This window comes from Lissotriton helveticus, chromosome 3_1 (assembly GCF_964261635.1).
Source record: "Lissotriton helveticus chromosome 3_1, aLisHel1.1, whole genome shotgun sequence".
NCBI lineage: Eukaryota > Metazoa > Chordata > Amphibia > Caudata > Salamandridae > Lissotriton > Lissotriton helveticus.
Genome location: NC_136061.1, coordinates 1,601,515,972 through 1,601,588,060, shown reverse-complemented (window position 1 = coordinate 1,601,588,060; position 72,089 = coordinate 1,601,515,972).

The following is a 72,089-nucleotide window of genomic DNA, read 5'->3' as shown; positions in this document are numbered from 1 at the left end:
GTGAGAGAGAGAAAGATAGAGAAAACAACATTAAAACTGTGAGAGAGAGAAAGTTATAGATGGAGCAGATTTACAAACCCAGCCTCCACCACCCACGGACCTTCCTCCCCGTTGTTGCCACCTCCTTTGCTATGCCTTATCAATCAAATCTCGTCACTTGACCTTGGGTGTACCCGTTCTCAAAAGGGTTCCACTGGTCAGTGTACATGCAGACTTGGGTCCATCCTTTTTATCCATTTTTGCACTTTGAGATATAACATCCTACCTCTGTTCTTGATCTCCTACTTTCTCCTCTCAAATTCTCTTGGAAAGGTCTTATCAAGCCTTCTAGAGAAAAAGTAAGAAGGCTGGGAAACCATTTTATATGTGAGTTCTGTATGCCATCCTAATACCCAATCATCTAATTTCATGCTTGCTACCTTTCTGTAATGCACTTAAGTTGCAGTTTTCATTCTTGTCCGGCTGTGTGCGTTACGACAATATTGAATGTTTTGAAATTCATTTCCACAGTCTTAAAAAAGGTGAATGCAAGAAAAGTTACTTGCCGCATATGCAAGACTGCTTTCAAGAGGACACCCCAATAAAAAGTACTGGTGTGGAACTGCAAGTATGCGGAAGCACTTGCAGATCAAGCATGCAGTCAACTTTGCAAGGGAAGATTTAAGGAGATTGAGAGAGGCTCCTCCTGCTTCATGAGAAAGCCCAAGTACCAGTGAAGCAACACCGTCAACCTCTACTGCACAGCCTAATATTCATCCCCAATTTGGAACCCTTTAAGAGAAAAAAGTAAGAAGGTTGGGAGCTCTGTATGCCATCCTAATACCTAATCATCCATTAGTTATACAGAACTCCACCCTGTATCAGACCCATCCATACAAGTATGAATTGGAGATTATCTGCCACCAAAAACCCCTCAAGTACTTATATCCTTTTTATCTTCGTCGACTAGTCATATTGAGAGTATTTACCTTAACGTTATCCGTTAAAAAATGTTGAATCTTTTTGGCTCCATACAGTAGAGAAAGACTCTAAATGTAAAAAAGAAGTACAATTGCGCCTCATAACAGCAATGGTAAAAATTGTAGTACCTAATTTGCATTATTTTCGACATGTTTTCAGGGGTTTACCGGTCGAGTACATAGGCCAGTCACAACTGTTGAAAACAAGTTGTAATGGCAGGATAAGAAATATAATTTTAAATTCACATATATAATGGAAATATCTTACTATACTATGTTTAAATTTTAAGCTGTGCCTTTTTATAAAAGAAAAATTGAAAGGCAAAAGAAAGTACAGAGTAATCTGAAGTCTATGACACCACTATGGTATTATACATTTTCTATCATAAAATGTTAAAGTCAAACCTGATGACTCCATTAGGTCCATTGCAATTTTCATTGAGCTTCTCGCAACTAGTACGTTCCATGTTTGAGACATCGGTGTAATGAGCTAGAATAGGAGGATATACTTTCTTCAATCTCGGAAATTGGCTGCTGACTGAAAAGCAATCATCAGAGGTTTCAAACCAACTGCGTTAGGACCATACTAGTGGTTAGACAAAATCATATGCGAATGCCAATATGCTTTCGATGGGCACTATGGACGCTCTCGGTAGGCGTTCATAAGTGTCATCCCAAAAAGCCCTCTTTCCTATTTACAACTATTCTAACGAAAACAACATTTTCACGGTGTATCTCAAGTGCAGGCTGAAAACGTGTAATGAGCATTTAAATGAGAAACATATGGGTTTCAGAAACAAACGTCTACAAGACTATCACAATGGAGATTTACATTTTATAAAAATATTTATAGAAGCAAGAAAAATTATAACTCACACATTGTTCAATTTCAAATGTCATATTTGGCCAATAAAATCATGAGGACATGCTTTTTTTTCATGTTGATGATACTAGAATGCCGACTAATTCTACCAAAACATGACAACAGCACAGTTATCTGTCTGCAAACACATGAAATATAGAAATGCTTATCTCAGAATGAAATGTTAAAGTCAAACCTGATAACTCCATTAGTTCCATTGCAATTTTCAGCTAATAGCATATGGAGAGCAGTCAGTGGATCTGGTCTGTCGAGTTGTTGACCACCACCTGGGATAGTGCATGAGCAGGAATAAACAGCATGTGGCGACCAGTACGTCCTATGGTTGAGACATCTGTATAATGACCTAGAACAGGGGGTAAATCAAGTTTAACGTTATTAAAAAACATGTAGAGCGTACTTAAATACAACATTGACCAATCGATTACATGTGCACTGCATGGGGAGGAAGTAAAACGTGGCGCACTAGTTAAAAAATGAAAGGCGACAGGATTAAGTGATTTGCCCAGAAACATCGGCTACCAAGGCAAGTTATTCCATGTATAAGAGCTGGAAACCGTGCTAAAATACACTATTGCCGAAAACATTAGTTTTGCAATGCATGGGGCACGTGACGCACTATTTACATGAGAAAAACGACATCGCATTAACTTGAACAGCACGTAGCACACTGCTGCGGGGACGGCCACGTGGCGCTTGGCAAATTATAGAAACGTGGCAGGATTAAGTGATTTGCAGAGAACAAAGAATAAGAAATCAAGTTTAACGTTATTAAAAAACATGGAGAGTGTGCTAAAATGACCAATTGTTTACATGTGCAGTACATGGGGAGGAAGCAACACGTGGAGCACTACTTAAAAAATGAAAGGCGGCAGGATTAAGTGATTTGCCCAGAAACATCGGCTACCAAGGCAAGTTATTTGACGTATAAGAGCTGGAAACCGTGCTAAAATACACTATTGGTGAAAACATTACTTTTGCAATGCATGGGGCACATGACGCACTACTTACACGAGAAAAACGACATCACATTAACTTGAACAGCACGTAGCACACTGCTGCGGGAACGGCCACGTGGCGCTTGGCAAATTAAAGAAACTGCAGGATTAAGTGATTTGCACAGAAACAAAGGTTACGAAGTCAACTTTATTGATATAAAAAGCCGGAAAGCATGCTTAAAAACAACATTGCCAAATCAAACAAAAATTTGTATTTACGCGGTACTTAAAGATTGTTCAGATTAATTAACTTAATTATCCTTAAAAAAGTGCTCACCTACGAAGTAGTGGATACGAACACTATCAATGGCTGTGACGCAGAAGAGGAAAAGTTTGAAAACGTTGGAAGGTTATAAATGCTTTGCAGAACGATGATTGGTTGAGCATGATGTCACTGGGTGTGAGAGCTGTGATGGGCATGTTGTAATTGAGCATGCGCAAATAAAATGAAATAGGTTAGGGGTACACGGCCAGATGGTAGGACGTATTGTGCGCATGCACAACATTAACACGCATGTGCTACCACAAACATGCATACGCAAAGTGAAGGCAACTCCTAGGGGGTACACACACAGATGGGGTTTGGATATTGATAGAACACTGGCTCCCGCAGGAGGCGGGGAGCCGGCAGGACCGTGGGGGTTTGGAGACCTCCCCACGGTCCCCAATGGTGAGGGACAGCCCCGGGAAATGGGCTCCCCGGGGCTACAAGTAGTGCGGGAGGATGGCTACGTGGCCCCCTCCCCATTAACAAAAATACATTTTAAAAAAGGCCGGCCCTGGGGAATGGGCTTTCTGAGGCCTTTGAAGAGGCCTCAGGAGGGGGCTATGCAGTCCTCCTCCATAAAAAACAAAAAAAAGAATCGGTTATGCCCGGGGGATGTGGTCACCGGTGCCCGGAATTGGCCGCGGGAGGGGGGGCCACGTGGGTCTCTTCCAATAAAAAAAATGAGTACGGATACTGCGCGCATTGCCATCGCACCATAAGTGCACCCTTCCTGTCACGCGCTGAATGCTAATTGGCTGTCAAGTGGTTATCAACATTCGAAACTAGAAACTATTGGCAGTTTTTTTATGCCTTGGTAGATGCGAGGCTGAGTAAGTCAGTGGAATATGTGTTCAAAACGGAGAAAGGGGGTAGGGTAGAAATAATTTTACCCTGCAGAATCCCAGGGCCCACATTTTTTTTTTTAAACAACCGGGATGCTTGTAGGGTGCGTGGACTGTGCCTTAAAATAAATAAAATAAAAAGGAGGTTTTTTAAAAATAATTTGTCTCCCGGTGATTAAATTCCGGGGGTAAAATATTACATTTTATGTGGGGCCCAGAAGGGACCCCCAGCCTCGGAGATCGTCAGTGCCCGGGGCTAAAAAGAAAAAAAGTGGTGGAGGAGGGGTCAAAGGTCCTGAAAGCCGCGGGGACCATCAACCGTCGGGGGTTTATGTATTGTGGGAGGGGGACTACGTGGCTCCCCTACTGGAGTACTTGAGGGCCCCGTTACTCACTGGGGCTACAAAAAAAAGTATGGCTTGGTGAGGGGGTGTAAGGTCTCCAAAGCCCTGGGGACCACCACTCCCCGGGGCTTTATGTATTGTGGGAGGGCCGGTTCCTGCAGTGTCCCGGGGTGTCCATTTCGCCCTTCCATAGCAAGGAAATCTGTTCTCTCTTTCAAAATCAAAATCAGATTGCTTTTCCACATGGGGAGTTGGATGTTAGTGGCTTGTGATGTGGAAAAGTAATGTCGAGTCCCAAACGCATACAAGTTGAGCATCAAGGGCACTGGAGTCACGCACCGTACAGATTATGAGTCGTGCATCCAGCGGGTACACACCAGACTTGTAATTTTACAGTAAAAAAATAGCCCCTATTAGTAATTTCTAATATCTCCGGCGACCCTATCCCCCGGGTCTCATAACAAATGTTGGTGACCATGAGGGGAGCTACAATGCCCCCATGGTCCCGCCGGCATCCCGCGTTCTTCAGGAGTCGGAATTGTTTTTCCGCAAGGGGAGATGCTCACTTGTATGTGGAAATGTAATCTGCTTTTTATTTTGAAAGTGAGAACAGATTTCTCTGCTCTGTCTTTCAAAATGCAAACTACGTCTGCTATGGGAGGGCGGGAGCAGTGAGATTCCCGCCCTCTCAAAGCAGCGGGAGCTGTGAGATTCCCACCCTCTCAAAGCAAACAGCAGTGTCTCTGCGGTAGGCACCATGGGACACTGCATGAGCCGGCCGTCGGCGTTGCGGTCTCCAGGGCTCTCGAGGGCTCTAGGCATAGGGTCACGCAGTCTGTCTCTCACAATACACACATTTCCGGGGTGGTGGTTCCCGGGGATTGAGGGGGGTCGTTGAAGCCCCCACACTTCTAATTTTGTAGGCGGGGGCCTTGGACGCGAAAGTGGTGCAAGGGGGTTGTGAATCTGGTACACAGTGCTTTGTTTTAGTTTGCTTTCCTTTTTGGTCTTGTAGAGGATCCAGGGTTAATATAACGGTTTTTGTACAGCCTCGTCTTTTTTATTGGTACGGTCAGGTGTGTAGTGGCGGATGCGGTGGATGGGTGTGGTGTGGGTGTATACCAGCCATGAGGGAGTAGGTGTGTACCGTTCTGACAACTAGACCTGCAAGTAAGAAATCACTACAATTAAATCTGGGCAGTGTTTCGTTGTTATGTTTTCCTGGAAGTGTAAGTGGAGTGGACTGGCCTGACGTATGCTAGAGCTGCACGAAGCTCTGAACCATGATTCCGGAGCTATGGGTGTGGTCCAGTCGTGAGCTATATGAGAAATCAAGTGATTCGGGTGTCCATTTTGTAGTGCTGACGTCACCCGGGTCTTAAAAAGAAATGTGTCTTTATATCTGTAAAGTTCCACAACTTGGCCAACATGTAAAGTACGGAGTATCACTGACTCTATATTCGTTCATAGTTGCATACATAAAATATGGTGGACATGACGCATTTCTGCGATTATGAATCTTTGTTATACATACAGTGGAGTGTTGTAGGTGTAGTAATACAGGGCTGTGAAAGGTTTAAGTTGCAGTTGTTGGCACATGAAGGGCAGCTAATATATAAACGTATGTGGTTATTCAGGTACACTGTAGAACTTGGTGCTGGAAATTAGTGTTCGAGCCTCGGAGTTGCGTCCACATTGTGTTATTGTAGAGTAATGACGTAATGTACGCGTGCCTGAAAATGTATTAGTTTTGAGTTGATTTTGCGCATTATTAATATGCTAAAAAAAAAAATTTCAAGGAGGAATAGCCCACACTTACTGTCAGAGGTAAGAAGGTTGCATATGCTATTTATAGCACAATATAATATGGTAAGGCGGAGGAGCAGCATTTTACAAACACAATAAATACATAGACACAGATAGATAGTTGAAGTGGGTACGGGCATGTGTGCTGGACTCCATTTTATTACGTTGTTGTTGGTAACAAGTAGAATAGTAATCATGATATCATACACAGATAATTAACCATAAACGGTTTATGACTTTTGCTGCACAAAGGTAGGAGCATTGTATGTCAGAAGATTCTATCGTACAGTGTTTATGAGTTGTGGTTCACTGAGGTTGGGGCGGTTTGTGTGGAGCCTGCGATGATGCGTTGTCCAGGCAGACCGCACTGGTAAAAATGTGTTTTGACTATTGAATTTGGTTTTAACAAGGGCAAGTGCTATTACTTACGGTGTACTGAGTAAGTGGTACGCCTGGTGTTTATCGTGTGCTCACCCTACGATGATGCGTGGTCTGAACGGGCTGCACTGAAATCATTCTCTGTTGCATACTGGAGTATATGAACTTTGAGGAGTGAAAAAACTTGCATCGATGGTTATCAATTGCTGTGAAAACTAGGTGTACTGATTGTTCCTCATAACAAATTACACGATTCCTCTTCACGCAGTGCATTGTAACTTTCACAAATTGGGGACGTATGTCTGGTGGCGATATTGAGGGTGATACCCCAGAGGTACTTGGTATTGCTGGTGGTAGAGGTACATTTTGGCACAAACTTGTACATTGTTTGTTATCATAGTTCACATGATGCAGCTATTGAAGGTGCTTGCACATACTAGCAGTGCAATAGCACTATTTTTTTCTCTGCTTTAAATAAATCAAGGCTGAATTTAATGCTGTCTGTAGTGCTTATGCGCCACTGGTATCAAGCGGTGAACTCTTTTGATCGCAGTGTACATTTGAAAACAGAACTCACTACAGTCATTGAGGAATGTTTTTTGTGGCATACTTTAAGAAAATTATCTTTGCCTTACATAAATCAAGGGTATCTTGAAGGCTGTCCGAAGTGTAGATGGAGAGCAGAATGCAACTTATAAACCCTGTTGTACGCAGTGTAGATTTAAGGCAGTAGTTGACACAAAGATCGAATCATGCTATTTTGTCACAGAATCTAAGGACACAGTACAATTGTCTCTGCCTTAAATAAAGCAAGGCTGGATTCAATGCTGTCTGTAGTGTTGATGCAAAGCTGAATTCAAGTTGAGAACCCTGTTGTACGCAGTGTAGATTGTCATTTGAGATGTCATCATTGATGTCATCAGTGATGTCACTGACCATGTCATGAATGATGTAATATGTGACATCATCACCAGTGGATTGCGGGCGCGAGAGGAATTTCAATTGTTTTGTATGAGTGAAATGTCCAGCTAACTATAACATTCCTAAAACCTATGTTTTTTCAGTGAATTTCTAAGTTTTTTTAATGCTAATTCCTAACTATAACCTGCCTGAAACCTATGTTTTTTTCAGTGAATTTCAAAGGTTTTTTAAATGATAATTCCTAACTATAACCTGCTTGAAACCTATGGTTTTTTCAATGAATATATATATATATATATATATATATATATATATATATATATATATATATATATATATATCTCCACAAAAGAAGTTTTCCCTTTCAGGAGAGCCACACTGGTAGGTAGGTACAAATACTGTTTAATTCATGAAGCTGCAGCAGAGTCGGTAAACTATCGCCAAAGTTCATAACTGCCTGACGCGTTTCATGCTGGCAAAAGCATTTCTTCAGAGGCACAAAGTCTGTTACCTGCATGTTATATTTAGGACCTAGTTTCCATACGAAAAGAGTTTTTTTGTTTTCTCAATATCTTTGGCGCGGCATGACGAATTTTCTCAAAATTTTAAAAACTAGTGGCCCGCTCCGTTTTGCTCCTGTCTTGAAAGTTTTGGGGTGATTCGACAAGCGTGAGCTGAGAAAGAAGGGGGTTCCAAAAACGTGTTTTCCCCATGTAATTTTCCATAGCAAACTTTAGACACAGCTACAGCCCGAACTGCTGAATGGAATTACACCAAATTTGGCATAAAGGTAGCCCTTGGTTCAGAAAGAGACCTTATTTTTAAATCATGTAAATCTGTTCAGTAGTTCCTGAGAAATTAGAAAAAGACAACGTTTTGATATCTAGGTCAGTGATAGGTTCGCGAACCCTCGCGAGCATGAGCTTCACTGTGATTGGCTGCCAACACTCCAAACCAGAAAGTGTTGGTAACCATCCTGTGACTCAGCAGTGAAAAAACAAGAAAAGGGATTAGGGTAGAAACGCCCTGACCCCGTAGGCCTGCTCAGGGGGTCCCACAAGGACCCTCAGGGCCAAAAAAATCATCCCAAAAAAATAAAAAAAGCGATATATATATATATACATATATATATATATATATATATTACCTACTGGCGGTCGCCAGTAGGTATATATAGTTAGGATTTTTTCTCTATGGGTTTTTTGAAAATTCTATGTCTAATAACTTTGGCGTTTGTGGACGGAATTGGCTGAAATTTTCAGGAAAATGGCACATTTTGTTTCTGAGCAGCCCTTGAAAATTTGGGGGGGGTTCGTCCAGTGGGGGCCGAGAAAAAAGGGGGGTCCCAAAACGTGTTTTTAACATTGAGTTTTCCATAGGGCGGTTGGCCTCACTTTTAGCCCGAACGGCTGAATGGATTTGCACGAAACTTGGCAAAATTGTAGGGACTGGTAGCCCGATGTGCCTTTTGTAGGTCTCAATATATGTGCTCCAGTGGATTTTGAGAAATTAACGTTTAAAAAAAGATATATATCTGTAAGCGCGGACCAGGCAGCGCTCTGGTTCGCGGACTTTTCGCGCAACGGAGCTTTGTGAAGCGAAGCTGATTGGTTCTCCGGCGTCTGTCAACATTCCAAACAGTCCGTAGCGGCCGCCATCTTGTCTCTCGGTAGGATCGAGAGACAAGAGGAGGTCAAAACAAAGGGGGAAATAACTATAAGGGGGCATAGTAGATCCTCGCTGACCCCCTAGGTTTGATGTGGAGGTTTTAAAAGGGCCCCGCGGGGCAAAAAAAAATAATAATAATAATAATCGAACGGCTGAATGGATTTGCACGAAACTTGGCAAAATTGTAGGGACTGGTAGCCCGATGTGCCTTTGCTAGGTCTCAATATATGTGCTTCAGTGGATTTTGAGAAATTAACGTTCAAAAAAAGATATATATCTGTAACAGCGCACCGCTTCGCGTACTTTTCGCGTTACGGAGCTTTGCGAAGCGAAGCTGATTGGCTCTCCGGTGTCTGTAAACATTCCAAACAGTACGTAGCGGCCGCCATCTTGTCTCTCGGTAGGATCGAGAGACAAGAGGAGGCCAAAGCGAAGGGGCAAATGACCATAAGGGGGCATAGTAGATCCTCGCTGACCCCCTAGGTTTGATGTGGAGGTTTTAAAAGGGCCCCGCGGGGCAAAAAAAAAAAATAATAATAATAATCGAACGGCTGATGACCATAAGGGGGCATAGTAGATCCTCGCTGACCCCCTAGGTTTGATGTGGAGGTTTTAAAAGGGCCCCGCGGGGCAAAAAAAAAAATAATAATAATAATCGAACGGCTGAATGGATTTGCACGAAACTTGGTAAAATATTAGGGACTGGTAGCCCGATGTGCCTTTGCTATGTCTCAATATATGTGCTTCAGTGCATTTTGAGAAATTAACGTTCAAAAACAAGATATATATCTGTAACAGCGCTCCGCTTCGCGGAGATAAAATTATATCTGTATTACCTAGCTGTTGCTAACACCAGTTAGCGACGGCTAGTAGGAGATAGCGACCATCTTGGGTCCCACTTTGCATGTGAGTGATATTTATCACTAATGACATGCAAAGTGGGCATGCCAAGATGTTAGCGACTGGAAACAGTCGCTAACATCGCTATCTCCTATTATCAACTTTTGGAAATATTCGAGATAAGCGCGAATATCTCCAAAAAGTAACAGCTGCCCTGAGCAGTTCTTAGCCATGTTATCCAATGGGAGGTGGATAACATGGCTAAGAGCATTAGCTCGGTAATGCATGAATATCGCGGAGTTTTCAGCGATATTAATGCATTGCGCTCGTTTTTTATCGTATTTGCGATAAACCTTGATAATAGCAAGGTTTATCTGCGATAATTTCTGACGGTAAAAAAATCTTTGCAATGCATCGTTAGGGATAAATATCGCTTAACTTTGGTAATATGCCCCAACGTCTGTTAACGTTCGATTCGAAGGAAATCAGGAATTGTTGAAAAACATTGTGTGCGCCATCTTGTCTTTTTTCAAATGCCACACTTTTGTCGTGCACGGCAGCCATTTTAGATGCCTTGACCAGATCCACTCTGTGCACGCTGTCGATCCTTAGCATGGCTCCCCACCCTCGCAAGCATCTCCCCCAGGCAGTGGTCACCCCCGCTCTCTGTTTTATGCATGGGTAATAAACCTCCCCCCATCTGCGCTGTTCTTCCCTGAGAATCACACCCTGTGCCCGCCCGACACCTCCCTTTCGCCCTATTCACTACCGCACCCTCTGACACTCCTTTTCCTCTGTGTCCGATTGTCCAGGCCGGTCCTAGGCTATCAGCTAGCCCTGCAGATGTAGTTTATGGCCACAGCTGTAAAGAATCACCCGTCTTCAAAGGAGTTATAGTAGATCAAGGCCCACACTCGATGAGATCCGTCACAGCAGAAGCGTTGCTATTATCTGAAAACCATCCTGTATTGTGATTGGGGAGGGGACCGAGCGTGAAGCGGAAGATTCCAGGGATGACTCTTTGTACATCAAAGTTTTTACAATTATGTGTCACATTAAAAATATATAGCACTCCGACAAAGTAGTAAGATTATAAAACTTTAATAATTTATAAATATATACAAGAAAACAAAAATAGTAATAACATATAAACATTTTTAGAGAAAAACAACGAAGTAGCGGTCGGCTGTGCGAATAGTCCCAACGCAGCACAACGTCCAGATTTCCGGCGTGGGGCGTCGCGGGGGGTGGGTCATCAGTAGCAAACTGTTGTGCGAATAGTTCCAAGGCAGCAGAACGCGCCGAAATCTAGATGACACGAAAGTGATGTCTAGTAAGTTGCCACCCAGCAATAACGGCGTGGGGCGTCGCGGGGGGTGGGTCATCAGTAGCAAACTGTTGTGCGAATAGTTCCAAGGCAGCAGAACGATGGCACCAAGGTGATGTCCAGTAAGTTGCCGCACTGGTTTTGGTATCCTACAATGCTGCTCCGAATAACGGCGTGGAGCGCCCCGGGGGAGGCGGCGTGAACGGGCCTCTCCAGGTGGAGTCTCATCTGTTTTAGTGGGGCGCCCCTTTACCGTTTCAGTTGCCATTCCGTCCGCTTTTGGTCCACTGTGTAAAAATCCGCCATTCAGCTGAGTTGCGCCCACTCTTGCGGTGCAGCGATAGGCGGCTGTCACAGGACTCTCAAAATGGCGGCAGGCTGTTTCCTTTTTGGGCCTGGTCCACTGAAATGGCCCTGGGACACCTTGGAAATCGGACGCTTGTCTGCTAGGTCTTGGACCCCATTCTCGAAAGCGTCCCCTCCGCCTTGAGAATTCATCAAAAGTTTTGGGGGCCCCGAGTCCTGCAGGCTTCTGGTGGGGAGCGGCTGCCATGATTGCTCGCGGAATGACCACGACGGAGCTACGAGATGGTGGTGCTCTCATGGTGACGCCAGTTTAGTCTGAAACATCCAGAAACAAGGTGGGGCTTTCATCGTTTGGGGGAAAAAAAAAGTTTTCATCCAATGAAAAGTGTTGTTTTTAGGTCATATGATCAAGCCTTCCATCATTAGGAAACCAAAAGTAAAATGAACCAATGAAAAGTTTTATAAACAAGTCACATGACCTGTTATGCGGCATAGGGTATAAAATGCGGAGAAAATACGTTGGCACGTGAGGCGGCGTCAGTAGCGGACCGATGTGCGAATAGGCCGAAGGCAATACAACGCGCTAAGATCCGGATGGCACCGAGGTGGTGTCATAGTTGAGAGTTCTGAGCAGCGGTTGTAACACTGTCTGAAGCTTATTTGCAGCTGCTGCAGCTTCACTACGCGCCAAGATCCGGATGGCACCGAGGTGGTGTGTAGGAAGTTGCCGCACTGGTGTGGCCATCCTACAATGCTGAAAGTCGGCGTGGGGCGCCCCGTTGGCCTGTGAGTTTGCGTCAGTAGCGGACCGATGTGCGAATAGGCCGAAGGCAGCACAACCCGCCAAGATCCGGATGGCACCGAGGTGGTGTCTAGTAAGTTGTCGCACTTCTGTGGCCATCCTACAATGTTGAAAGTCGGCGTGGGGCGCCCCGTTGGCCTGTGAGATGGTGTCAGTAGCGGACTGATGTGTGAATGGGGCCAAAGGCAGCGCAACAATATTTTCTACTATATTTCCGGAGTAGAAGACACCACAAGGCGCTGAGATGCCAAGATCCGGATGGCACCGAGGTGGTGTGTAGCAAGTTGCCGCACTGGTGTGGCCATCCTACAATGCTGAAAGTCGGCGTGGGGCGCCCCGTTGGCCTGTGAGATGGCGTCAGTAGCGGACCGATGTGCGAATAGGCCGAAGGCAGCACAACAATATTTTCTGACTGACACCACAAGGCGCTGAGATGCCAAGATCCGGATGGCACCGAGGTGATGTCTAAGTTGCGGACTGATGTGCGAATGGGGCCAAAGGCAGCGTAACAATATTTTTTGTATGTAAGATACCACTAGGCGTTGAGATGCCAAGATTCGGATGGCACTGAGGTGATGTCTAGCAAGTTGGTGTGGTCATCCTACAATGCTGAAACTCGGCGTGGGTCGCCCCATTAGCCTGTGAGATGGCGTCAGTAGCGGACCGATGTGCGAATAGGCCGAAGGCAGCACAACGCGCCAAGATCCGGATGTCACCGTGGTGGTTTCATAGTTGAGAGGCACTTCATCTGCAGTGGGGCGCCGAGATCCGGATGGCACCGAGGTGATGTCTAGCAAGTTGCTGTACTGGTGTGGTCATCCTACAATGCTGAAACTCGGCGTGGGTCGCCCCATTAGCCTGTGAGATGGCGTCAGTAGCGGACCGATGTGCGAATAGGCCGAAGGCAGCACAACGCGCCAAGATCCGGATGTCACCGTGGTGGTTTCATAGTTGAGAGGCACTTCATCTGCAGTGGGGCGCCGAGATCCGGATGGCACCGAGGTGATGTCTAGCAAGTTGCTGTACTTGTGTGGTCATCCTACAATGCTGAAACTCGGCGTGGGTCGCCCCATTAGCCTGTGAGATAGCTGTTCTTTGGATTTGGGCCTGGTCCACCAAAATGGCCCTGGGACACCTTAGAACTCGGACGCTCGATTTTTTTTTCCTTTCCTGTACATGCAAAAAAAGGTAAATGCCCGGTACGTTACACGCTTCATCTGCCACGATGAACTCTCCAGAGGAACCGAAAAAAAATATAGTTGTGGTAACTATACCATGCATCGTCATATGGAGAGGTGGCACCAATTAATTATAGTGCTGCATAAAAGAGAGATTTGGAGGAGAACCCCTGACCTGCTAGTACATTCATCAAAGAAGTGGCACTGAGAGCTTCAGAGGCAAGGGAAACGGTCCCAAATATTTAGAAGAACTTTGGAAAGATTAAAATGACATGTTTAGATTGTGGCAAATTAATTTCATGTGGACAGATGAGTGTTACTCTAATAAATACAGCATATGAACATCATCATAGTCGATGGTTGGTAGAGACATTTTGACTATATCCTGGACCTGCCCGTCCTCGCCCAAAATGGCGCCAGAATAAATGGGACTCGTAACTCCTTGTTGTGTACTGGTTGCAGAACCTTGAAATCACGAGATACGTATGCAGTTTTGAAGCACATGGCGGGCGGGGACGAGAATTGATTGAATATTTCGACATCCCTATTGATATTAAGTTCTGATGTGTTATTGATTACTGTACTGTTGAAAGTTCGAATTAACGTCACCCATGGTACTTGCCCGCAAATGTATATCTAGATAATTTTATTGTAACTGGCCCTGTCGTATTTTAATTATAAAATGTACGTCCACCGATTCCGTAACTGTTAGACACCTTAGTTCTTGCAACCTAATGGCCCGCCCGTTACGTTCCTCTACAGTGTAAATGTCTATTCATCATATACGATTACAGTTTGCTCCGTGGCCGGCCCACGTGGTTATAGGCTCGTATTTGTATAATGAAATTTTCACAATAAAGGTTTTTAAAAGAAAACATGGTAGTAGTATATACATTGGTAAAGTTTTTAATAATAGTCACTGTTTTAGAATCATTAAAAGGCAAGTGAAATAAAGCAGACCAATTACATGAAGGGTAAAAGGTATAATACGAAGGAACGCAGTAAAGATAAATGGTCAAGGGCTGTTGTGTTTTCTATTCCTGCAACATAAAGTGATCGATAAGAATCTCATATTCAGGCGTATCGGCGACTAAGACAGCAGGTCGACCCTCTTTTGCTCAACGGCTCCGTCATGGGACGAAGAAACGCTCTTTTTCTCGAAAAAAGAATATATTTTACTTGCAGGACAGTTGTAAAATTTCCGGGAAAGTACATTAGCCTGGAACATTATAACATATATTTAAGAAAAAATAATGTTCGGAAGTAATGAAAAGCGTAATTTTTAGGTCATATGACCAAGCCTTTCATCATTACAATAAGAAAAGTAAAATGAACCAATGAAAAGTTTTATTAACAAGTCACATGACTTGTTATGCTTACGTTACGCGCTGCGCGCCCCGGATGACTTCCGGATGCGCTAACGCGGCGCGTCATATGACGCATTACGCGACAACGCAGGTACAGAATATAGTCAAAATGTCTCCACCAACCAGCGGTCGGAACACAACCCCTTTCAGCAGGCTAAATAGTTCTGTTAAATGACAACAGAAGGGACAGGCAACAAGAACCATCAGTCAAAGAGGGGAGGGCTAGTTCTTCTCTACCGGGTTACATTGGGGCGCTACCGGAACTGATCGAATTGGTAGTCTACAGTGTTTCTGGATGTTTCAGACTGAAGCTGGGGTTAGCATGAGAGCAGCACCATTTCGTAGCTCCGTCGTGGTCATTCCGCAACCAATCATGGCAGCCGTTCTTTATCGTTATTTTGGGCGGGGTGGGTGGCGGAGCCGAGCTGTTTTGCAGCCATCATTGTGTGGAGTTCAGTTCATCTCACTAGTTTTGTATTTGTCATGAGGGGTTGTTCCTAATGTTTCTATTTTAGCGAGGTCAAAAAGAGATCCCATTAGTGGCCTACTGATTTTGCTCGATTCCTTTTCTTTTTTTTTACACGATTTTTCGTTATCTGCAAAGACTAAACAGAGTATTGCGACTCTGTGTTTGTTTGTAAATAGAGAATGAACCAAAGAGAACTAATTCTAAAACAGTAAATACTTGGATAACAATGAATCAAATGGAGAGAGAAGCAGGCACGACGGATTACAATGGGGGCAAAGACCTGCGTTAACTACCTTTCACTATCTGCAAAGAGAGAGTACTCCTAATAGAAATGAGGGGGGGGGGCACCATTCAAAGCAGATCAGTGTGCATAAACACGAAAATGTTTTCACTTACCACGTACTTGACATTCGACAGCTTATGATATTTGCTATTAAAAAACCATTGAAATTCACTGAAAAAACCATAGGTTATAGACCATATATAGTTAGGAATTAGCATTTACAAAACCTTGAAAATTCACTGAAAAAAACATAGGTTATAGACCATATATAGTTAGGAATTAGCATTTAAAAAACCTTATTTTACTCACACAAAACCATTGAAATTCCATATATAGTTAGTTGCACTAACTATATATCGCGCACCTGCAATCCACTGCTGATGATGTCACATATTACATCATTCATGACATGGTCAGTGACATCACTGATGACATCACTGATGACATCTCAAATGACATCACTGATGATATCACTAATGACATCTCATTTGACATCATTCTTGTGCTAATACGATAAACCTCTTCAGACTCTAATATAATCTTAGATACACTCAGTGTATACAGACACTCACACACTTCCACTCATCCATGGAGTTACTCACACACCCAGTCAGTCATGCAAAGAAACAATCTCATCTCCATTTCTTCAACTATACAGTTAAACACACCTTACTTATTGAAACATATACTAACACATATTTACTCTCTTATACAATCCCTGATACAAGTTCACAATGATCGATACAACCACTCACTCATTCGGTGGCTCTCATGCACAGTTATTTATATATGCCAACTCTCACATGTACTGTGTTTTACATATGTACTTACTATGACATGTAGCATAGAGATATCCATTTACTCATCAATACACTCATGCACACAGTCAACTGCCCATGTAGCTGTTTCCACATGCACTCTTGAACTCATACACCTAGTGAATAAACTGTTCACACATCTATGCATAGAGTCACACACCTTTCAGCCACCCCCACACAAACTCAATCTCCCATAGAAATACTTGGGCAAGCAATTAATAACACATATAGCCTCTCGTATAGCTAATGATCAACACATGCAGCAGTTTACAGAACAACAGACATAATGATGCACAAATTAAGACAGTTTAGTCACTAACCCATGCATTCAGTGAGACACATTTAATCACTCACTCATACAGTCAGTCACGCACCTACTAAATCCTTCATCCAGACACTTATACATCCACTCATTCTTCAATATGTAAGATATATTTTAACTTTACAGAAACATACAGTCACTGGATGTTGTCATCAGTGATGTCATCAGTGATGTCATTTGAGATGTCATCAGTGATGTCATCAGTGATGTCACTGACCATGTCATGAATGATGTAATATGTGACATCATCAGCAGTGGATTGCAGGTGCGCGATATATAGTTAGTGCAACTAACTATATATGGAATTTCAATGGTTTTGTGTGAGTAAAATAAGGTTTTTTAAATGCTAATTCCTAACTATATATGGTCTATAACCTATGGTTTTTTCAGTGAATTTTCAAGGTTTTGTAAATGCTAATTCCTAACTATATATGGTCTATAACCTATGGTTTTTTCAGTGAATATATATATATATATATATATATATATTCACTGAAGAAACCATAGGTTATAGACCATATATAGTTAGGAATTAGCATTTACAAAACCTTGAAAATTCACTGAAAAAACCATAGGTTATAGACCACATATAGTTAGGAATTAGCATTTAAAAAACCTTGAAAATTCACTGAAAAAACATAGGTTATACACCATATATAGGGGCCGATTAGGATGGTGGTTTTTCCGCATCCTCCGGGCCGGCGGAAGTGTCCGCCGGCCTGGAGGATGCGGAAAAACCGCGGCGGAGACTCCAAAGACCCACCGCCAAATTAGGATGGCTGGTGGGTCTGGAATTCCGTCCGCCGCTTTTCCGCCGCGGTCGGAGCCGACCGCGGCGGAAAAGCCATAACATGGCAGGCGGTGTCTATGAGACACCGTCCGCCATATTATGATGTGTGTGTAAATATGCTTTTCCACGGCGGCATTGCCGCCATGGAAAAGCATACGGACCTTCACTTCGGGGGCCCGTTGCGGGCCCCCTGGGTGAAGGGGTGGTGGTGAGTGCACATGGGGGGTACCTATGGTACCCCCCTGCATTTGCGTGCACAATGCAGCAGGCACCGCGCGGTGCCTGCCGCTTTGTGCACGGAAATGCTGTGCATGCATTTTTTACATTGGGGCGGGTGCAGCTTGAAGCTGCACCCGCCGCAATGTTAGAGATAGAGGATGTGACCGCCACCCTGGCGGTCACATCCTAATCAGATCGGAGGGAACGCCGCAGCCCATGCGGACGTTCCCTCCTCCTCAGGGGTCGCGGACGGACTCAAGTCCGTCCGCGATCCTAATCGACCCCATAGTTAGGAATTAACATTTACAAAACCTTATTTTACTCACACAAAACCATTGAAATTCGCATATATAGTTAGTTGCACTAACTATATATCGCGCACCCGCAATCCACTGCTGATGATGTCACATATTACATCATTCATGACATGGTCAGTGACATCACTGATGACATCACTGATGACATCTCAAATGACATCACTGATGACATCACTGATGACATCTCAAATGACATCACTGATGACATCACTGATGACATCATCCAGTGACTGTGTGTTTCTGTAAAGTTTAAATATGTTTTACATATTGAAGAATGAGTGGATGTATAAGTGTCTGGATGAAGGTTTTAGTAGGTGCGTGATTGACTGTATGAGTGAGTGATTAAATGCGTCTTACTGAATGCATGGGTTAGTGACTAAACTGTCTGAAAGTGTGCATCAGTATGTCTGTTGTTGTGCAAGCTGCTGCATGTGTTGATCAGTAGCTATATGATTGGCTATATGGGTTATTGATTGGTTGCCCAAGTATTTGTATGGGAGACTGAGTGTGTGTGTGGGTGGCTGGGAGGTGTATGACTCTGTGCATAGATGTGTGAGCAGTTGATTCACTAGATGTATGGGTCCAAAAATGCATGTGGAAACAGCTGTATGGGCGGTTGATTGTGTGCATAAGTGTATTGGTGAGTGATTGGATATCTCAGTGCTATATGTCAAAGTAAGTACATATGTAAAACACAGTACATATGAGAGTTGACATATATAAATAACTGTGCATAAGAGCCAGTGAATGTGTGAGTGGCTGTAAGGATCAATGTGAACTTGTATCCATGATTGTATAAGAGAGTAAATAAGTGTTAGTATATGTTTGAATAAGTAAGGTGTGTATAACTGTATAGTTGAGAAAATGGAGGTGTGATTGATTATTTGCATGACTGACTAGGTGTCTGTGTAACTTCATGGATGAGTGACAGTCTGTGAGTGTCTGTTTACATTGAGTGTTTCTAAGGTTATATTAGAGTCTGTAGAGGTTCATCGTATTATCACATGAATGATGTCATCAGTGATGTGATCAGTAATGTCAACTGAGATGTCATCAGTGATGTCATCAGTGATGTCATTTAAGATGTCATCAGTGATGTCATCAGTGATGTCATTTGAGATGTCATCAGTGATGTCATCAGTGATGTCACTGACCATGTCATGAATGATGTAATATGTGACATCATCAGCAGTGGATTGCGGGTGCGCGATATATAGTTAGTGCAACTAACTATATATGCGAATTTCAATGGTTTTGTGTGAGTAAAAAAGGTTTTGTAAATGTTAATTCCTAACTATATATGGTGTATAACCTATGTTTTTTTCAGTGAATTTTCAAGGTTTTTTAAATGCTAATTCCTAACTATATATGGTCTATAACCTATGGTTTTTTCAGTGAATTTTCAAGGTTTTGTAAATGCTAATTCCTAACTATATATGGTCTATAACCTATGGTTTTTTCAGTGAATTTTCAAGGTTTTGTCAATGATAATTCCTAACTATATATGGTCTATAACCTATGGTTTTTTCAGTGAATTTCAATGGTTTTTTAATAGCAATAATCAAAAGCTTAAAAATGTATTCTTCTTTAAATCGAAAAATATATTTTATATGTTTTTAATACAATTTTTTTTTGTATTTTTTTTTTATTTTTTTTTGTTTCGCTCCCGGTCCGCGAACCGGGTAGCTTCCCGTTAGCTCAATTTGGTGCCGCGACTCGGTCCGCGAACCGGTAAATGTTCCGTTTGCGCAACTGCCGCGTTAGAAAACAACATCGTGACGCGTCGCGTAACCGCGACGTATCGCGTTGTCGCGTAATGCGTCATATGACGCGCCGCGTTAGCGCACCCGGAAGTGCTCCGGTGCGCGAAGCGAGGCGCGAAGTGCAGCTTCCCGGAAGCAATCCGGGGCGCGGAGCGCGTAACGTAAGCATAACAGGTCATGTGACTTGTTAATAAAACTTTTCATTGGTTCATTTCACTTTTGGTTTCCTAATGATGTAAGGCTAGGTCATGTGACCTAAAAATAACACTTTTCATTGGTTTAGAACTATTTTTTTCCCCAAATGATGAAAACCCCTCCTTGTTTCCTCACTCTGACTTTCAACTTTGTAAGAGGAAGACCTTTTTTGATTACTTAGAAATGGCAAGTCTTGTAGCTGCAGCTGGTGCACCCCCACCACCACCACCTCCTAGGAAGAGAGGACCACCTCCTCAGGTTATCGTTCAGCAAGAGGAGGAAGAAGAGGAAGAAGAGGAAGAGGAGCAAGAGAGGCAGTTTTTGCGTGAAGAGCTAGGAGGTCCCATGTCAAGGAAAATTTCATTTGGCAATTTTTCAAATATCCCCGGGGCCAAAAAAAAGTAAATGCCCGCTATGTTACTTGCCTTATCTGCAAAAAAGTTCTGTCCAGAGGGACAGATAAGAAATATAGCTATGGCAATTACACCATGCATCGCCACATGGAGAGGTGGCACCCTATTATTTATAGTGCTGCGCAGGTACGTGACCTGCAGGATAACCCCCCTCCTGTGGCCAGAACATCAAATGTAGAGGCAGTGACGGGACCAGAGGCGAGGGAGACGGTCCCAAATATACAGATGAAGTTTGGGAGTGTGAAACAAGTGTGCGTTTATTGCGGCCAATTGATTTGCTACAGGGAAAGTAGCATAAATTTAATCAATGTAGCTATTGACAATCATAATTGTCCAAAACGCCCCAGAAAATAAATTATCTTTTTTTTTGTTGCTCCTGTTGAGCCCTTTATAATGAATCATTTTTGTTTCTCCCCAAAAATAACAAAAAATATATAAAACCGTTCGAAAAATACAAAAAAAGTAAAAAAATGTTCAGAAAAATAATAAAAAAATATAAAACAACAAAAACAATAAAAAAACTTCTTTTCAGAACTACCTCCCATTTATGAAAAATTGCTAGAATGTTAAGCACTCTGGCAACCTCTATTTCTTTTGATTCGCTTCCCGGTTCGCTACCCGGTACGCGAACCGGAAGCGAAACAAAAAACATTTTAAAAAAAAAAAGGAAGAGTGAGTAAAAGGGAAGGAAACAGAGAGTAATGTGAAAATAAAGACAACTACAGGGAGTAACACAGAGATACTATTTAATAGATCTATTTACCAAAGAAAAGATGTAAGAGTGTATAATTGAGAAAAACAACATAGATAAGGAAGTGAAAGAAAAAAAGGAGAGTAGAAGAATAATAAACAAGAGTTTCTTGGAGAATGTGAGTGAATGTTCAAATCAAGAAGAAAAACAGTAAAGGATGTGGAATGAGAGGTAGGGATAGAACCGGACTAAAAGAACAATCCTGAGGGAAAGTGTTAAGAAAACAATGAGCAAAAGTAAATAGGAATAAAACAAGATGTATGATAGTGACTAAGGTTAAAACATGTGGAATAACAGAGAGAAAAAACAGAAAGCAGAAAAGAAGAAGTGACAGAAAAGGAATGATTGAAACAGCAAAGAAATGTAAATAACATAGGGGCATATTATCAACACAGGCGATAAAATTATCGCTGCTTTTATCGGCAGAAAACTGCCGCTAAAGCCGCTTTTGCGGCAGAAAACTGCCGCTAAAGCCGCTTTTGCGGCATTTTTCTGCCGATAAAAGCAGCAATAATTTTATCGCCTGTGTTGATAATATGCCCCTTAGTGTGCTTGAACTACAGGGAGAAAGCATAATGAACAAGTAGTGAAAGAGTGATGAGTCAGAGATAGTGAGAGTAATAGAGACGGAGTGAGTGAACAGGAGTGAGGAACTATGAGAACAGAGGGACTGAGAAAAGGAGTGGAAGGAGTAGAGTAAGTAAGTAATAGAAAAAGGAATGAGGGAAGTAGCAAAGGCAGGAAACTGAGGGCTAAACAAATGAAGCAGTGGAACTAATAGAAGTTAAATGTGATTGAAATGTAACGAAAAGAGTACAAAACACTTACCTTATAATTGTCGTTAACTTAGTCACTTGTTATTTTTATATTTTCAATCTGTGAAAGAAAGAACAAAAATTTGAAAAATATTAAAACATGTATTTAAAAATTAGAAAAGACAAGGGAATAGATTGACAATCATCCAATTTTATAAAGAAATAAAGTTATTTATTTATTTATTATTGAAATTTGTAAAGCGCATACGTATGCCCGAGGGCGTCTTGGCGCTAAGATTACTGTTAGGATCTCTGGCGTAGACCGCACTAAGGCAGGAAGGGCTCGTTACTGGTTAAACAACCACGTCTTCAGCAGCTTCCGGAACTGAAAAAGGGAATGACAGGATCTGAGTGTTAACGGAAGCGAGTTCCAGAGTCTAGCTGCTGTCACTGTGAAGCGCTTATCTCCCCATGTGACTGTCCTAGTGCGGGGTATCGCCAGAAGGTGCTGTGACATAGATCTCAGTTGTCTAGATGGACAGTAGGGGGTAAGTTGTTCTCGCAGGAACATTGGACCTTGATTGTGAATGGCCTTAAATGTCAGACAAAGGGATTTAAATTTAATACGGTTCCTGATTTTTAGCCAATGATAGTTTCTGATGATGTGACTGATAGACTTAAATTTAGGAGTCCTGGAAAGTACTCTTGCTGCCGCATTTTGGATCAGTTGCAGCTTGGAAAGTACCCGGTTTTGTGCGTTGGCAAATAGGCCGTTGCAGTAGTCTAAAGCGGAGAGCACAAGGGTGCTCACCACAGTTTTGCCGGCGCTTTCTGAAAGAAGTGGGATGATTTTGCGAACAAGCCTGAGTTTGTGGTGGGCATTTGCCGCTGTTTGTTTGGCATGTGCCATGAAGTTAAGTTTCTCGTCAAAAACTATCCCCAGGTTTCTAACCCTAGCTACTGGTATTGGTACGGCTCCTAAGGATGAGGGCCACCAATCTGCTGACCATGGGGGGGAGATCTTCCCGAAGATCACTACCTCCGTCTTCTCGGTGTTCAGCCTGAGGCAGTTGGTGTTCATCCATTTTTTAATTGCTGACATGCCTTCCTGAAAGCGTCATGCCACCTGATCTCCATTATTATTTATAGCGAGCACCAGCTGGGTGTCATCTGCATAGGAAGTAAGTAAGTAAGTTAGAGATAAACATGCAGAAAAAGAGAGAAAGAAACGGTGATAGACAGTCAGAGACAAAAAGAAATTGTAATAGAGAAAATTACTAAGAGAAAAAAAAGGAAGATACTTTCAGTGACAGAAAAGAAGGATAGAAGAGAAAACTAAATTGAAGTTGTGTAAGCTACTAAAAGAAAGTGAGTAAGGTAAACTATATAAGGAAAGGGTGAATAAGGAAAAGAGAGTGAGGGAGAGAGGAGACAGAGGAAGTGAAGGAAAGAGTGTCAGAGACAGACTGAGTGAGGCAACAAAGAAAGATAAATGAGTGAGGGTGAGTTGTAATAACTGATTGCACCAAAAAAGGAGAACCCAAAAATATTTAATTTAGAAAACAAAGGGAGGAAAGATGGAAAAGACAAGCGAATCAGAAGGTCTAAAAGCTGGAAAATGGTGCAAGGGAGAAAAGAAAAAAACAGAGTTGGATTAGGGAAACAAAGGTTGAAAGATAAGTGGAGTTAGAGAGCAAGGGTGAAAGAGAATAAAACAAAAGGCAATGTGAGTATGTAAGGAGGATTGATAGAAGGTAGTAAATGATGAGTGAGCATGAGATAAGACGAGTACAAATTAAAATTCACTATACAAAGTACAGAATTAATTATACATGTTAAATGGTTTATTTTTGCTGTTCTCAGAATATATCAAATTTCACTAAAAACAGTGACTTGAAGGTATTAATCATATAACAGGGGGGAAAAAAACACAATCAAAATGATTGTGTTTAAAAAACCCATATAACATAACCAATCAGAAATCAGAACTCCTTAAAAGTAACTTACTTTCCATGACGTCGAAGGATGTCCTATGAACAGCTTACACTCTGTTGTGCTGTTATTATTTTCAGCCCACCACTTTCTGAAAGAAAAGCTCCATCGTTTTGACAAATATGTTACACACAATAAATGACTTCTCGCTCTCTACCAATCAATCAATCAATCAATCAATCAAAGCATTTATATAGCGCACTACTCACCCGGAGGGTCTCAAGGCGCTGGGGGGAGGGGGTCCGCTACTGCTCGAACAGCCAGGTCTTGAGCTGCTTCCTGAAGGCGAGGTGGTCTTGGGTCAGGCGGAGGTGGGTCGGAAGGGAGTTCCAAGTCTTGGCGGCCAGGTAGGAGAAGGACCTTCCTCCTGTGGTGGCTCTTCGGATGCGGGGGACGGCGGCGAGGGCGTGGCTGGTCGATCGAAGCTGGCGTTTGGGAGCGTAGAAGTTGAGGCGGCTGTTGAGGTATCCTGGGCCTTGGTTGTGTAGGGCTTTGTGTGCGTGGGTGAGGAGCCGGAAGGTGATTCTCTTGTTGACCGGGAGCCAGTGCAGGTCTCTCAGGTGTCCGGAGATGGGGCTGCGGCGGGGGATGTCCAGGATGAGTCGTGCTGAGGTGTTCTGGATCCGCTGGAGTCTCTTCTGGAGTTTGGCGGTAGTTCCGGCGTAGAGGGAGTTGCCGTAGTCCAGACGGCTGGTGACGAGGGCCTGGGTGACCGTCTTCCTGGTCTCGGTGGGGATCCATCGGAAGATCTTACGTAGCATGCGCAGGATGTTGAAGCACGACGAGGAGACGGCGTTGACTTGTCTGGTCATCGAGAGGGAGGAGTCCAGGATGAAGCCCAGGTTGCGTGCGTGGTCTGTGGGTTTGGGTGCGCTGCCCAGGGCGGGGGGCCACCAGGAGTCGTCCCAGGCGGAGGGTGAAGATCCCAGGATGAGGACTTCCGTCTTGTCCGAGTTTAGTTTCAGGCGACTGTTCATCATCCACTTGGCAACGTCTGTCATCCCTTCGTGTAGGTTGGCTCTGGCGGTGGCGGGGTCGTTGGTGAGGGAGAGGATCAGCTGGGTGTCGTCGGCGTAGGAGATGATGTTGAGGTTGTGCTGGCGTGTGATGGCTGCGAGGGGGCTCATGTAGACGTTGAAGAGTGTTGGGCTGAGCGAGGAGCCTTGAGGAACGCCGCAGATGACTTCGGTGGCCTCCGATCTGAACGGGGGGAGGTGGACTCTCTGTGTCCTTCCGGCGAGGAACGAGATAATCCACTTCAGTGCCTTCTCCTGGATTCCGACGTTGCTGAGGCGCTGTACTAGGGTACGGTGGCAGACAGTGTCGAAGGCCGCGGAGAGGTCCAGGAGGATGAGGGCCGCCGTTTCTCCGTTGTCGAGCAGGGCTCGGATGTCATCGGTAGCTGCGATCAGGTCGGTCTCGGTGCTGTGGTTGGCCCGGAAGCCAGACTGCGAGAGGTCGAGGGAGCTGTTCGTCTCGAGGAAGGCGGCCAGTTGCTTGTTGACGGTCTTCTCTATGACTTTTGCCGGAAACGGGAGCAGCGAGATGGGGCAGTAGTTCTTGAGGTCGGTGGGGTCGGCTGATGGCTTCTTAAGTAGGGCGCTGAGTTCGGCGTGCTTCCAGCTCTCCGGGAAGGTAGCGGTGTTGATGATGTCCCGCAGGTGGGGTGCGATGGCAGCGTCGGCCTTGTTGAAGACGTGGTGAGGGCAGGGGTCTGTCGGAGATCCGGAGTGGATGGAGTTCATCGTGTTGACGGTGTCTTCGGTGCTGATCGGGGTCCAGGCGCGGAGGGTGGTTGTGGGGGGCGGTGGTTCGCCTGCGTCGGTTGAGTGCTGAAGCTGTTGTGTATGTCCGCGATCTTGTTGTGGAAGTAGGAGGCGAGGGAGTTGCAGAGGTCTTGCGAAGGGGTGATGTCGTTGTTTCCGGCGTTGGGGTTGGAGAGCTCTTTCACGATGTTGAAGAGTTCTTTGCTGTTGTGTGCGTTGTTGTCCAGTCGTTCCTTGAATGCGGTTTTCTTGGTGGCGTGGATCAGTTGGTGGTGTTTTCGGGTGGCGAGCTTGAGGGCAGTCATGTTGTCCGGTGTTGGGTCTCTGCGCCAGGTTTTCTTGAGTGCTCTGCAGTTCTTCTTGGAGCTCTTGATTTCGTTGTTAAACCATGGTGCTTTCTTGCTGCCGGGTCTGCTCGGCGGAGTCTTCAGCGGGGCGAGATCGTCTGCGCAATCGCTGATCCATTTCGTGAGGTTCGTGGCCGCTTGGCTGGGGTTCGTTGTGCTGGTGGGAGGGTACTTGCTCAGGGAAGTAGCGAGCTGGTCTGCAGTGATCTTGTTCCAGCTTCTGCGGGGAACCTGTTGCTGGTGATGGTGGAGCGTGGTCCTTCTGAAGCTGAAGTGGACGCAGCTGTGGTCCGTCCAGTGGAGTCCCGTGGCGTGGCTGAAGGCGATGTCCTTGCTGGAAGAGAAGACCGGGTCGAGTGTGTGTCCAGCGTAGTGGGTGGGGGTGGTCACCAGTTGCTTGAGTCCGAGGTTGGCGAGGTTGTCCAGCAGGGTGGTGGTGTTGCGGTCGCTGTTGTTCTCCAGGTGGAAGTTGAGGTCCCCGAGGAGGATGTAGTCGGCGGAGGGGAGGGCGTGCGGGCTGATGAAGTCGGCGATGTCTTTGCTGAATTGTGTGCGTGGTCCCGGGTGTCTGTAGATGAGGGTGCCTCTGAGGGTGGTCTTGGGGTTGACGTGGATCTGGAAGTGCAGGTGTTCGGTGGGTGCGAGGGTATCGTTGGTGTCGGTCGTTATGCGGATGGTGTTCCTGTGGATGATGGCGATGCCTCCTTCTGTCTGGTTGACGCGGTCCCTCCGGATGATCTTGTAGCTGTCCGGGATGGCGATGGCGATGTTGGGCGCTGAGGAGGCGTTCATCCAGGTTTCCGTGAGGAAGGCGACGTCGGGGGCTGTGGTGTCGAGCAGGTTCCAGAGCTCGACGGCATGTCTGTGGACGGAGCGGGTGTTGAGCAGGATGCACTTCAGGTGGGTGCTGCTGGAGTTCGGCTTGGTGGGTGCTGGTGTGGCGTGGGTCCAGTTGCAGGTGAACTTGCAGGAGTGGCAGCTGAAGGGTTCGTGGGTGTGTCTCGGTGTGGCTCGGTAGCAGGCCGGGGTTCGGCCGGTGTTGAGTGCGTTGAGTTCGGTGGTGTTGTAGGTCCGTCGGGTCGGCTTCCGTCGGTGGGGGCCAGGGGTCCTGGCGCTGGGCGCGGGCCAGGCGCGGACGGGCGCAGACGGGCTTACCTTTGGCGCACCTTCGGCGCTCATTTGGTGCTCCCGCTGCGCGCGTCCGCTGCGCGGTCGCTCTTGGGGCGTCATAAGTGAGGAGACGGGAGGGCGGGTCAGCTGGGTGGCGGGAGCGGGGCGGCCAATGGACAGGAGGGGGGGCCGAGGCACCAGAGGGCAGTGGCAGGAAGAAGGCGGCAAGAGCACCCCGGAGGGGGAGGGCAGCCGAAGCGGGGAGAGGGTTACAGAAGGAAAGGGTGAACAGGCGGCGGGCAGGGGAGGCAACAGGCACACAGCAGGGGTACAGAAAAAAACGGGGTAACAGCAGGCGACAGGGGAACCAGGCACGCAGTGGATGGCAGGCAGCGGCGAAAACGGAGGTAACAGGAAGAGCGCAGCCGTCAGCAGGGCAGCAGGGCAGCGTGCTGGCAGCAGCAGGCAGGAGCGGCGTAGGTGGGGCGACCTCGCCTGGGCAGGCTCGAGCGGCTACCGCACTTCTCCTCAAGGCCAAATCGTGTAAGAGCCATTTATAACTCTTGGAATTCTTCTAAGCAAATCCCGTCATTTTCTTTTTCCGCAACTTTCAGAAAGAAAACGTTCAAGATCACTTTCACAATCCTGCACTATTAATATTTTACCCTTCTTGCTCACTCATGTTCCACATTTCCTATGACACTGATACTGCTTACTATGAAACAGGCTTACACTACCTCTCTGACTACTACAATTATTTAATTCTCTACATCACTTTTAATCACAAAGCAATTTAAAACAGTACATAAAATTATATCAACTCCTAGAATCATTATAGGCCAGTTACCTACCCAAAATTCTTTCTTCTAAAAACAGAAAGTAAGAATATTTTTAAGTCAAAAGGCAACATTGTTTCATAGTCAAATGTGAATCATTTCCGAAACATCAGCTTTTTTTACATTTTCAATAAGCTGTGTAATAAGTGGATGTTGTCAAAGGACCATCATGTCATATAATAGCTGCAGTTAGAAATGTTCTTCCTAAAATCAACGACTGTGTAGCCACAACATTTGTAATTAAAGTTGAAAACTTACTTTCATCAGGTTTATATAGTTGGAATTTTTAAATGACATTATAACCAAACGTTTGTTCAAAAAATGTGGACAGCATTGCAGACTTACATTACCTCTACTCCATGTTTTGATTGGCTGCTTGAATTAGCTTATTAAAAGAAACAGTTTTTCTGAACTCATTCAAAGTGCAGTTATTTTTCCATGACGTCAAGTGTTATGGTAAGAACACCGTTTGCTTTGGGAAATACTCTGTTGTCCTTTAACTAAACCATGCCCACCACTTTCTGTAAGAAAACCTTCTTTTTTTTCAGGAACTACTTAAAACTCAAAAATAACTTTTTACTCTGTACTACACTTATCCTCAAGGCCAAATAGTGTAGGAGCCATTAGAACCTCTTGAAATTCCTCAGAGCAAATCCCGAGATTCTTTCCCTAAAATTTTGGTTGTAAAAACACCAGGTAAGAATTTTTAAGGTCAAAAGGCAAATTTTTTTTGAAAGTTAAAACAGAATCATTGCAGAATGACCAGCCGTTTCTAGACTTCAAATAAGCTGTGTAATGTCCTGATGTTGGTGAAGGACCGTCATGATATATAATTGCTGCAGTTACAAAAGTCCTTCCTGATATTGACAACTGCGAAGCCACAACATTTTTAATTAAAGTTGTCAATTTTGTTCCATCAGGCCTACATCGTTGGAACATTAAAATGACATACTGGCCATATGTTCGTATAAATAATGTGGACAACATTGCAGACTTACATTGGCTACACTCCATGTTGTGATCGGCTGCTTTTACTAGCTTATTAAAGGACACTGATTTACTGTCTGGCAAAGTTAAATATATAAATCTTTCTGAGTCTACACTAGTAGTACTTGATACCCTACAGTTCTCGCAGTCATGCTGCCATTGATAAGAAAGGCCAAACAGATGATCTACATCTACACCTTCATCTTGCAATACATCACGCATATACATTAAAAACTCCTGACAATCTTGCTGAATATTTTGAGAGAATTGCGTTTGACCTGAACATTTGTCTAACAGATTTCGAACTTCAGACACACTTTCTATTTTTGTTCTATCAGTGCTACATTTCTCTAACACAGAATTCAACAAACTGCAAAATCTTTGATCCGAATTGACCACAATCTCTTCTTTTAAAGTTTCTAGAGAAAAGACAACATTAACCACTACATTAGCATAGCAGTTGACACCAGAACTATTTTCAAATTGAAAACCAACAACATCTTCAACAGAATCCATTTTTTTTCTGCTTATAATTTTGGGTTCATCGACTTTTCGACTTTTTGCAACAACCTCCCTGCTATTGGTCACATTTCTTCGTTTCCGGCCTACCACACGTTTCTCAAACAAAGGATATTGAGGCAAATGTGGCGCATACTCTCTTCTTAACCTATTGTATTCCTTAACACAATCTAGATCCGCACAAATGTTTGTGACATCACACTCAATCAAGTACAATCCCGATAAAGTTCTGACTCGTGACAATGCCACATATGCCATACCCTCCTTGAACACAGAACTGCCAATATTCACCAATGCACTGTCTACACTTAAACCTTGCGATTTATGGATTGTCACCGCATATGCCAAGCAAACAGGAAACTGCTTACGGCGAACATATAAGTCTTTTACAAGCAAAAACCTAGCAGAGCAACGAACAATTAGCTGTACTTCCTCAATGCCATCAAATTTAATTTTTAAAAATTCAATTCCATCTCTATTTCTGTATTTCTCAAAATCAACAACATTACCCATTGATCCATTTACCAGACCTCTTGCAACATGTAAATTCCTTCTTAAAATTATACGGCAATTTAAGCACACATTCAGAGTCTTTTCAAAACCAGCAGTTTTAGATATAGTCTTCTCTAATGAATCCAATTTTGATTTCAAATTCTCAGACAAAATAATTGTTGCTCCCATATGCTCTATTCTGTCAATAGCTTCCAGTTTCACAATCTCTTGGTTTTCTAAATTCAACATTTTGTTGTTGAAGATGGCACATTCTGCAAGAGTTGGCATCAAACATATTCCAGATTTCTTCTCAGTAATTTTCCGAAAAATATTCTCAGGCACAACGTCTTCTTCTGGATACAAATTTGACAGTAATCGTGCATGTAAAGCTTCTTTCCCATGCTCGGTCACTTTTCCGATTCTAACATCTTGTAGAATATTCTTATAATCTTCATCCTTCGCTTGATGCATATTTTCACGCAGTTCAGCATAATTGAAGTTTAACCATATATTAACGTTGCCAATGCTCCCTAGGCACTTCCTGGTATCTTCATGCGTGAGCATTTTGAACACAGGTTGTCCTTTCACTGGTGTCAGCTGCAGAAGATCACCGAAAACAATGATGTGTTTGCCACCAAATAACACATCATACTCTGTTTTGAGAACTTCTTGCATTCTCAAATGCACAAAGGCAAGCATGACATTGGAAACCATGCTTACTTCGTCAATGATAAGAAGTTTCATTTTCCTCAAGACTCTGGAAACTTCACAACAAGCATCTCCAGATAACTTGTGGTATTGTAATTTGTTATCATGCTCCACTGGCAGCATCAGTAGACGATGCAAAGTAATACCTTTAATGTTATGTGCTGCCAGTCCAGTTGGAGCGGTGACAACACAAGACAGCGATGACTCAGTCCTTTTCTGCAAATAACATGAAATTGCTTTAATGAGGAAACCTTTTCCAGTTCCCGCTTCTCCACTCACGTACAGTCGGACAGGCTTCAACGACGTACATGAGCACTCTTTCTTCTCATGACTTAATCCATGATCAATTTGGTTGGTAACTTCGTCATCTATTTTCCTCTGCTCAACGTTGAGTTGTCTTTCCAAGTCTTCTAAGTTAACCGCATCCTCCTGAGCATGTGCCATGGCTCTTTCCACTTCAATCATGGCAGTGGCAGCTTCATTTTCGATAACTGGTCCTCCTAGTGGATCCTGACTCAATGAAACAGAACTCTGACTGTCCTGAGAACTGTCTCTAGCAATCTCGGCTGCAATCGTTGCTTCCTGCTCGATTTCCGCATTCAACATTTCTAGATATTTGGGAAAAACAGGACATTCTATGGTCTCCTTGGCGGCATTGAAAGAGTCTTCGTAACAGAGGAAATCTCCAAGCAGTTCCTCTTCTGCTCGCCAAGGCTTGAAAAGTTGCAAAAGAGCTAAATAGAAAAACTCTTTTCTTTCAGGAGATTCGCCACTCAATTTTGGATGGTTTACCAATTGGCATTTTCTTTGCTTGACCAGACATCCCTCACTTCCAATTACAGCATACACTCCTTTATCAATATCTTCTTTGATGTTCCTCTTGAATACGTAATTTTGTAGAACCTCATACAGACAAACATTCTCGAGGTGACTGCTTCTATTTGGATAATATGTATCCAACATGTTGGTCTTCAAAATATCTGTACTGTTTGGCTCCTTTTCCGCCAAATACTCAATTTCCCGTACAGGTTTCAGAACTCGATTACGTGTTTCAGCAAGACCAAGACTCGCCCAAATGATACTCCTGGATTTGGCATAGAGACTTGCTGAAGACAACCGGTCAGAACATTCGTAAGCTCCGATTTCTCGATGCGACAACATCTTCAGACTGAAACTGTACAACTTCTTACTGAGGCTCTTTTCATGGGAAATGTCCTCCCACATATCCTTCAATTCTGTCTTTTCTTTTTTTGTGATGTAAGATGTCACATACCGAGCCACAGCCATACAGTTATCAGCCACAAACTGTATATCCATGTTAGCATTCCACATGGACAAAATCACTGGGTTGTAGTCGTTGATGTACTTGGACTCTTCGTTTCTTTTCAAATTGTATGTATTTTTGGGTGATTTCCTCGTCACATTATGTCACAGCGAAGACATCAAACTGTTCACTCTTCCTTTGGAAATCACCGGTCGTGGAAAGGCGAAACGACATTTTGTGTAGAACTTGTCCTTGTTTCTGAATTTACGACGACAGTACTTTCCACAACGATGGCTTTGGAAGCGTAAAACTTGTTCTCTTAGGCTTTTCTCTTCCTTTGTGTTTGGAACAGCACATGTAGAATACTGTTCTATGAAACTCATCACTAAGTCATCCGGATCTGTTCCAAATTTGGGTGCATCTTTGATCCATAGCAGCATATGTATATGAGGAGCACCTCTTGCTTGGTACTCCTTTCTCCAGAAGAAATCCAACACCTCTCCAAGAGGTGGATTTTTCTTGTTCATGATGAAAGACATCATAGCTTCAAATCTATGATTGAAGTACCTGCATACATTCACTGGATCCAAAGAGCACAGTTCTCCGGGTGTCTTGAATTCGATATTTTCAATGTTTCCATTTGCCTCTCGTAGAAATTCAAGTAAGTCTTCCCAGCCATACTCGCCACAGCTGAGAGTGAGGAACCATGTGGGAGTTCCTAAGTTCCTCAGCATACATTTTAGATCACCATGATGACGGTACCAGTACTCATTAGTACCACGCTGACACGCCATGAGATTAATCAGGTGAGAATCCAAAATACTGTCTTGCACATTGACTTTATCCATAAAGTCCCTTGCCGAGATATTTCGCATCTGTACACCACTTTTCAAGATGTGGTTCACTGCATATGACAGTCCAGACAAATCGCTTTCAAACAGTAGATGAAACAAATAGGGAATGCATTGACGAAACCTAGGATCTTCTGCATACAATCGTAAAGTCCGGTATTCAGAAGCAGGAATTTGATCAGGTCGCTCATCATATCTTCCTCCTTGACCTGTTGGAAATAGTTGTGGGAAACACCGAGCTTCCAAACTTTCCTCCCAAACACTAATGGGACTCCCTTTGGCTTGTTTCATTTGAAACAACTCAATAGCATTCCCCATGACTTCCTTGGAATGCAAAGGATGAACACTATAATGTTCATATATTTCTTCATTTTTAGAGGCTTCTACTTTCTCAATTTGACCAGCACACAAATCGCTATCCTCTTCTTCACTTACTTCCTCTTCTGCAACATATACATTCTTGTAGTACTTATTGTTTTTCTTCAAATACAATGTTGCCTTTTTGACTTTCCTAACATCCACTAAATCGTGCCAGATTTTCTTACTCTTTGTCGGAACCCCATTAACTAAGATAACCAGAGGTTCCTCTTCCACTTTCTCTACTCCAATTGTATTAATGTTTTTCTTCAAATCTAGAGGCAAATAAACAACTCTTCCCTTTAATCCTCTCTGTAAATCTGATGGAGGCAATTTCCCTGTCTTTGGCTCCATTCGTACAATAGCCTGAAAGGGATGAACACTTTGAATCAAAATAGATTCATACGTATTTAAATCCTTCAATTCAGAAGGAATCTCAACCAATTCCAGATTATTATGAACCGCTCTAGCAGGCATCTGGTTTTGATTTAATTTGTTACAACAATAAGTACACACATGTTGATCCGATCCCAAATCAAAACAATTTTCTACCATCAAGTATGTTGCGAAATCCTTCCATTCACTATTATTTTCCCTTTCACTTTTTGCATATAAATCCACTAACTTAGTCTGATTCTTATAATAAGTGCGTCGACAACACATACAAGTGAAATTAGGCCTCTCACTTGATTTCACCTGAAACGTGGCAATTTCCTTCTGAAAATTATCTGTACTGGAAACCTGTACACTCTCTTCCACATTACCTTTTTCTTCTGGGTCAATTTCAACACAAATATTCTTCACATCTACTTCAGAACCATGCAAAAGAGCAGTGCATAATTGTTTAAGCATAATTGCTGGACTCTTAGCATAATACAACATTCTAACTAATTTCCTCACTTTATTATGATGCACTGCTAGCATCCTGAAATGATGAAAAACACTCTGGCATACTCTCCTAGAAAGACAAGCCAGTGAATGACCATGCAAACCTGTCACTTGTCTCACTCTGCAAGGATCTAATTCTTGCAACAATTTCATTTTCGGTTTTAAACTTTTCCTATTAAATGTCCGTACAAAATCACAAAGCAAATTGATGGAATCCTGTCGCACACTGCAAATACTACTACACTTCCACGTGTACACTGGTCCCTTAGGACGTCTTCCTAAAACCTCATTACCTAACACCTCTTCTGCCTCTGTTGACACAAGTTTTTCTTTTTCAACCGGACAACCATCTTTCACCTCATATGCTCGACCACTGGTATCAACTGCATGCACCAAATCATTATCCTGGAAATAACTCTCCTCATTAAAAAATGCCTCACAACTTGAACTATGCATCCATTCTCCTGAAAAAACTTCACAAAAATTACTACGATTAACTGTTCTCTTCCATCTTCTATTTGTTTTGAAATCATAAATTACCTTGTTTAGTTTCCTAATTCTATTGATTATCAAAATAAATAACTTTCGCTTAATTTCGAATGCCTGATCAATAATTTTCTCAATGTTTCTCTTTCTCTTATAAAAAGCCACTTTCTGTTGACCTTTCTTAATATTTTTTAACAAATTGCCAATTATCCTGTTGCGGAACATTCGTCTACGAATGTCCCTAAACTGATTTTTCCTTCTACTACCATGCACAGAGTTATCTCCTGCTCTAGCAGTAACATTTTTGAGTGACCTTTCCTTTCCCTTTAAATTGGTTCTCTTTTTCTGGACTAAAACATGTTCTGTACTGATACTTTTTTTTTCTGGTAATGTTTCTTAGGAAAGATTTTGTTCTCTTACCCGGAGCTTTTTTGGTGACTTGACAAGTTTTTATTGTAGAGGACTGCTGCAAGCATGTAGTAAGCTGCTGTCTTTGACATTTTGTAGCCTTTCGGCTTCTTTGCTTCAATGGCATAGTGTAGTTTTGAAATAATCTGCAGTTGAATCTGTGGTAAAATATAATAAAAAATGTTATTAACCACTATTACCAAACAGTAAATCAATAACAGTCGTCAAAAAATTAACATACTAGTTGTCAATTCTACATACAATAATTTTTAGTGCATTGGCAAATTTAAAACTCACAAATAGTAGCAAAGAAATGGAATGCTTCTACATTTGACCTGTGCTCTTTTATATGTGAATCTGAACTAATTTTATTAGCATATTTCACTATTTTATTAGATACACTTCACACAAGCTGTTTTTGAAGTTGTTTTTAATTTTAAATGAAACGGTTTACATGGTTACTTTTCATTTCGAGTATCTTAAATTTATTTCTAAAAGTCTTTATAGGTTAATAGACTCGAGCAGGTCAGCTGCCCACCCTATGTCATACAATTCTGACAAATCAGCATCCTCATCATATTCTTCATCATCCACAGGATATAAATCATCCAAGGGATCTACTTCCACTGACGTTTCAATAACAAGTTCAATGATAAGATCGAGATCAACAGATTGCTCATTATCACTCATGCTTGATGTTGTCGTTATCTTTAAAGAAAGAGAACAACAATGAGATGTTGCAGAGTAAGAGACAAATCTCAGAGACTATAATAGTAAAATTGTTTAACAAGAGTAACATTTTGCAGATATTATTTAACTATATCCAGCGATGCTGAGGAGGTGAGGCCTATGTCCAAGTTTTCAGTGAACAGGACTCATCTCTTCTTAACCTTGGATAAGCCTCACCAACTCTGTGTCCCCTGCTCATACTTAAATGTAAAGGGGCAGATTTATGTTAACTGGCGCATCCCCAGGGATGCACCAGTTAACGTGCGCCACTGCTCTGCCACCCATGATGTGCCGCATTTACAATGCGGAGCACCATTGAGCAAAAACAGCACAGATGCGTCACGCATCTGTGCCACAAAAGCAGCGCATTGCAGGAATCATGTCATAAGCACGACATATCTACTGCAATGCACAGGGGCAAGCCACACATTGCATGGTGCATCACTCCTTATGCCTGTTTCAAACAGGCGTAAGGATTTGATTCAGCAATGCCATAAAGCTGACTCAGTGAAATCTTCTTAATTTTACTGTGTTAGTTTTACAGGGCTTTCATGAAAATGACTGCCCACCCTGCAACAAAACGCCCACATGAAACCTGACACAGGTTTCATGTGGCACAGGACTTTACAGCATGACACATCTGCCTAGATGCATCAAGTTGTAAATATGTCGCAACATAGCGCATCTTTTGCGCCGCCGCTGCGTCACAAAAGTGATGCACAGCGGCGCAAAAGAGGCACACGGTCATCATAAATCTGCCCCTAACATTTTAAATGATTGATTCAGGATGACGATAAGGTGTGGCCTATCCAGAGGTTTGTTTGAGGTGAGGCCTACTCAGGGTTGCAGATGAAATTTAGGCTTGTTGAAGAGTACAGAGGAGATAAAACATGTGCAGGCCTACCAATGAAGTGAGTCATGTTCACTGCACTCTTGAACAAAGGCCAGACCTCCTGTGTCTCCCTGGACAGGCCTAAACCTCATCTGCACAATGTGATTCGTAATGTTAGGAAACACAGGTGATGTAATTGAAAAACTTGCAATTTTTTTTGCTCATTTCACAATCACATCACCTGTGTTTCCTTTGCTTTAGTATCTCATTATGCAGACGTAGTCTAGCATATGAAAGAGTACGTAGAAGGTGAGCACTGTATGCAACAATTTTGACACTTACAGAAACCTCAGCTTCTCCATGCCCCCTACACAGTCCTAAATGTATACAGTTTAAACTGACGGTATCTTGTTGCAGATGAAGTGAGGCCTATCTTGCAACATGGTGCATCTTTTGCACCACTGCTGCATCACAAAAGTGACGCAACAACGGCGCAAAAGAGATGCACGGCCATCATAAATCTGCCCCTAACATTTTAAATGACTGATTCAGGATGCCAATAAGGTGTGGCCTATCCAGAGGTTTGTTTGAGGTGAGGCCTACTCAGGTTTACAGATGAAATTTAGGCTTCTTAAACAGTACAGAGGAGATAGTACATGTGCAGACCTACCAATTAAGTGAGTCATGTCCACTGCACTCTTGAACAAAGGCCAGACCTCCTCTGTGTCCCTGGACAGGCCTAAACCTCATCTGCACAATGTGATTTGTAATGTTAGGAAACACAGGTGATGTAATTGAAAAATGTGCAATTTCTTTTGCTCATTTCACAATCACATCACTTGTGTTTCCTTTGCTTAGGTATCTCATTGTGCAGATGTAGTCTAGCATATCAAAGAGTACGCAGAAGGTGAGCACTGTATGCAACAATTTTGACACTTACAGAAGATTCAGCTTCTCCATGCCCCCTACACAGTACTAAATGTTTACAGTTTAAACTGACGGTATCTTGTTGCAGGTGAAGTGAGGCCTATCTTGCAACATGGTGCATCTTTTGCATCACTGCTGCGTCACAAAAGTGACGCAACAGCGGCACAAAAGAGGCGCACGGCCATCATAAATCTGCCCCTAACATTTTAAATGATTGATTCAAGATGACGATAAGGTGTGGCCTATCCAGAGGTTTGTTTGAGGTGAGGCCTACTCAGGGTTGCAGATGAAATTTAGGCTTATTGAAGAGTACAGAGGAGATAATACATGTGCAGGCCTACCAATGAAGTGAGTCATGTCCACTGCACTCTTGAACAAAGGCCAGACCTCCTCTATCTCCCTGGACAGGCCTAAACCTCATCTGCACAATGTGATTCGTAATGTTAGGAAACACAGGTGATGTAATTGAAAAACGTGCAAATATTTATGCTCAATTCACAGTCACATCACCTGTGTTTCCTCTGCTTAGTTATCTCATTGTGCAGATGTAGTCTAGCATATCCAAGACTACGCAGAAGATGAGGACTGTATGCAACAGAGAAATGTACATTACTCACCTCCCTTGACACTTACAGAAGCCTCAGTTTCTCCAAGCCTCCTACACAGTTCTAAATGTATATCATTATCATCATAGTGACTATGAAACTCTTGCAGAACATATTGTGAAACCTTAATGACTTCAAGAAACGTGTTTTTAAACCGGCAAACAAGGAAAATTATTCTCACATATTCATGGTGGAAAGTGAAATATTTATTTAAAGAAGCAGACACCAATATGACCTTCTCATAAATGTGAAAAGCGTTTTTTTTTTTTTTTTTTAAAACGATTTTCTGGTCATAATTTGAAAACACAACACAGGTCCTATGTAGAAGCACACCCTGTCAGTACTTAAATTAGCCAAGCACACATGGGGGCGTATTTACAAGGACCTTGCACCACGGGGAAATGACTTAAATTAAAATGGGGAAAATAACATCAAAGGGACTCAAAGGCCTTGTAAATATGCCCCAAGCAGCCTATGAAACTCTAGCAGTACATATCAAGAAACCTAAATGACTTCAAGAAACGTTTTTAAACACATCAAGTAAAGCAATTATTCAACCACATTCATGGGGAAGTGACTTAAAATGCCCTAACACACATGAAAGCGTATTTTTAAGGCCCTTGCACCATTTTTGCATCACTTTTAACATGGCTATGTAACTCAAAGAAACAAAATCTAAATTTGCCAAGCACACATGGGGGCGTATTTACAAGGACCTTGCACCACGGGGAAATGTCTTAAATTAAAATGGGAAAAATAACATCAAAGTGACTCAAAGTCCTTCTAAATATGCCCCAAGCAGCCTATGAAACTCTAGCAGTACATATCAAGAAACCTAATTGACTTCAAAAAACGTTTTTAAACACATAAAGTAAAGCAATTATTCAACCACATTCATGGGGAAGTGACTTAAAATGCCCTAACACACATGAAAGCGTATTTTTAAGGCCCTTGCACCATTTTTGCGTCACTTTTAACATGGCTATGTAACTCAAAGAAACAAAATCTAAATTTGCCAAGCACACATGGGGGCGTATTTACAAGGACCTTGCACCACGGGGAAATGACCTAAATTAAAATGGGGAAAATAACATCAAAGTGACTCAAAGGCCTTGTAAATATGCCCCAAGCAACCTATGAAACTCTAGCAGTACATATCAAGAAACCTAATTGATTTCAAAAAACGTTTTTAAACACATCAATTAAAGCAATTATTTACCCACATTCATGGGGAAGTGACTTAAAATGCCCTAACACACATGAAAGCGTATTTTTAAGGCCCTTGCACCATTTTTGCGTCACTTTTAACATGGCTATGTAACTCAAAGAAACAAAATCTATTTGTAAAACACTTGACACAAAGCAACATTTTAAATACACAACTTTCTTCATAATTTTCTCCCTAAAGCATACTATTCTCTATCTAAATTAAATGAATCTTTTCTCACCTTAGCAAATACTTTTTGAGTTTCAAAACAGTCTCAGACACACACCAATTTTTCTTTAGCAGAGCAAAAGGTATGCACTCCAGAGGCTGCAACCAACAATGGCACAGAAATGCTGTAATTCATCACACATATCTCTCATGTCACCCAATCAAAACTCTTCCCTCACTTTTTTCAAATCAACACCCTTTCCCCCCTCTGCCCTTTCTGCCTTTTTTCCATAGCAACCACCTCCTGAAAGACCTCTCATGTTTACAAGTTCACACAACAATGTTTCAATTGAACTCTGAACTCTCAGTACACCTGCGTATCCAGTGCAGTCTTTCATAAAATGATTTTTTCTTGACCATTCAAATTACATCTTTCAAAGAACTCATCCATGCACCCTAACTTTATGTTTTCAGCAATCAAAATCCACCAATCACTGCTACTGAATCATTAGCACACAAACCCCACATTTTTTTTCATTACAAACTCCTACTGTTTCAACTGCCATTTCATACCCACACTTCATCTGACTGCAGCAGAACCTCCTCTCACCATGTTTTCTGTCTGGATTGTTGGACATAGTTACATCCACTGGGCTCAAAGGTATGCTGATAACAGAAATTTACACAACCTCAATTTACAAAATGTGGAAATCAAGTGGATTGGCCACAGAGAATTAAGATGTCACCAATTGATACCATTGGTGAAAACCTTTTTGCATTTGCCAAAACCTGACCTGTTAATTGTGCACTGTGGAGGAAATTACTTGGGCACTTTGACTGGGGTAGGTCTGGAAATGCTTTTAAAGGACACCTTTGACCAATTGATGGCACTTTTCCTCAAACTGCCTTGGTATATTCAAATATATGCCAAAGACAGAAATGGAGGTGGTCGAACCAATTTTGTCCACAAATTGAGAAATCGAGGAAGCATGTAAATAAGTCTGTTTCAGCTTACATGAGAGACCATGGAATGGGCTTCATGTACAACAATAACTTGCGTTACTACATGCAAGATATCTACAGAGGAGATGGAGTTAACTTCTCAGATGAGGGGAACAGAATTTTCATCCTGGCTTGGGCGCGGTGCCCAGGGCTGGGGGCCACCAGGAGTCGTCCCAGGCGGAGGGCGAAGATCCCAGGAAGAGGACTTCCGTCTTGTCCGAGTTCAGAAAAGACTCCAGCGCATCCAGAACGCCTCCGCCCGACTCATCCTGGATGTCTCCCGATGCAGCCACATCTCCAGCCACCTGAGGAACCTGCACTGGCTCCCCGTCGACAAGAGGATCACGTTCCGGCTCCTCACCCATGCACACAAGTCTCTCCACGACCTGGGCCCCAAGTACCTCAACGACCGCCTGACCTTCTACACGCCCACCCGCCAGCTACAGTCCACCAGCCTCGCCCTCGCAGCCGTACCACGCATCCGAAGAGCCACCGCCGGAGGAAGATCCTTCTCTTACCTGGCTGCCAAGACTTGGAACTCCCTCCCCATCCACCTTCGGCTGACCCAGGACCATCTCGCCTTCAGGAAACAACTCAAGACCTGGCTGTTCGAGCAGTAGCATACCCCTCCCCCCAAGCGCCTTGAGACCCTCCCGGGTGAGTAGTGCGCTATACAAATGGCATGATTGATTGATTGATTGATTGAATTTAAAACTATGTATTGGTACCTACTTATAAGTATCTAAATCTACCACAGACCCAAAAGCTCTTCTCAGAGCTACCCTAACTATGATCACTATAAACAAATTTTAAATGTAACTTTTTTTTAACTAATTTTCACAATTTACGCTTTCCGGAGCGCTACCCGGTACGCGCACCGGACGCTAACCGGCGAAAATTTGAAAAAAAATGTTTTTTTTCGCACATATGGGCCTCCTCAGCCACCCTCAGAAAACCTAGGGGGTCAGGATACATCTACCGTGCCCCCTTCTACCCATTCTGAACATTATTTGCCCTCCATCTTGTATCTCAATTCTACCGAAACACAAAATGGAGGACTCCCGTAACGCTGCCGGTTCGCGTACCGGGGCGCGCACCAGGAAGCGCTCGATTAAAAAAGGTGGGAAAGTAATTCACAGAAAACCCACTGGAGACACTTTCACCAAATATAGATTAGCTCATACTACATACCAATCCCTACCATTTTCACAAATTTGGTTGGAATTCCATTTAGCCATTTAGCCTGTAGACCTCTCTAAATAGATTTTGGAAAAGGGGGGTGGTGATGGACAGAGTTTCTGAATGATGCAGAATACTCTTACCAAGTCAATAGATCATGGTTTTAATCCATCACCGTTTTTTAGCTCACTGCACCATCCCAGCTCAGAACCTGGCTATATGCAAATTAGTCTGTTCCTGTCCCAGTGCATGATGGGAACAGGGCAAACCAAACTACCAAGCCAATTCTTATACTGGGAAGGAAACAAGCTTCCGGGGACCGGTTTCTGGCATCACAGCCTTCTTCGGCCCGGCTTGCTTGAATCCTGATGGTGCAATGAGCAAGGGACTCACGTCTGAGTATACCCTCCCACACATAGTGTGGATAAAATCGATTATGGAAAAGGGGGGTGGTGATGGACAGAGTTTCTGAATGATGCAGAATACTCTTACCAAGTCAATAGATCATGGTTTTAATCCATCACCGTTTTTTAGCTCACTGCACCATCCCAGCTCAGAACCTGGCTATATGCAAATTAGTCTGTTCCTGTCCCAGTGCATGATGGGAACAGGGCAAACCAAACTACCAAGCCAATTCTTATACTGGAAAGGAAACAAGCTTCCGGGGACCGGTTTCTGGCATCACAGCCTTCTTCGGCCCGGCTTGCTTGAATCCTGATGGTGCAATAAGCAAGGGACTCACGTCTGAGTATACCCTCCCACACATAGTGTGGATAAAATCGATTTTGGAAAAGGGGGGTGGTGATGGACAGAGTTTCTGAATGATGCAGAATACTCTTACCAAGTCAATAGATCATGGTTTTAATCCATCACCGTATTTTAGCTCACTGCACCATCCCAGCTCAGAACCTGGCTATATGCAAATTAGTCTGTTCCTGTCCCAGTGCATGATGGGAACAGAGCAAACCAAACTACCAAGCCAATTCTTATACTGGGAAGGAAACAAGCTTCCGGGGACCGGTTTCTGGCATCACAGACTTCTTCGGCCCGGCTTGCTTGAATCCTGATGGTGCAATGAGCAAGGGACTCACGTCTGAGTATACCCTCCCACACATAGTGTGGATAAAATCGATTTTGGAAAAGGGGGGTGGTGATGGACAGAGTTTCTGAATGATGCAGAATACTCTTACCAAGTCAATAGATCATGGTTTTAATCCATCGCCGTTTTTTAGCTCACTGCACCATCCCAGCTCAGAACCTGGCTATATGCAAATTAGTCTGTTCCTGTCCCAGTGCATGATGGGAACAGGGCAAACCACATCTGAAGTGTTGGAATTGACAACCAATTAAAATGTTACTTTCATTTTCTACTTTTTTTACCTGACATTTGATTGGTTATGTACCTGAATATATATAAAGAAAGAGAGGGAAACACAGCCATTTTGACTACTACTTCCTGAATTACATTGCAAGAACATTTTCACTGACAACTTAAACTTGTTTTTAAAAGGTAAGATGGTATTTTGAAAACTGAAGTATATTGTGCACTTTAAGTTAATATGGAAAACTTTTTCTGATAGTTATATACTATCCCTCTATAATAGTTATAGATTTAGATAGACTTCTCTGTTATAGTTATGGATGGATTTAGGCTTGTCTTGTATAATTATGAATTTACTTAGGTTTCATCACATACACTTTTTTATATTTCTACTTCCAGTCTGATACCATACACTGCCCAAAGATAAATTCACTGTTAAAAACTACCTATCTAAAATTAGTCCCAACAGTGCCCTATCTCTACTGATATATATATTTTTTTATGCAAATTTCAGGCAAAATGGAAGGAGAACAAAAAGTGTCATTTGAAATTGTCCTTGCAGAGACCAATCAAGAAAACATTGAACCAAATGACATTGAATTCATGGATGAATCACGGGACCATGAACTATTACAATGTGTACAATCTGTAGATTTCCTCCTTCAAAATGAGTACATTTCAGACACTCAAATGTTGCAAGTTATGTTCACTCAAAATAAGGACATTTCGGACACTCAAATGTTGGAAGTTATGTTCACTGAAAATGACATTTCGGACAGTCAAATGTTAGACGTTCTATTAAATTTTGAAAAACAATCACAAAAATAAATGTATATTTAATAATCAAAAATTGTTCGAGACTTTAATCATTTTTATATGTAATTCATAAACTAGTACCAAATTGATTATAATGTAAATTCAGACTTATAGTATACTGTGCAACTTTTTTATGTTACATAGTAATTTTGTCTCATAGTTACTTCCTTTCTCCAACTATATTATCTCCAATGTGTATTTAACATCTCTTTATCATCTCCTGCCTCCATATTGTTTCTGCTTTCCTGACACACTATGGTATGAATTCCATATTCCACAATAACTTCTGAAACAACATGCAAGATATCTACAAAGGAGACAGTGTATATTAATTTTTGGACTCTGCATTGGTACCTACATATTGCTACTTAAATTAAAAAAAACGGAAAAAAACAACAAAACGAACAATCAATAAACATACAATATCTGAAAAGTCTATCATTCTTTTTTCCTCATAATACGCTCCCCGGACCACTTCCCGGTGCGCGTACCGGGCGCTCCCCACGCAAGAAAAACAATTTTTATTTTTTATTTTTTTTGCCCCGCGGGGCCGTTTTAAAACCTCCACATCAAACCTAGGGGGTCAGGGAGGATCTACTATGCCCCCTTATGGTCATTTCCCCCTTTGTTTTGGCCTCCTCTTGTCTCTCGATCCTACCGAGAGACAAGATGGCGGCCGCTCCGGACTGTTTAGAATGTTGACAGACACCGGAGAGCCAATCAGCTTCGCTTCGCGAAGTTCCGTTACGCGTCAGGTACGCGAACCGGAGCGCTAACCGGAGCGCTGTTACAGATATATATATTTTTTTGAACGTTAATTTATCAAAATCCACTGGAGCACATATATTGAGACCTAGCAAAGGCACATCGGGCAAACAATATCTACAATTTTGCCAAGTTTCGTGGAAATCCATTCAGCCGTTCGAGCTAAAAGTGAGTCCAACCGCCCTATGGAAAATTGCATTGGAAAAACGCGTTTTGGGACCCCCCTTTTTTCTCGGCCCCCCCTTGACGAAACCCCCCCCAAATTTTCAGGGGCTGCTCAGAAACAAAATGTGCAATTTTCCTGAAAAGTTCAGCCAATTCCGTCCACAAACGCCAAAGTTATTAGACATAGAATTTTCAAAAATCCCATAGAGAAAAAATCCTAACTATATATACCTACTGGCGACCGCCAGTAGGTAATATATATATAGGTGTGTGTGTGTGTATTTGTGTATACCAGCGATCCATAGGAGGCACACACACGCAAGTATGTGTATATTTATTTATTCATGTCTCTGCGCCACTATCCGTACAACACATACGTGTGCATTTATGTATGCATATGTAGGCTTATTTCGACATGTAAACATTTGTATTCATGTTCAAACACAAATATTTATGATTGTGGCACTATCTTCGTAGTGCTCGCTCTCACATAGACATGAACACGTTCACACATGTATGTCTATGTGTGAGTCCATCTATTCCTCTGCGTGCATGTGCACTTTTAGTTCTATGATCACTTTTTCCCCCGTTACGGTGTATATTTATGCACGTGTTAATGGTTTCCGAAAAGTGCACACCGGCGTGTCCGCATTTAAATTTGCTTGTTCATTTAGGCATGTGTCCGTGTATTTCTCCATATGTAAACAAACAGGCATTTGTGTAGGTTCTCCGTGAAATGTTCTGTAAATCCCATGGCATGTGCCTCTGGGCCTCACCCACCGCAAGATCTTGGGAACGAATGCGCGCATCCCTTCCATGGTAACCTCAAATACCCAAATGCTTAGGTGCTGTATCACCCGTTGTTCGTTTCCCCAGGGGATATGTATTAATCAACAAGAGCTAGCTACTTGGAAAAGGTTATGTGTCTGTTGGGTCAAAAACAACTGTTTTTGAGGGAGAAGAAAAACTATTTGTTTTTAGGTCTCGCCTGTCGATGCGCATGCGCATCGAGCAAGGCGAGAGTATAGGCACTTATCCGCTCTTTATCCACACTGCAAGGAATCGTGGCGATTCCTTGCAGTGCACGAGAAAGTTAAGCTCAATGCGCATGCGCATTGAGCTTAAATGCGCGTGCACATGCCCCCAGCCGCCTACTCTCTCTCTCAGCCTTCCCACAACTCCGCCCCCTCACTACTTGATTGCACGGCCGCTAGGCCGTGCCTCCCCTACTCTCCTCCCCCCTCCTCCTCCTACTCTCCTCCCCTGCCTGCCTGCCTGTCGTGTCGCACCTCTCCCCTCTCCGCCCCCTCCCCTGCCCGCCGTGTTACGGTGAAAGGCTTGTTATGCCCAGGCGCCTCTTTTACTGTTCCACCAGTCTGGACTGGGAGCGGGGATAAAAAGCGGCAGGCCCCGCAGTTCCTTATCTTACGAAAAGCGGGCTGGCAACTTCGATACCCCGCTCTCATTACCCTATCTGTCGCCATTTATTTCAAAGGGCACCATTGCGCATAAACATTGCGGGCATGTCATGAAACCATTACGACACACTTGTGAACTGGCTGGGACGCAGCAGCATTTCCCACCAAGCGTTTATCCAAAACCAGTTCATAGCGTGCATGATCTTGACTGCTGATCTCCGTCTATATGGAAGTCACGCTGTGGTTTTCACGTGATCAATGAGTATTGTGAAATAATCTTCAAACTGTATGTCTAATTCCCACAAGTCTTGATCAGTGAAGTCTACCTCGGGTGATCATTATTCACTGTGGTGTTTGTCACTGAAAGCGCCTCTGCTGTATACTGAACGGTTTAAATCGAGCTTCTCAGCAAGATTTCCTCTCCCTTCCTACATTAATGGAACCAGCATGCTTCACATTGCATCAACGCATCTTGAGGCAGCGTTTAAAAGATGGCATGTTGACTCTGCATCGGCCGCTAGGCCGTGCCTCCCCTACTCTCCTCCCCCCTCCTCCTCCTACTCTCCTCCCCTGCCTGCCTGCTTGTCGTGTCGCACCTCTCCCCTCTCCGCCCCCTCCCCTGCCCGCCGTGTTACGGTGAAAGGCTTGTTATGCCCAGGCGCCTCTTTTACTGTTCCACCAGTCTGGACTGGGAGCGGGGATAAAAAGCGGCAGGCCCCGCAGTTCCTTATCTTACGAAAAGCGGGCTGGCAACTTCGATACCCCGCTCTCATTACCCTATCTGTCGCCATTTATTTCAAAGGGCACCATTGCGCATAAACATTGCGGGCATGTCATGAAACCATTACGACACACTTGTGAACTGGCTGGGACGCAGCAGCATTTCCCACCAAGCGTTTATCCAAAACCAGTTCATAGCGTGCATGATCTTGACTGCTGATCTCCGTCTATATGGAAGTCACGCTGTGGTTTTCACGTGATCAATGAGTATTGTGAAATAATCTTCAAACTGTATGTCTAATTCCCACAAGTCTTGATCAGTGAAGTCTACCTCGGGTGATCATTATTCACTGTGGTGTTTGTCACTGAAAGCGCCTCTGCTGTATACTGAACGGTTTAAATCGAGCTTCTCATCAAGATTTCCTCTCCCTTCCTACATTACACCACGCCACGCAACGCCACTCATCCACGCAACGCCACTCATCCACGCAACGCCACTCACCCACGCAACGCCACTCACCCACGCAACGCCACTCACCCACGCAACGCCACTCACCCACGCAACGCCACTCACCCACGCAACGCCACTCATCCACGCAACGCCACTCATCCACGCAACGCCACTCATCCACGCAACGCCACTCATCCACGCAACGCCACTCATCCACGCAACGCCACTCATCCATGCAACGCCACTCATCCACGCAACGCCACTCACCCACGCAACGCCACTCACCCACGCAACGCCACTCACCCACCGCCACTCACTCAATGCCACTCACCCACGCAACGCCACTCACCCACGCAACGCCACTCATCCACGCAACGCCACTCATCCACGCAACGCCACTCATCCACGCAACGCCACTCATCCACGCAACACCACTCATCCACGCAACGCCACTCATCCACGCAACGCCACTCATCCACGCAACGCCACTCATCCACGCAACGCCACTCACCCACGCAACGCCACTCACCCACGCAACGCCACTCACCCACGCAACGCCACTCACCCACGCAACGCCACTCACCCACGCAACGCCACTCACCCACGCAACGCCACTCACCCACGCAACGCCACTCACCCACGCAACGCCACTCACCCACGCAACGCCACTCACCCACGCAACGCCAAGTAACCAAAAACATTTCCATGACAAAAAGGAGTCTCTGGCCCTTAATCCACCCACCATATGCAAGCGTTTTCATCAGCATAGCGCCTGATTTGATCTCGCATGACAAGACTGCACGAATGACTGCTGACATCAAATAATTGTTTGCGGGTTTTTGTGATTGCGTGTGTATTTATACATGTATACACACACACACAAAATGTAAACACGTGTAAATACACATTACGTCCATAAGAATAATATATTGCCGTCACAGACATATGATATTCAATATCATATAATGTATTGGAGAACTGCATGCATGCTACTGTACCGGCATGTATGTGTGAACAAACACGTGAAAGTTCAAAGAAAAGTCTACATGCCAAGTTATGTACAATTTACAGCATTTGTATCTACTAGTGATTTTTTGTTAAAGCTTTTACAAATGTTTATTGCTTTTTTGATTTGTAATTCTTTAGCATTGGCTACAAAAAATAAAAATGCAAAAGATTTACAACAAAAAACCCATAAACAATTCTAAATGCACTAACTCTAATGCTGCGAGACCTATTGCATTTCCAATGCTTGTTTAAGAAAGCCCTCACCCACCAACTTAGTTGGTGGCATGCTTCATCATCGCCCCCCCGCCCGAGGCACCGAGTGTGTCTCAGGTGTGCTACGATGCCTGATTACAGCGGAGCTGGTTTTGTCAAGTGAGTGTGCAGTGAAGTGATTTGTGTGGGGTTAAAAAAGCTGTCCTAGAGGTCCCAGTCAGCTAATTTATTAATGGGCCCTAGGCAGAATTAAAAACAAGGCTTTACCGTGTGGTCAGCTAGTTTCAGCCAGGCCTTGGTTTAAAAATTGGCTTTCTTCAGGACCTATGTGTGAAAGGGTGAAACAAGGGGCTGACATGTAGTGAGCACCTTACGTGAAGCACTCGCTAAGGTGCTATATATGTAAGAGGAGGTTTTCCTCTGAGCTTGTACCTGTGGAGAAAAGGGAAAAACACAAAGACACATAGTGCATGAGCCACATATTTTAGGCATACAAATGAAGGTAGTGATACCTGGTGCATAAACAGTGAGCGGATTAAACTGACAGTATAAGCGATATGTGTCGGTTAGTGAGTTAAAATGCTGGGTAGTAATATTATGCGGTATTGGTGCTAGTACCTGAGGGCGGAACTGCATAATGCATTGGTGATCAAGGCTAAAAGTTATAAAAAAGTGAGACCTTACTTCCTAAATGTAAAAGACAAACATCATGAGTCTCAGGCAGGGATCCGCAATACTCAACCGCTCTAAAGGGGGTGCAGAGAGGTAAGTATTAAAGTGCTGGCATGGAGAAAATAAAGGGCTCACAGCAAGCGGTAAAATTGCAGACTCGGGGAAGCCCAGTGGCGGTACTGCATTGCCAAGCTCTCCCAGTCTCCCACTTACTTGGGGTAATCATTGGATCTGCTGCTTCACCTGTAGCATCCTGCCTTGATCTCTGTCGATGTGGGGACTGGGCTGCAGTGGTATTTAAGTAGGATTTAGGATTTTTCTCAGTTTAGGAGTCCTAAAGTTAGAAATCCTAACTTTACTACTCCTAAACTGAGAAAAATCCTAACTTTAAGACTTTCAGTTTTCACAGAAGGCATTTAGGAGTCCTAAAGTTAGCAGTCCTAACTTTACAACTCCTAAATTGAGAAAAATCCTAACTTTAAGACTTTCAGTATTCACAGAAGGCATTTAGGAGTCCTAAAGTTAGGACTCCTAACTTCTGTGAATACCGAAATGAGTAAGCGCTTTCTGTGAATACCAAAATGGTAGTAAGTTTAGGATTTTGTCTTAAGTTAGTGCTGTGAATCGGGCCCTGTGTGTGGGGGGCAGGACCTTGCATGAGGGGAGCTGAGCTCACTGTGAGGGGAGACGTCGGGCCTGAGTGAGGGGGCAGTCAGCCCTGTGTGAGGGGGTTCAAGTGCAGGGCCAGCGCGTGAGTGGGTACGGGAAAAGCCCTATGTGAGGGGAGCAGCAGGTGGGGTATGAGGTGGCAGACCACTGTGAGTGGGCACGGAGTGGGCCCTGTGTGAGGAGAGCATGAGGCTGCACGAGGGGAGCAGAACTCCCTGTGTGGGGAGCAGTCCTCTTGTCCCAGCACAGCTCGCCTCCATCATGTCTGCGTACCGTCCCCTGCTGATGTTATTTAACTATACAGCAGTGAGGGCGGGGGCCGCTCCTGCTGGCATTCCAGGCACACAGGGCGCATACAGGCTGACTGCTCTCCTCCCGGTGCAGCTGTCCCTCATCCACCTGCCACCCGCCGCTCTCTCCTCTTGCCCCCTCACCTCTGCCTCACTCCTCCTGTTGCCCTCCCCCTCTCTACCTTGCCTCCATCTCCCTCCACTCCCCTCCCAGGCTCCCTCACCTGCCTGCTCCCGGTTTTTGTGCCTGCCTAGTGTGCAGGTGACGGCTCCGAGGCAGTGTGGCTGCTTCTCTGCTGCCTGCTCGGGAGACCCCTGCCTCCTTTTGGTGCAGCCATTGCTCTACCTCGGAGGGTCTCTTCTCCTGCCCGCCCTGGGGTCTCCGGCCTGTTCGGAAGTTTCCAGCGTCCTCGGGCGGCTTCATTCATTTAGGGGGTCTCGAGTCTGTTCGGGGGTCTTCAGTTGGTTCAACTGGATCCAGTTGGTTTGGGGGTCTCCGGTCTGCTCAGGAGTCTCAAGTGTGTCCTGTCTGGGTTTGACAGCAGCCCCGCCTTTCTCCAAGGAGTCTTCTTCTGGGGCCCCGTGCCCCCATCCAGCCATCGGTCCCCCCTGTCCCCTGGCAGTGCGGGCAGCAGCGCCCCCACCAAGGATTCCCCTTCTCCATTCAAAGCATGTTGACCTGCGAGCCCCTGCGGGCCCCCAAGATCCTCGTCAGCCCCTTCAAGGGGCCCTTGAGGGGGTTACCTTCACCCTTTCCCTTCTGCGGAGCGCTCCTTCCCATGCCTGGACACTACCCATGCACTCCTCCAATCATCCAGCCAGCATTATGTACTTATCTAATCACTCCGCCAAAACCTAAGCAGTTATAAAATCACCATGCACTCTCCTTGCAGTAATCTAACTATCCACTCAGTACCCATGAACTCATGCAATGACCCAGTCACTAACACATGCACAGCTGTAATACCTTGAGGACTACCTATGCAGTCCAGTAATCTCCCTGGTACTATCTATGCAGTCCTCCAATCACCCAGCCAATCCTATGTACTTATCCAATCACTGCGCCAAAACCCAAGCACTTATAAAATCACCATGCACTCTCCTTGTATTATCCAGTCACTCCTCATGTACTCATGCAATGACCCAGGCATTAACTCATGGCAAATACAGAGGAGGTCATGCTAATCACAGGGTACCCCAATGCATAGTGTTCCCTAGTGTATGCAGGTGTTTTCATTGTATTCTAAGTGTCTTTAAGCATAGCACTGACTCTAGGCCTGGTTAGTTAGAGTCAGTTACCACCAGTACCCATCAGCAAAAAGTTGGGGGCACATGAGGACTTTCTGCTCCTCTGTTGGTTCTTTCTGTAAATCTCGTCTTCTTCCTGCACTTTTCTTCGTCTTTCTGGACTTCTGTTGCCTCTTTCTGCATTTGTCTTGCTACTTTCTGCGCTTTTCTTCCTCTTTGTTCACATGTCCTACCTTTGTAAGCATAGTTAGAAATTGGCATTTAAAAGCCCTTAGAAATTCACTGAAAAAACCATAGGTTTCTGGGACGTTATAGTTAGAAATTAACATTTACAAAACCTTTGAAATTCACTGAAAAAAAACATAGGTTTCAGGGATGTTATAGTTAGAAATTAGCATTTAAAAAACCTTAGAAATTCACTGAAAAAAAACTAGGTTTCGGGGACGTTATAGTTAGCTGGAGATTTCACTCGCACAAAACCATAGAAATTCAGCCATTAAAGTTAGTAGACCTAACTATAACTAACGCCCCCTCAATGCACTGCTGATGACGTCACATAGTACATCACTCATGACATGCTCAGTGACATCACTGATGACATCAATGATGATATCTCAAATGACATCACTGATGACATTACTGATGATATCATCCAGTGAATGTGTGTTTCTGTAAAGTATAAAAATGTTTTATATATATATATATATATATTTATATATATATGCCAAGGTGCATTGAAGCATGAGTGGGTGTATGAGTGTCTGAATGGATGATTTAGTAGGTGTGTGACTGACTATATAATTGAGTGATTGAATGTGTCTTACTGAATGCATGAGTTAGTGACTACATTGGTGGGAAATCGGCACAGCGCCTGTTCCGCCACCGCACCATTGACCCAGTGCGTCTGGATTTTCGGTGCATCGTCCCTTTGAGCCAAGTTCTTCATAAACCTGGCCCAGCAGTAAGGAACCAAGGCAGTGTGTCCAGAGATCGACATATCACCTCCCATCACACAGTAAGGAATCGAAATTTACCTAGCAGAGTAACAGTAAGTTTCAATTCTATTAAGGACACGGAGGCGAGGATTATGCCATATTCCTGCTTCGCTTTATTCTTACATGAAAACACAGCAGCCAGAAAAAACATATTAATTTGATCTTTTCCAAACAACCAGGAAAAACGATCATTTGTGCCAAAGAACGAACACAAGTCCACGTTATGCAACATCAAGTCTCTCCGGGCCATAGAGGGTTGCCACATCCTTAGTCCTACAACAGTGTCTATGCCGTGTAGATAGTCCCTACATCTTGTCTGACCCTCATCTTTCTTCGCGCGAGTTACGCCAAAGTTACAGATCCTGTTTTGAACCGTCATTTCCTGAAAGATAAAGAGACAGGTGATACCACACAGTAAAGTTAGGAATCTGAAACAGAAGCCATCACTTATGACAGGGCAATACTGCATTTGCATTGCTTAATCTAACAAGAAAAACATGTCTAAAATGTAATTACTTACACAATTATGGCAGGGTTCGCACTAAGGTGCAACGGGAGGGATAATCCTCGCCTCCGTGTCCTTAATAGAATTGAAACTTACCGTTACTATGCTAGGCAAATTTCGATTCTATGTCAGGACCAGAGGCTCTGATTATGCTAGTGCAAAGCTTACTTACCACTAACTGAGCCACATCCACTACCGGTTTGAAATAAAAGCACTTAAAAGTGGAATCCGATGACTAATCTGCCACACGCATGAGATCCTCTAAACGGGCCCCCAGGAAAAAAGCCGCCATGCCATGAGTCGGAGAGACCCCTCGGTGACGAGATGGTGACATTCTCCGTTCGGATTTAGGAGGAGTTGAGGAAAATCCCAGGAAAGTTCCAGAAGAACTGGAAATCACACTCGGGACCGCCAAAACGGGGTCACCACACCCACCTCCGCCCTCAGTCACCGGATCTGGGCCGCTGTCCGCACCACCATGGAGAATGGGGGAAACTCGTAACCCGTATCCTGACACAAGTCCTGCAGGAAAGCATCCGTTGACTCCGCTAGAGGGTCCGGCCTCCAACTGAAAAAACTGGGAAGTTGGTCGCCCAGCCGCCAGGCGAACAGATCCACCATGAACGGGCCCCAAAGACCGTGCAACCACTGGAAGGTTTGCGTGTCCAACTTTCACAGACTGGAATCTCTCAGATGTCTGGAGTGCCAGTCTGCCACTTGGTTGGCTTGACCCGGCAGGTATTCCGCCGAAACGGACACATGATGACTCAGACAGTAGTCCCAAAACTCCTTCGCCAAGTTCGCTAGGGCCCGGGAGCGAGGGCCTCCCAGTTGATTCACATAGAGAACTGCCGAGACATTGTCCATTTTTAAAAGGACGCAAGAGGTGACTCTGTCTCTGGTCCAGCATCGTACTGCGAACGATCCTGCCAGAAGTTGTAAGCAGATGATGTGTAACTGCTGCTCTTCTGGTGACCAGATGCCTCCGGTGGCGAAATCTCCACAATGGGTGCCCCATCTGGTCCTGCTGGCGTCTGACTCGATGACCAGGTCCGGGACCAATCCAAAGATCGCTCGGCCGTTCCACGCCTCCGTGTGAGTCAGCCACCAAGACATCTCCTCCATCACTTCCATCGAGAGGAGCACCGATTGATCGTACGATAAATCTCTCCTGAGTTGGTGAGCCTTTAAGCGTTACAGCGCCCGATAATGCAGCAGCCCAGGGAAGATTGCCTAGATAGAGGAGACGAGAAGGCCCTCTACCCGGGCAATCTGCCGGAGCGAGGTGTGTGTCTTTGTGATGGTCTGCCTCAGCATATACAATTAACAAAGGAGGAGTATCGCCATAGAGAATCATAGATTCTTAATGGGATGTATGTTTGAAAAAGGAAAGAATTCATCCTTTTATTAAAAACCCCTCACTCACCAGCCTTGTGGTGACATGCTTCATCATCGGGGTCCACCCTGATGACCAAGTGCCATCAGGGGGTGCTACAACACCTGGAATACAGTGGAGCTGGTTTGTGAGTGTTAAGTGCAAATGAGTATGTTAAAAATTGTCCTGGTTTGACTCAAAAAATAGATTTTATTCGTAAGTAACTGGACAATGTTAAAAGAAGTGTGGAGATACTTTGAGGGTAATTATGACCAAGAGTATCTCTGTAGGTGGTCTGGTCTACATGTTTCAACCTTTACGTGGAATGTACCAGGTTTTCTTTCCAGACCAAAGTGCAAGAAAATGGACGGTCTACACCCCCTAAAAGGCGTACCCAATCCTAAATTCTTGTAGCCAGTTGAGCAAAAAAGTTTGCTTGTGGCGTGAGCTCCAGCCAAAATGGGCGAGATAGTGATAAAAAAGACCTGTGGGAAAAAAAGAAACACAAAGACGGTCGTAAATATTTTGATTACGTGCCTGTAACGTTGTGATGGTTCTTTAGTGTCCACATGCAACATGGCAATCCCATTATTGTATAGCCGGCTGGAGATCCCGGGGGCTAGCTTGTACGTATATCCGTTTGTGGTGCTGCTAAGTTGGTGCTTGGAGACCGGGGTCCATCATACACACTGATCAATATGTGTGTGTGTGGTGGCGGATATTTTAAATTAATTTTAAACACACGCGCATCCAAACTGTAGTGGCGTGGTAATCCAACCTCTCAATACTATGCGTGAGGACGGGGTTAAAAAACGTGCAAATATACCAGTACTTGAAAGAGACATACATGAGAATTGTCGTACAAGCATTAAATAAAGTTCACAATAAGAGTAAAAGGAAACATAAACTCTTTGTACACTTTTCTTATGAAAGTAGCGTAAAGAATATGTGAGAGGTTTCCGCATGATTCTGAATGGGTTGAAGAGCTCTAAAGGCGTCAGTTTGGAAAGCACCTGTCTAGGAATGTCCGCACAAGCATGAACAGATAGAGTAGTTATCTTTGTTTATCAAGGGGTATTTTGTATGTTGCTCTGACGGGAGGAGTTTATAGACGTAAAGCATGGGGGATATCTCAGCATGATTCCGGATATTCTGATGAGCTCTAAAGGCGGCTGTAAGCCTTGCAAGGGTAAGTGCCAGGCTCGACTATGACTAGTTGTGCTAGGATTGCCCATGGCTCAATTTTGGACCATTGATAATATATCATGGTGGATCACTGAATCAGGAAAAGAAAGCATATCTATAGGGACATAGGCACAGTAGGTGCACTGATGAGAGTTGTCAATGCAGGTCACTAAAAATGCAGGCTATCAAGAATATTTAGCAAGTTCATTTTAAGACTGAGGCCCAAGGGATGTTATCATTTAGTCCAATCTTATGTGTTGATAATCTGTAGATCCAGCGTTGTTCTTTCTCATAGAGAAAATTTTGCATGTTGGGTCCCGCTTTGACCTGCTCAATTATTGTCCATCTCATGTTGTTGGGGGTGTGGTGTGCTGCCAGGAAATGTTCTGTCAGTCTTGTTGCACTCTTCTTGCAGCGTATGATGCTGTGGTGCTCACTGATGCGCTGTTTGACTTTCCGTGTCGTCATACCAACATATGGTTTTCCACATGTGCATTTGATGAGGTATATTACATTACCGCTGTTGCAGTTTGTGTGGGATCGTTGTTGCAAGATTTTGCCATCTTCCAGATTAAGCGTTTTTGTGTTATCAGTTAAGTGGCAGACACTGCAGTCACCGCATCCAAAATTGAGCCATGGGCAATCATAGCACAACTAGTCTTAGTCGAGCCTGACACTTACCCTTGCAAGGCTTACAGCCGCCTTTAGAGCTCAGCAGAATATCCGGAATCATGCTGAGATATCCCACATGCTTTACATCTATAAACTCCTCCCGTCAGAGCAACATAGAAAATGCCCCTTGATAAACAGAGATAACTACTCTATCTGCTCATACTGTGAATTTATTACAAACGCTTGTGCGGACATTCCTAGACAGGCGCTTTCCAAACTGACGCCTTTAGAGCTCTTCAACCCATTCAGAATCATGCGGAGCCCTCTCACATATTCTTTACGCTACTTCCATAAGATAAGTGTCCAAAGAGTTTATGTTTCCTTTTACTCTTATTGTGAACTTTATTTAACGCTTGTACGACAATTCTCAGTCAAGCGCTTTCTACACAGTCGCCTTTAGAGCCCTTCAGGACACCGTAGTTCACCTAGATAGCGATCACTATGACAACCGCCACGTGACTGCTACCAAGCCACACCCACCCCGGAAACCAGCTCCGGTCTTAACAGACACTGGGAGCACCAGCCATTGTAGCGGGGCAGCGGGCATGGCAGTTAGGTAAATAGCCGTCCGATGCACAGCGGAACAGTAAGTAATTTTTCCTTTCACAGCTCCGACACACTCCGCCACAATGGAGCTCGGACTTTACATCTCCAGCCGTTTTTCCACGCGGTTGCTCAATAGAAGCACTAATCACTACCTTTGCCTTCCCACCACCTACAGAATATGTTCTAGCTGAGGACTATCCTCCCCCAGCCCCCCGATGCCTTAAGACAACTAGTAGGATTAAGACTGGCCGAATTACCTTTTTATGTTAATCGTATGTTTGTTTTCTTCATGTGTTGGTCCGTGTATGTCTCTTTCAAGTACTGGTATATTTGCAATTGTTTTAACCCCGTCCTCACGCATAGTATTGAGGGGTTGGATTACCACGCCACTACAGTTTGCATGCGCGTGTGTTTAAAATAAATGTAAAATATCCGCCACCACACACGCACATATTGATCAGTGTGTATGATGGACCACGGTCTCCAAGCACCAACTTAGCTGCACCACAAACAGATATATGTTCAAGCTAGCCCCCGGGATCTCCAGCCGGCTATACAATAACGGGATTGCCATGTTGCATGTGGACACTAAAGAACCATCACAACGTTACAGTCACGTAATCAAAATATTTACGACCGTCTTTGTGTTTCTTTTTTTCCCACAGGTCTTTTTTATCACTAGCTCGCCCATTTTGGCTGGAGCTCACGCCACAAGCAAACTTTTTTGCTTAACTGGCTACAAGAATTTAGGATTGGGTACGCCTTTTAGGGGGTGTAGACCGTCCATTTTCTTACACTTTGGTCCTGAAGAAAACCTGGCACATTCCACGTAAAGGTTGAAACATGTAGACCAGACCACCTGTAGAGATACTCTTGGTCATAATTACCCTCAAAGTATCTCCACACTTCTTTTAACATTGTCCAGTTACTTACGAATAAAATGTATTTTTTGAGTCAAACCAGGACAATTTTTAACATACTCTTTTGCACTTAACATTCACAAACCAGCTCCACTGTATTCCAGGTGTTGTAGCACACCCTGATGGCACTCGGTCATCAGGGTGGACTCCGATGATGAAGCATGTCACCACTAGGTTGGGGAGTGAGGGGTTTTTAATAAAAGGATGAATTCTTTCCTTTTTCAAACATACATCCCATTAAGAATCTATGATTCTCTATGGCGATACTCCTCCTTTGTTAATTGTATATCTCGCCAGGGGAATAGGAGTAATCTCCATTTCACATCTGGTGAATAAAATCCCTTACTCTCCTTTTTGTTGTTACACACTGCCTCAGCATATGTCGTATCTTGGCCATCTACAGGGTTGGGAGACTCAAACAGAAGCAGACAGAATCCACCACGAACCCCAAAAACACTATACTCCGTGTTGGGGAGAGAACTGACTTGTCCCGGTTGATGACAAACCCGAGTCCCTGCAGAAGGGAGACCGTCTGCCGAAGTTGCCGTGTCAGCTTTATGGGGCATTGCGCCAACAGCAACATGTCATCCAGATATACGATCATCCGAATACCCTGGATCCTGAGGAGTTCCACTGCCGGATGAAGCGCCTTGGTGAAGCACCAAGGCGCTGATGAAAGACCGAATGGAAGGGAGGTAAACTCTTACACCTGGCCTTGCCAGAAAAACTAGAGGAAGCGCTGATGTGGAGGATGAATGGGAATTACCAAATAGGCATCCTTCAAGTCCAGGCGGACCATACAATCGCCCGGGAGGAGAATGTCCAGGAGAAGATGGATCCCCTCCTTCTTGAAGTGTTGAAATACCAGCCACCTGTTGAATTCTTTGAGGTTTATCACCGGCCTTTTCCCTCCATCGGTTTTGTCCACCAGAAAAATATTGCTGAGGAAACCGTTGGGTTGCAAAACCGTCTGATAAATGGCCCCCTTGCGCAACAACGCGGCCACCTCGTTGTCAGCCAGCTGCACATCTGCTTCTGAAAAGGCGATGGGGAACTGGTTTGACAGAGAAAATCATGAAACTCAATGTGGAAACCCCGCACCGTTCTCAAAACTCAAGCATCTAATGTGATCTGAGCTAACGCCTCCTGAAAACGCCCCAGGCGGCCTCGACACACACCTGTTCTGCAGGTATAACACTTACTGGTGGTACCGTTGCGACCTGCATTGTGCTTGAAGCCACTGCGTCCTCGAAAACGCTGTCCTCTGGTAGGATAAAAGTTGTTGTAGTTCGCAGTGGTATGATATTGTCCCCGCCCGGAGCCTTGTCCCTTGCCAGGGTTCTGCTGACCACCGCGGCCAGTCTCGCAGCCCCAACCGCAACCGGTCCCTTGGGAGAAACGTGACTGAAAAACACTTTTAATGCTAGACTGTGCCTTATCTAGAGAGGTGAAGGTTGCCATAAACTTCCCCAAGTCCTTGATGAATAGGTCGCCAAAGAGGCCCCCTTGCGCCGCTGCTCCCGCCTCCGAAGAGGCCAAGTTGCCCAATTTCGAGTCGAGCCTAATTAAAAGGGAGCGATGACGCTCTTTTGATAGGGCCCAATTGGCATTCCCCAAAAATATGACAGCCCGTTGTGCCCAATTCAAGAGAATTTCGGGGGACATGGGGGAACCTGTCGCTTTTGCTTCCTCTGCCATATCTAGGATCTTTGGCTGGGGCCCTATTGTGTCAAGGAGCTTATCATGACAGGAGCACCAGGAATGATCGATACCCTTGCGGGGGTCTTCCATGTACTTGGCCAAGAAAGTGGCCATCTTGGAGTCTAGTTCTGGAATCAGTCCTACTTTTACCTCAAGCATGGGGCATGGTCACTCTGCTCTCAGGCATCCCCGGCCTCCTTTTCCAGGGGCTTGCGGAGGCGACCCACCACGAACTTGGCCTCATTGTCCCTGGGCACCCAGGCTGCCGACCGCGGATGAATTATCTCATCTAGGTCTGCATGCCCGTGCTGTCTTGCGGCAACGCGGTCGAAGAGGTGGACGGCGCCAAGACCGCACAGACCCGTCTTCATCATCCGTATCTGCTGGCGTATCCCCATTAGGAGATTTCGGGGGCAACGGAGGAGATGCCACGGACTCAGAGGCCGGAAGGGGAGCAGGGACAGGCGTGACTCTTTTAGCCAGAAAAACACTTTTTAGTCGCTAAAAGGCATCCTTGTCCACCCCCTGCAACCCTGCCAGATCCCCCTCCATGCAGGGTTTCTTCGGGGCTGGAGCGTTCTCCCCAGGTGATGGGGCAACAGTAGGAGCTGGGGTCCCTAGGTGTCCCTACACAAGCTTGGCGCACTCTGCAATAATGCAATTGGAAAGACGCTCTTCCATAGGACCAACAACCTCATTTACACACCTGTATATGGAGTCATCCACAGCGCCAAAAAAAGTATTATATAAAGCTAGGTACTGTTGAACCTCCTCCTCATAATACTCCCCTTGATCCAGGACAGACACTAACAAAGAAGGAATCAGGGCTTATAAGATACAGATGGGTAACCTACAGTTTTAACCAGTCTGCTGTGACAGAGCAAAGTATGGGCAGGCCAGAGGTCTGCAGGCTTTCCAGGCGATTCCAAGAAGAGCTAATTGAGGTGGCACCAACCTCCTGTGCACGCAGTCCCTCTAAATAGACCGGGACTCCTCTCGTCACTCAGCGCGCACTCAAAGTAAAATACGGCCGTAAGGCCTAAAAGCAAAAACTGTGCCCAACGTGCCCGCAGGCGATTAGAGCGGCAGAGCCACGATACGGACCCCCAGCGGGGCATACAATGTACAGGTAATAGGCCAATACTACCCCGTAGGGCGTCAAGATGTGGCGGCAAAGGGAACAAGGCTCGCGGTCCGACTGTGTCTGAGGAGACGGCGTGTTAAATTTGGGAAACGGCTGTGGAAGGAGCGAGAACTCTCCTGCGGCCAAAGGGAATCTGTTGGAAAAAGGAATATACATATCAAAGGCACACAGAAACGATACCCTGAAGCAGTAGAAAACCACTCCGGTCCCCCAAACATGCATAAAAAGACAATCTTTGAAGAAAAACAAAGAGAGGTAGTTAACTGGCCGCGGAGCAGCGAAGAAAGAGGAGGGTCAGACAAGATGGAGGGACTATCTACACGGCATGGACACTGTTGCAGGACTAAGGATGTGGCAACCCTCTATGGCCTGATGGGACTTGAAGTTGCATAATGTGGACTTGTGTTCGTTTTTTGGCACAAATGATCGTTTTTTCTGGTTGTTTGGAAAAGATCAACTTAATATGTTTTTTCTAGCTGCTGTGTTTTTATGTAAGAATAAAGCGAAGCAAGAATATGGCATAATCGGAGTCTCCGGTCCTGACATGGAATCAACGCATCACCTTCCCTGACAGTAAGGAATCAACCCATTACCGCACCTCTGCTGCAGTAAGTAATCGACACATCACCTTGTCTGGAAGTAAGAAACCGATGTCTCACCTCCCCTGGGAGTAAGGAATTGATGCATTGCCTTGCTTTTCTGGCGCCTCAACTTCCCTGCTCCTGTTTATGTCTTTGATTTGGATGCATCACAGATACTTTGTGATAAAAGTAACGCATCCATAGTTTCCTATGGACTCAACTATTTTGAACATTTTAAAAGTGATATCTTCCTTTGCGTATGTTACATTTTTGTTGTTCTGGTCTTGTTACATTCAGATAAATATTGGTTATTTTTCCAAACTGGTATGGTGTCCATTTGTAGTGTTTTCACTGTATTACTGTATATGTATGTACACATGCTTTACACATTGCCTCTGAGATAAGCCTGACTGCTCGTGCCAAACTACAAAGGGGATGAGCAGGGATTATTTTAGCTGTGTAATCTCTTTACTGTGACTAAAATAAACGTCCCTACTTGGAAAGGGGCAAGCCACTGCCCACTAGAGACCCCCCAATTTCTAACAACAATGAATCATGCTTCAGTGAAAAAGTTCTGCACAATGGTGTTCCTTTGCTGAGTCCCAGCAATTGTGCACACATTTTCTCCTCTGTCCTCATCTTCATCCTCATCCGCTGCTTCCTGCTCCTCATGGCACTCGTCTCATGGGACATTTGTACGCACACAGAAGTTGGGCAATATACAACAAACCAGGATCATTTTGCAAACTCTATGGGGGGAGTGTAGCAGTTGGCCCACGAACGAGTCCAAACAGCGTAAACAAGAATTCAATATCCCAAAGTTCCAGTCCATGGTCCCCTTGGTCTTGCCCAATGCATTGTTGTAGGTGCGCTCAGCCTCTGGGGATGTGAAAACGAGGTCATGACCCATATCCTTGGTCAGCTGACAAGGTAAAGAGAGAAAAGTTTACTCAATGCTCATGGTGATTGATCAAGCCACATTCAAGTAAATGTCTGTTATGTGTATTGAATGACTCTTACATTTCAGCCACTATTGTACCCAACTGGTTACATGAAGATTGGCACAATTAATTCCACATGTCTATTCCTGTTCTCTGTGTCAGATTGAAACATCTGTATGGCCTCCTACTTTTGACAGTACCACAGTGGGTCAAAAACATTTGGGCTGTGACTTAGTGTTATAGGTGTTTTGAAGGTCCATTACCGCAATAAGTGAGAGTAAGTTGATCACAAATTGGGGTTTGTTGTCATCCATAAGTAGGCTGTACCAGTATGAACCTGTTTCACACACACAAATACATATGTCCCTGAAGAACCACTGATGTTGTTGCTGCACTAACTAGCAATGACGGAGCCTTCAAATTGTTAACTTCCTTTTTGGAAGTGTAATATGGTGAATACATGTGGTGCATGTTACATTTGAACACAAAGACAACAGCCATGGCAGCCCTTCCCTGCGCACAGTGTTGCAATACCACATGTGTCCAAGCATTGCATTGCTCAGGTTCTTCCCATGATTGATAGACATAGGCAGTGGCTTAGCACATCTTGGCACATGTGACTTGCAGGCTTGCATTGCACGTGGGCCCTGATTGATCAATGGTGCAAGTATAAGAAATGCTCCATCCTTGTCACTCTGGTTTGCCCACAAAAAACATTAATTCCCCAACTTACCTTCCTCCTTGCTTTCTTGATCGCAGAAGGTTTCATTGCCCCATTCCACTCCCTTTGTGGTATAAAATCAGTCCACATGATATGGTAGCCTGCCCATTGCCTAAGAATCTCCTGCATCTTATCCTTCAAGTCTCTCATTAACACGACACTCTTTTCTACAACTAAGTCATTGTCCCCTAATAAATAAATAAAATGTCTGGGCATTGCTGTCTTACAATCCACCTGTTCAAACACAAGATCAACTCCTTCCATCTCACCCCCTCTACCCTTCCATTGCAGTGGGAAACAGTGAGGGGAGCGCTGCCTCGCCTGCCGTGCCACCCATTTAATAAAGGAATGTCCAATTATTCAAACCAACAGTTTGTCTACCTGTGGGCCTGAAAGCAAACCTATCTGCCCAGGCTTGTAATGTCTTCTTTACTCAAACCTCGTCTGCCTGCCTCAGTCGCCATGGCAATACAGACAGAATGAGTCCCAAAACCCCTTGCTTCAAAACCTAGTCCAGTCAGACCTTTCCGTAATACTGCCAGAAGCTGAAAAGCCGTTTCTCACTTACCATCGAAGGGGTTTTAAAACAAATCCTCCCTCCTCCCCTGAGGACTCTTGCAAAGAGGCAGTGCACAGGACAGGAAAAAAAGCGCTTACTGGAAAATGGTGCAACAAAACATAAGAACTCTGCTCCCTCTGATCTATTTTTGACTTACAAAACCATATGTGTATGTCTGCCTTGCATGGACGCACTTCTTCCCAAAGAACCACCCTACCTTCGAATAACTATGACACCCTGAAAGCTAAAAAAAATCCATGACATCAAAGCCGGAAACGAGACCCATTCATACCCTTTCGCACAGACCACAGGAAGACACTAAATCACTGGGGTAAATAAATCTCATGTTAAGGGACGCATTAAAGGACGTCGACGTCCCACTTTCCTAGCCCACCCTTCCAGTATTCTCTCCCCAACTCTCCCGCCGACGGAGCGTAACCCCACAACAGCTTCCTCTTGAAGGCAATTTCCACTAGCTTACCATCAATAGTCACCCTAGATCGTCCTTTTTCAATCTATTGCATAAAAAAACTGGACCACATCCTCCATCCTGGTCCAATTGTCCTCCCTCCTATTTGCCCCACTAGATAAAAACTCCCCGCAGGCCTATCTATAAGCCCTAAGTGTCAACAAAGTCAATGACTCCATCACAAGCATTAGCATCCTTTTTCGCCTACTGACCAAAGCTCCTGCTGCATCCTGGTCTGAACTCCATCTGCCTCTGTTGCTAGCCCATGGAAACTCTCCCACAGCGAACAAGACAAAGGATCCGCAATGTCATTGTTCACACCTGGAACGTGTCTTGCCCAAAACAAAATGTCATTCTGTAGGCAATGCAACACAAAGACTTGCAGCAACTTTAAAATCTGAGCATCCCTAGTTGATTGAAAGTTAGCCACCTGAACTACTGCAATGTTGTCAATGTGAAGAGAACTTTCTTGCTGGCCAGTTGATCTCCCCACAGCACCTCTGCAACCACCAGTGGAAACCATTTTAAAAACGCGATACTGTGCCCTCACCACTTCCAGGCAAGAGGCCATTCTTCTGCACAACATTTCCTGTGCCAGTACAGTCCAAATCCTATGACCCCTGCCATGTCCAAGTAAATTTGTTCATCCCGTACCAATCTGTCGGTACCACCAAGGGCACCCTGTCGAAGGATTCCATGAAAAAACACCACATCCTCAAATCCTTCCTAGTCCCTGCTGATAATCTAACGGTTGTATGACGTTACAACGCATACTTTTACAACGCACACCTTTACAACGCATTTTTTACAACGCAACACCCATTACAATGCATTCCATTACAACACATGCCATTACAACAAATTTTTTAAACCTACCTTTACAACGCATACCATTACAACACATAACATTACATTGCATGTATGGTAAGTATTGGATAGTATAGGGATAAAAAATACTATCCTAACTCCAGGGGGTGCAACAGTAGGGTAAGTGTTGGATAGTGTAGGGGTAAAAATTACTATTCTAACTCCAGGGGGTGCAACAGTAGGGTAAGTGTTGGATGGTAATGGTATGCGTTGTAATGGTATGCGTTGTAATGACTGCGTTTTAATGACATGCGTTGTAATGGTATGCGTTGTAGTGTCATGCGTTGTAATGGTTGCGTTGTAATGGCATGCTATGTAATGTATGTTGCGTTGTAAATGTTTTGTTGTAATGTTAGTGCATTGTAAAAGTTGCATTGTAAAGGTTGTTTCCCAATCTAACATAGTGATGCCACAAATGCAACCCCAACAATGAGCCCCAACCTGCTACAGAATGTCTTCCCAGCTCTCATTACCCTGCATACAAAGTTAAGAAGGCCCAGCAGTACATGCACTTCATTTACTGTAACCTTGCTCTTGTCTAGCATTGCATCAAGCAGTAAAAGCATGGTTTACTTTTTGTCCTCTGGTAAGCGAGCCTCCATCTCTACTGAGTCAATCTCAGTGCCCAAAAGTGACAGTATCGTGCTGGGTCCACTGTCTTTTCCAGTGCCAATGGCACTCCCAGGTCGCCCATGAGCTCCTGGAAACTGTCCAACATCGTTGGGATTCCATGGAACCAGACTTTTCCAGAGAGAAAAAAATCAATTGAGATAATGAGTCATCTTCCTATCCGACGAGCTTGCAGATAAAGCCCATTGAAGAAACGTACTGAAGCATTAAAATAGTGCACAGTATATGGAGCATTCCATAGGAAGCATCTTATCCACATACCACTGGCCCTCAAATTGCATGCCTAACAACTGGAAATCAGGAAAGTCAATTTGATGTAGTTCTTCGCCATCGGTGCCCCTCTGCCTACATATTCAACCATGCCCATCACCACATCCACCAAAAAATATGTAATTGAAGCCAGCTCCTCAGGGATAAAATCATGTAGTGAGCCACCCTCAGGCCGCGACAAGTATTGAGTGAACCTAAACTGACCTTTTTCTTTTTTAGGAACCACCCCAATCGGGGGACACAATTAAGTCCTCCATGGGCCAGTCATCAAAAGGGCCTGCCATCCTACCCTCTCTTATCTCCTTCAGCAGCTTTTCCCACACCACAGATAGCACTGCCGCAACTGACTTAAAGTTGTTCGCCCACATGCACACTTTCGGACCCTGGTACCCCAAACAAAAACCCTGCCTGAATCCCTTCCACAACAGCTTATCATTATTGTAACCTTCTGTTAGACCTGGCATCAATGGCATGAGTCTCCCTTCCATTTTCAACGGATTGCCTCCTCTGCTTTGATATGTTTTTGCTGGTTATATGCTTTGGGCACTGTGCCACAGTGCAAGTGCTCCCTATGTTAAATTGATGTACTAATTGGTTATTCCATTATTGGGTTATTTGATTTATCTGTCAGCCCCTAATACAGTGCACCATGTGTGCCAAGGGCTTGTAAATCGGATGCTGCTGGTGGGCTTGGAGCACTGGTTGTGCCTCCCACAGAAGCAGCTTGTAAAGTGTGTCTCAGGCCTGCCATTGCAAGGCAAGGCTTATGTGTAGTCTAGCACTGCCATGTCGACTTCGCCAAGTGCACCGACCTGCCAGTCCCTAAACCTTCCCTTTGCTTCATATTAGAAACCCCTATGGTAGGCCCAAGGGCCGGGTGCATTGTAAGTATAAGGTAGGACATGCTCTGATGTGTGTAGCATGTCCTAATAGTGAATCACAGCCATTTTCGTTTTTCACTATTGAAGGCTACCTGTCCTCCATAGGTCAGAATAGGCAGTTAGAAAATTACATTCTCCTAATCCTAACTGACTCAGGGAACATCGTAGAAATTCGAATTTAATATGCCTGAACTCAGAATGACAAAATACATCTTTTAGTAAAGTTGGTGTTAATATTCTGTGTTTGAAAATACTACTTTTAGAAAGTAGGTATTTTCTTGCCTAATTGTCCAGGCCTGCTTCTGCTAGGCTGTGTATTCCTTGTCTGGGTTTGTGAGTGACAGGGCTGGGAGGTTCCAGGAGACATGCGGGGGCAGCCCAGTGGTGAATAGAGAGATCTGCATCTAGATGGGAGGGAGAATTTGCACCTGGGACCTGAATAGGACTGGGCCTTCCCTCTACAATGCTGGCTCCACCTCCTGTGGCTTGTCTGATGTCTCTGCCCTGCACTGTGAAAGGAGAGAAGGAATCTTGTCAACAAAGTGCTCCAGAGCTGTATCTTTCCTTCCCTGTGCTGGCTCCACCGCCTGTGGGGCGGCTGATGTCTCTGCCCTGCACAGTGACAGGAAGGAGAGAGTCATGTAAGTAAAGTGCTCAGGAACTGGTTTAGACTAGGGTCCGGAGGCAAGATGGCGACCGCTAGCCTAGCGGTGTGAGTAGCTTCCCACTCCGCTCCCTGACTCCCTGACCCGAAGAAGCGTGGCGCTGAAGGAAGACTGATTGGATAACCCTGGTTTCACAGTGAGCTCGCGGCTAAACTCACGGCAAAATTCTCGAGTTTCCGGTATGAAAGACGCTAATATCAGCTGCTCCCGCTGAAGCTGCTATCGGTACATCATTCACCACGTTTCCCGACTCCCCCCTCCTCGTCATCTCCGAACTGAATTGAACGTACCGTTTGGGTGACGGTGACTTTATCCGCGCTGGGCTGCCCGCATTTTACACCTACTGTCTTCTATGTGGCTTCTCCTCGTCCAGCTTCCCCGGCTTCGATATTTCACCCGGCGTTTTCCGTTTTGGTGGGCTAGACAGCCAGCGCTTTGTTCTGTCCTGCGCTCATACACTATGCCGCCAAAAAACGTTAACCAGCAGGTGAAACCCCCAAACACCCGTAACGGAAAGAATAAGCACGTTCAAATTAATGGTGCAGAGGAGCTGGAAGCTGCTAACTCAATGCGTGGGACATCTAAAACTGGTGAGTCTATATCTACCTTTTTTGCTAAAAAAGGGGGAGAGCCTGCGAGCAGGAGCTCTAATCAAACTGTACCTGCTCTCTTTGAGAAACAAGCTACCAAAAATGTTACTAATCTGCGCGCATTAGCATCGACTGCCTCTCTTGCACCAGCAGACCTAGGAGACCCAACCCAGCATGATAATATTGACAATACTAATATCACTGAGGGTTCTTCACAGACTACGGGGTTAGCTGGAAATACGGCTGCAATTTCTGTAATCAATGACACTTTATTAAACCCCGATTCCGAATTAGAAGTGATGCATTTCTTTGAGCCTTTGCCTGTATCTGGATCACTATCGCACAGCACTCTGGGATCTGTAGTCTCAAATATTTTGAATATTACTGTTGGTGTTGGAACTGGAGGTGGGGAGCTACCTAACGTGTCCACAAACGTTTTGACTAGCCCTATAGCTATTTCTGCTCAGCCCATATTAGTGTCTACTGAGACTTTGTGTCAAGAAACTGCTCTGGAATCTAGTGAAATTTTTTTTTCTATGTCTGACCTCACATCCGATGAAAGTCTGGACAAGGACTGGGCTGATTATCCGGAGGACAGTAGTCTGGGAGAGGAGACGGGGGCAAGTGAGACGTCACCTGGTTCTAGCGTAACTGTAAAGAAACATAGAGTCAGGAGGACACCCTCATCTAGGAACAGATCTAATGGGGCAGAGGACCCTTTATCCACACAGTCTAATCTCCCAAACGAGCAAGCTATTCTTGAAGAACCTGATTCAGACCTATACCCGGAAGTGACTCTCTCCATGATATACCAGACAATGCTGGCTCATAGATCAGATACAAAAATGGAGATTGCCCGCACACAAGGCACATGCCAAAAAGTGAAAAATGCTGTGCGCCGTATTACAAAATTCTGTACTGACATGACAGTCAGAGTCTCGGAAGCCGAAACCAGGATATCTACCCTTGAAGACGAAGTTGCTACACAAAAGAAGGAACTTGCCTCTGTTAAAGCACAACGGGATGATGTCAGTTTCAAACTTGCTGAGTTAGAAAACCAATCGCGGAGAAATAACTTACGTGTTTTAGGAGTCCCTGAGAATCTTGGTGGAGCAGATATCCGGAAATTTATTTGTGAACTTTTCTCGGCAGCCTTCCCGGAACTCACTTCTTGGGACTGGCCATTGGTCATTGAGCGCGCTCATCGCTTTCCATTTCAAATTAAATCTAAGTCAAAAGAAGGAGACTATCCGAGATCCATTTTGGTTAGATTCAATAATTTCCTAGCCAGAGAAGCTATTTTTGATCTGGCCAGACCTGACAAAAAGCGTTCTGCTAATGGTTGTTGTTTTTTTGTAAGACCGGACTTCTGCCAGTCTACTGTTACTAAGCGGTGTCAGTTAAGGCAATTAATAGCAGGTTTCCAAGAAAAAGGCGCCACTGTCTATTTACAAAATCCAGCCAAACTCAAAGTTATTTTCAGAAATCAAACAAGATTTTTTGTTTCAGAAATGTTGGCAAAAGAATATCTTGATTCTCTATGATCTAATGCTTATTTTTAATAGAAATGTCATTTAAAATTGTTATAGTTATGTTGGATTGGAATCGTTGGCTGGATTAAGCTGATTTCTGAATACTAATTTTTCTTTGGGTCATCTGGGAGGGGGGCGGGGGGGCACTCTGTGATCCAAGGGACTGGCTGTCCCTGTGCCTCATAAGGTGGGTTGGGGTGGGGGGAGGGTGTCAGGGGAGGGTCTGGTGGGGTGGAGGTGGTGGAGGGGGTGTAATTCAACATCAGTCAAAATTGAGCAAGATATAATGATAATGACTGGTTATTTGCAGGATACGGAGTGTTGTTCAGACTGGTTCACCATTGACGTAATATTGGGCAAAGTAATGACATTTTTTGTTATTGTGATTTGTTTCCAACTTTATAGGGAGCCATGTTTGATAGACCACAGTTTTCTAATCTCTTTTTGTGTTCCATTATCCAATGGATAGGATAATTAAAATTTGCAATCTCAATGTTAACGGTCTAAATGATGTGAAAAAGAGAGGTATTTTGACCAAAATGATTCATTTGTTACAAATTGATATACTCTGCCTTCAGGAGACACACTTATCATGGGAAAAAGGGATTTGTTAAAGAATCTGGGATTGGATGTGTTAATAGTTTCCAGGCAGACAGGCATTAAACGAGGCGTAGCTATACTCATGCGTCGGAATTTGGGCACAGTAATCAAGATCTCTGCTGATAAGTGGGGCCGCTGGGCCGCGGCGGAACTTTTAATTTCTCAGAACAGGTTCGTGATTTACTCAGTCTATGGCCCCAACCTGGATGATTCTGAGCTATTTAATTATCTAAATCAGGAGCTTACTCTTAGTAGTATTCCCATTATTTTTGTGGGGATCTCAATATTCATATTGATGCTGACTTCAGCATCAGACAAAATCCAAGATATAAAGGTTCGAAGCCACGGTCTTTTAAGGCTTTGCGGTCTCTGGTATTAGATAATGCCTTATCTGATGCTTGGCATATTGCCCACCCAGATGAGTATGGCTTTACTTTTTACTCTGCCCCGCATAGGAAATTTGTTCGTATTGACTATTTTTTTTTATCTCAGTTCTTTTTGGATAAAATTGGGGTAGAAGTTCTGCCTAAACTATTATCTGATCACAACCCTCTCTGTTTAAACTTTAGTGTCCCATTAGCTGGACAGGGCAATAAATCTACTTGGACGTTCCAGCGGAATTTACTTTTACAACCAGATTATATTCAGTTTATGTCTAATGTTATTCAGGAGTTTTTTTACATAAACAATGAGTCGGCTTCAGTTCCAGTAGTCTGGGACACTTTTAAATCAGTCGTACGGGGAGAGACATTAAAATATGCTAACCTTCAATTAAAAAACAAGCGGGACTAATTTAAAAAGGACTGTGATATGGTTCTACATGCAGAGATACGGCTTGCTGAAAGCATTAAATTGAATAGAGACATAGAGGAATCCCAACTCGAACTATCAATTACACGCAGTTCTGTTTATGCTCATATTGCTGCCCAGGTAGCTTTACGGCATAATCAATATCGGACTGAAAGCTATGAACTGAGCGAACAACCCGGGAAAGTTTTAGCACAAAGATTACGCCAAAGAGTTACGGCTAATGAGATTCTTAAAATACAAGATCTTAATGGGGGCTTTAAAACATCTAAAGAAGATATACTGGCAGCATTTAATGAATTCTATCAACTGCTGTATCATCAACCGGACAGTGTATCTGATCTCGCCATAAAACACTATCTTGATAAGATTAACACTATAGAAATGTCACCAGAATATGTGGAGTGCCTCAGCGCCCCAGTTACTTGGGAGGAGATTGAATCAGCTATCGCTGGTCTTGCGGTCGGCAAAGCCACGGGTCCGGATTCCATTCCTCTAGAAGTCTACCGAGTATTTAGAGGAATTCTAAAGCCAGAACTGATGAAGATCTTTTGTTCTGCTTTCACCGGTAACCCACCTGAGTCATGGTCTCACGCTATTATAGTAATTTTTAAAAAGAAAGGCAAAAATAGTGAAGAGCTAGGCTCATATCGACCCATCTCTTTGATTTCTACTGATAGTAAAATTTATTCAAAGATTCTCGTTAACAGACTGAATCCACTGATGCCGACCCTCGTGTCCATCAGACAACATGGCTTTATACTGAAAAGAGATACCACAGACCATGTTAAAAAAATAATAGCATTATTAGACTGGGCCCAGACCTCTGAATCCTCAGTTGCTGTGGCCCTGTTGGACGCAGAAAAGCGTTCAACAGGGTCTCCTGGGAGTTCTTATGGTCTGTCTTGATCTGGATGGGTTTTCCCATTGCATATATTAACGCAATTAAAGCCCTTTATATTCAACCCAAAGCTGCCATAAGAATAACCAACTCTCTCTCTAAGGGCTTTGCGATAACAAGGGGGACTAGACAAGGCTGCCCTTGTTCCCCCTTGCTGTTCGCACTATATCTAGAACCATATCTACGTAATTTATCCTTCGAGGCAGATATTATACCTATAAAAATTAATACCCACTCATTTAAAATCTTCGCCTACGCGGATGATGTTGCCGTAACTACCATAGACATTAGACGTGCACTACCAAAAATCATTCTCCTGGCTGAAGAATTTGGCTTGCTATCTGGCTATAAATTAAATGTGGCTAAAACTCAATTAATTCATTCTGATTTTGGCCGACCTAATGAATTAGTTTTTGACTCTGAAGCCCAATATCTAGGGATAACGATTTCATCCAAGGTCGAGGAGATTGTACGTTTAAATATTGAGCCTGTCCTGAATTCTTCTAATAAAACTTTGGAGAGATTAAATAACTTACATTTTTCTTTTTATGGCCGAGTTAACATAATCAAAAGGCTAATCTTCCCAAAGTTTTTATATTTATTCCGAACCATACCACTTCTGTTTCCGGCATATTAT